This window comes from Micrasema longulum, unplaced genomic scaffold, assembly GCF_059751315.1.
Source record: "Micrasema longulum isolate JH-2025_06_02 unplaced genomic scaffold, ASM5975131v1 h1tg000730l, whole genome shotgun sequence".
Taxonomy (NCBI): domain Eukaryota; kingdom Metazoa; phylum Arthropoda; class Insecta; order Trichoptera; family Brachycentridae; genus Micrasema; species Micrasema longulum.
Window position 1 is genome coordinate 1,781,081 of NW_028277925.1, and position 51,671 is coordinate 1,832,751.

The window sequence follows — 51,671 nt, forward strand, 5'->3', positions numbered from 1 at the left end:
TTGTAAGTATTAATAGACTAGAAAGGGTCCAACAAAAAAATTTTAAGCAGGTCGACTACCGGTTAAATATTAACTTTTCTAATCATGCTGAAAGTATGCAGTACCATGGAATAAACTCTCTTAAAAATCGAAGAATAATATTGGACCAGTTATTTTTATTCAAATTAATAAATAATAAAATTGATTCTCCAAACCTACTTGAAAGACTTCCATTCCGTGTGCCATCTAGACCGACAAGACAAAATCTTCTGTTTTACACTGAAAACGCGTCAACAAACTATTTTAAACAATCTACAATACCTAGAATATGCGACCAATATAACAATATATTTACCGAGGCAGATATTTTTTGTGACAATGTATGTAAATTTAGGTAAAAAATTATAGACATTTTGAGAGAAGCAGACATTTAACTTTATTATTATTATTATTATGTACATATTTTTTCATTTCTTATCTTCTACATTTATTATGTTGAACATAATTTAAATTATTTATTGTGTATGCAGACAATTGGTAGAATTCCATCTTTAATTTGGTAATGTATCCAAAATAAAACAAGTTTATTGGATTGTAATTCTACTTTATTTTTTATAAAATATACAAAGGGTATATTGTGACGCGTTTCGTCTAATTTCGTTTAATTTGTTATTCCCTATTATGTACGAGTATAATATTTATTTTTATTTTACTATATACCTACTAAATATATAAAAACTTGTAATGTTCCCAATAAATTAAATTAAAATGAAATAATATTATAAAATCTGAATGTATTTTACCTTAGTTGACATTAAACATGAATGAAACCTGTGTAAAACACCAATGTAGAATTTCAACAATAATTTTCAAAATAAACCTGTATAAATGAAATCAATATTTTTATAATTATTACATTAATTTTAAAGTCATACCCTTACAAATGTTTCTAAATAATGGAAGGTTTTTCCCCATTATAACCAAAATATTCCTCTAATATACTCAGTATACCCTAATTGAATTTTAATTACTCTACTTATTTTGGCTTGTATAGAAATCCACAAACATAAAATAGCAATTATTTTTAGTATATAAGGAAACTTTGTAAATATTTAAGTTAGTTTGTTTGAAAATGTCCTAACAAGACGAAACGCGTCACAATATACCCTTTGTATATTTTATAAAAAATAAAGTAGAATTACAATCCAATAAACTTGTTTTATTTTGGATACATTACCAAAATAATTTAAATTATTGTATTAAGTGTAAACAATTTTTTTAGTGTGTGCATATATTTCTTACACTAATATACAAAGAAATTGGCAATATATGTGTACATACTGTTTGTTTACCTAATAAAATAAATAAATAAATTAGCATTTATATTGTTTTCATTTCTTAAAAACTTTTTAATTAAAGCTGGTGAATGCCACAGTGGATACTTATGGAATCCCACTAGTTTGGACGGGACATACATATTAATAGTGTTATTGATAATTGTGTAGAATTAATTTTTGACACTTTCGATATAAGAATAATTCAATTTATTTTCCCGCTTACTTTCTGATAAATATCAGTCAATCTAAATAAACTATTAACTTCCTGTAAACTTTTATACTTGTGGAATATCATATCGTATTATTCTTATTAGTTTATTATGTGAAATGAAAACCAAATGGTACTCCAATTGCATTGTATCTTGATTGTTCGACACAAAGGCAAGATGATCTGTCTTACGCTTCTGATCCATTCCAAAGACTATGAAATATTTCATGAAAATCACCCTTTTAAATAAGTAGTATTTCATGTCGATCTTGCCAAGAATTTCACCTAGGACCTCACCAATACGAACATGAAAAAGGTTTATAAAATAAAAACAAGAATTTTATTTCAATAATTGTACATAAATTTATTTAAAAAAAATACGATATCTCAATACATTATGGAGCACAATACATACTCGTATAAAATAGCTGAATCAAAGAAAAATATCTGCCTACTAAATAATCTAACTGAAAGCACTGATATTTATCACTGTAATAAAACTCATAGAAAAGAAACAAGTCAAAAAAAATGTTAATCAGTTCTATTTAATCACATGTATTATGTTGTATTATGACTTCCTAAGGCAAGTTAAAATGTTGGTGGTAGTGTAAAAGATCTCAAGAATAATTTTATAAACATTGTATTACTTGAGAAAATAACTGCCTTTGCCAGGATTTAAACCTGGATCCTTCTAAAGGTGGCTCTACATGCTCACCAGTACGCTGGAAAATATGTTTGGGCGAACATATTATAGAGGGGAGTATTTGTGGTTGGCAGAACTGGCGCATACACAAAAAACTAATAACCTTTTATTACAATGTGCACTTATGCGCGATATATAAATTATTTGATAAGTAAACTACTGAAACATTTTTGTATATTTTTTTACATTTTTTCCTCAATCCTCATAATTTCATTGTAGAAAACAAAAGTATTTTAACAAATAAATTTATAAATATATAATTTAAAATCAAATATTTTTTTATTTTATTAATACATTATATAAGGTTTATCTGCCCACCAATTAAATATGGTTTACAATTTTGGTTTATTTGTAAATATTGTATTTTTTTGTTGTACTTTTTTTATCGATTTCTTCAAAGTTATTAATAAGCTGTAATTCAAAAACATGTTTATTAAATTTATTAAGTAAAAATTTTGTTCAATATTTCACCAGTCTGTTTTTTGGTTGGCTATTTTATTTAGCTAATAAGTCTACCAAGTGCATATTTTTTTTACTTGAAGTTTAAATAAATAAATAAAATTTAAAAAACGTAGTGGCTGCAACAGTTTCTAAGTCTATCTCGGCGCCTGAGCCACACATTTTGTGCGCTTTTGATGTACGCACTAGAGATTATACACATCCGCACATTGACCCACACTGAGAGATACTGAATGATTTGCGAACATGTGGGCAGTGTGGCGATTTCGTTGCCAGTACGCGCGTTAGCGTACTGGTAAACGTATTGGCCAGCGCGCAGAGCCGCCTTAATGAAAATCGAAGGATATTCTTATGGTTAGTTATAAAAAAGGCAGAAAGGGCGAAGTGCTATTTGAAAAAAAAGTTATCAGAAACATAAAATAATTTTATTGATATTTTTTTTCTAACCAATTAACTACATATTGATATTGTGTAAAGTAATAATATAAATTTAGTATGCCAACCAGTTTCAGAACACGACTGCTCCTTAATCAAGGCTTAAAAATAAACTTAACAGTAAATGTTCACCAAAGCTAACACCAAACTACAAGTACTTACTTAAAATATCTGCTAACATGTGTTCAATGTTTCACATCCAGACTACATATTCTCAGAAAAGGAATAAGGGGTATGTATTGGATTAAGAGATTTAGGGGTTAAAGGGCAGGTGTCAGTAAATGACGAGAAATGCCATGTTGCACAATATCAAGAACACTACTATCAAGTCCTAGTATCCTCGTCCTGAACCCTGGTCATGTGATCTATAAAGGTCACAGCCAATAGAGAGAGGGCAATGGCGAGTCTCGACGCCACAAAACTGAGACAAAACCAGCTAAGGGAAGGAAAAAACAGATAAAACCCTTGACCTCCAGTGGGAGGTTGGGCAAGAGGCTAATAACCTCACCCTCTAAAACACTATTTATTATGAAACCGAACACAGAGCCTTGGACTGCTACTGAATCTCGAAAACCGGAAAAATTGAATCCCGGAAAAGGAATTAAGGACTTAAGACCCGCGACATGGAATATACGTAGTTTGTGTGGAAGCGGGGCTCTAAGAAAAGAAAGAGCAGTACAGTTTTTACAAGGTGCAAATTGGGCGGTGGCTGAGGACAGCGCCATAGAGGAAGAAGAAACTTTAATTCTGAAGTATTTGTAGTAATGGGCAGTTATTTAAATATTTAAGTATAAATTTTAGAGAGCTTGTTGAATTTTTTATTTTAAAACCTTGGCAATGGAGCAGCTGTACTCTAAAACTGGTAGGCATTTTAAATCTGCTTAAGAGATTTTACACAAAATAAATACATATTTAGATTATTTAACATGGAAATTCGCAAAGTTAGTGCTTCAAATACACATTTAATGATAACTTTTGTGTTTAAATCATGTCATGAATAATATTACAAAAAATATATATCAAGAGCAAATCTATTCAATCGGAAATAAATCTTATTGAATGCCCATTTAAAAAAAAAAAACCCCAAGGTCTATTTTTGTATTAATTTTGACTTTTTGATTTTTTTAAAATCTTGATTATATTATGCATAGTTATTATTGAAAAATTCAACAGTCAAAATCTCCACATGGCAATGTTGCTAACTTAAAACTGATAAAATTGGGCTTGAGATTTTTTTTAGATCAGCCTTTCTAATCAAAACTAAATGCATTATAATTATTTACTAAATGGAACTCCAGCTCTTTTGCCTTTTCAGCATCTATATCTATGAGAAATTCTGACATTATGAAACAACTATAAAATGAATACTTAGATTATAGTACAATCACAACATTCAATGGCCACTGTCAGACAACGTATTCCAAAGTTGTCCTTTTCATCCGTATCCATTTTCATGGCTTCGGAACATTTTATCTCAGAAGCAGCAGGTATGGAAGCATCCGTTGTATCTTTTGCTCCAGAATCAGCTTTTTTTTCTGATGGCTTAGAGGAATCATTATCATTTCCCTTTTTTTCTCCTTTGTCAATTTTCGGTTCAACATCCTGCGGAAAAAAACATTATTTAAAATTTCTGACAGTTATGAAAAAAGCCTGCTTTTACTCAAAATTATAAATCAAGAGTTGAAACACTGCATGTAACTATGTATATGTAACACTACTTAAAATATAATAATTAAGATTAACAAATAAGCAAACCCAAAGTGAAAGAATGATAATGAGGGAGTTGCGAGTGAGCGAGGAATTCAGAAAATACCCTCACCATATTTCAAACTATTTTCTCAAGTCTATTGTTCCGGACGTGGGCATTAGTTATGAATAAAATAAATAAATAAAAATAATGAATGGATAAATACAGCTAAGTACCACGGTATTTGTTAGCTGAGTGCTAGGATCTCAATAAAGACAAATGGTTCGCTTTCGGGTCTGGCATCAGCGATAAGGGGGGCAATATAGCCAAGAGAATCTCTTTTTTAAATCTAAACCATATTTGTAAGGCCCTAAAAAGGACCGTTGTATTGTGTTTGATGTGTTGCCCGCATTGCAGCTATTGGTGTAATGACCCGTGAAAGCAGGGCACGCCACTATTTATGAGACCTGCGGCTGGCCATGTTCTGTAGTGATGAGGGTAGAGCTACCCTCGCCACTCTAAGCCAGCCGGCGCATCGTTGCGGCTAGCCCCACTGAGCTTGACGCGCACCGCTTTATAAGGCATGCCCACCACATACCGCACACTGCATCTGAGGACATAAATCTTCTTGGCGGTGCCAACATACACGGAAAAGTTGCTTGTTGCCGAACGAGAAAAGCTGCCTGAAGGAGCTCTCTGTAATCTGGTAGCCTTAGCATCTTTGTGCTGAAAGAAGGTAATCCAGAAGTACATAATATGCACTTCATTGGATTGAGAAAAGAGGGAAATGAATTCTTCACTGACGGGGATTAAATTGATTGGACATGATCAATTCGCTGAAATGATTACAAAACTTTATAAGGCGTGTAATGTTGAATAATAAATCAGTTCCTAACTCTGAACAGTGAACGAGTGTTTTACTTTCTTTCCCCGCCCTGTGTGCTCCCGCTCATCGCTCTTCGCTTCGCCCTGCCAGTTGACTGCCTTCGCCTCTTTAGACCACTTGGACCAAATGGAAAGTCCTTTTCAGGGCTATTGAGGTTGACTTGCAGTCGGTGCAATTCGACTTTTGACTATGTTTGGGAGGGTGGCTTCCTGTTTACGCCGGGAAGTCTGACTGTGGCAGAGGCGGGTGACGAACCAGCAAATTGTGGTAACTTGTATGTTACATCAATTTTTTTCATTTCATATATTACTAGAGATCAGAATACATATTACATTTTATATGGAAATTAAAAAGATAGATTCCTCTGTAAATTTTAAGCTTATCAGTTATCTTTAAGCTTGCATTGGCAAGCATATTGATGCTGTAAGTTGCATAGATTGTGAATATGCTAAACAAGGAGTTGGTCAAAGAAGTCAGAGGCAGATTCATTTATTTACTAGACAGAATTTAGTAATATGTAGTATATAATAGGTCGGGGTAGAAGTAATTTCGTATTTTGCACCCTTTTTTTTCAACTAAGTATATCTCGTTCATTATTGGTCACATCGGATCATACAATACGGCGTTGTAAAGGTGTGAGTGTATACTACTAACACTTTTTTGACAGTACGCTTGGTCGGTTCAGTTGAGAACTGTCATGCGTTGAGTATGACGGTCTTAAAGGAAGAAATTCGCCATATTTTACATATTTACTACCTGAAAGGAAAAAACGCATTGAAAGCAACCAAAAAAATTTGCAATGTATACGGGCCAATACTTTTTCGGTTCGTGCTGCACAACAGTGGTTTGAGCGATTTCATCTGGTGTAGTGGAGGTGAATGATGCACGACGTTCAGGCAGGCCTGTCGTCGAAAATGACGATAAAATCATGGAAAATATCGAGATAGACCGTCATGTTAGCAGTCGTAGCATTGCCCAAGGATGGTATTCCTAACCCTCTTGTGGCCGTATTATCTAGAATATTTACATACAAAATACACGAGAAAAACTGTTTTCTCGTGCCACGAGTGTGGTTCAGAATAGCACCCCAGGAGCTGAATATCGATCATAAAACTGTTTTGAACCGTTTGCAGAAGGCTGGATTTTAAAAAAAGCTCGATGTTTGGGTGCCACACGAGCTGACAAAAAAACCTCATGAACCGAATTTCCATCTCCGAATTGCTGCTAAATCAACCCATTTCTGAAGCAGATGGTGACTTGTGATGAAAAGTGGGTCACTTACGACAATGTCAAGTGACAGAGATCGTGCTCGAAAGCAGAGATCGTGCTCGAAAGCCAACAAAGCGGCTCAGAGCGTGGCCAAGCCAGGATTGACGGCCAGGAAGGTGTTGTTGTGTGTTTGGTGGGATTGGCAGGGAATACTCTACTATGGGCTGCTCCCTATGACCAAACGCTCAATTCTGCCCTCTACTGTGAACAACTCGACTGTTTGAAGCTGGCGATCGAACAGAAGCGGCTAGCATTGGTGACTATTCACCTCCTTTGAGAGGAATCGTGTTTCAACGGGCAACACCAGGCTGCACACATCTTTGATGACGCGCCAGAAGCTCGGATGGGAAGTTCTTATGCATCCACCCTATAGTCCAGACCTGGCATCAAGTGACTACCATCTGTTCTTGTCTATGGCCAACGCGCTTGGGGGTGCGAATTTGGCCTCAATAGAGGCTCGCGAAAATTGGTTGTCCGATTTTTTTTCTAATAGGGACAAGGGCTTCTACGAGAGGGGGATTATGAAGTTGGATTCTCGTTGGCAGCAAGTTATCGAACAGAACGGCGCATATTTGATTTAAATTGGATGATTGTAACAGTTTTTATAAAGCATTGAAATAAAGCGAAAAATACGGAATTACTTTTCCCCCAAACTATTATTTAGTATTATATGCCAGATAATCAAAGTTATAAAACAAAAATAATTACTTACAATTTTGTCAGGAGTGGGAGGTTCATCATGCTTTTCTTCACAGCAGTTTTCTACCATGTGGTTTGCTGTGTCGGATGTTACGTTGTTTAACAATGGCTGATCATCCATTCCTTGGTCTGTTTGCTTGACAATATCTGCAGAAGTACTTTGTTCACTTGCCATGATGTCGAGCAACGTACCTTTACTCTGGAATACGTACAACACAAAACTGAAATGAAAATATTTCTCACAAGATAACCACGACTGACAATGAAAGCGATGAGTCATATAATACGAAAATATAACGATCCCAGAAAAATATAGTATCGAGACAACAGCATTTATTTTATAAATAATAATTTACGGGACAGTATGCAAGTATGTATTACAGAAGCAGGCTTGTTTTACAATCATTCTGATTGCATATTGTTTTGTCTGTATCGAGGTTTGTTGAAATGCTTGGTAATATAATATTTTTGATATGCTCATTGGTCTGTGATACAGGGTTAACCAGATACAGATTTGTATAGGGCAGTCAAAAAGTTTTAAACCTATGTTATTAATATTTCAATGTCGATTTGACTGATGAATATATTTGTGGTATTAATGTTTTATTAAATATTTAATAAACTATAAATTTTATTAATTACATACATTTATACAGTTATAAAAACTTTCGTAAAAAGTAAATAAATACTAAAGAGTAAATTAACTTGGTACCATTTGTTACAATTTTAATATATTATAATTATTATACAAAAAAAAGGAATAAATTAATGTTTTGTAACATTTTTTTGTTTATTTACATATTTATTACAGCAATTTACATTGAATTATTTATACAATAGATTAATTGAGTAGTAAAAGTATACATACATATTTTTTTTTGCTGGTGGTTCATCTAAACTGCCTAACTAGGGATAGCTTCCCCGTTCTAAGGCAGTAAATAATGTATTTTATAATAATATTTTTAAAAAATACAATTTTATTATTATTATTAGAGCACACATAATAATATGCCCATGTGTGCAGTACTTTCAGATTTAAAGGTAAATAATAAATATACCATGACCATGGCATTTAAATAAAGAAAAAAGTATTTTAAAAAATGTTCATTTTTTTTTTTTTTAATTACGAAGACATTAGTCCCTTTTAACAATCAATTTCTTAATTCACACATTGATAAAATATATTTAATACAAAAATATATTTTTATCTTCTACTTCAATATCAGCATATTCTTTTTGTTCTATACATTTCCATTGAATGATCTCCTCATAGAAATTAATGGCTAAAGGGAGTGTTAAATGGGATTTATATTTTATTTAATTTTATTTGGAACAACACAATTTGGAAATTGCCTTCCTAAGAGAAATCCCACTGTCATGAAATATATTGATATTTGAGGCAATACGATTGAATAACACAATTGATCTACCTACCGGCATAGCCATTGGCAGGTTGGTTCTGAATCGTGGTAGGTAGAACAACCTGTGTTGCCTTTGTTGAAGATAATTATCAGGGACAAATATATAATAAGTACCATTTGACACTAAACATTATATAAAATGTTTTTTTTAAAGGAATAAACCGCTAAGCTTCTATTTTAGAAGCTTGTCAGCAGGTGGAAAAGAGAGGATATGGAAGGAATTTATGAAGAATACACCACAACACTAAAACCAATTGAAAAAAAACCTTTCTTGGATTTTTTGGATCTTGCAACTAGCGAGAATCGAACCCAAGACTCCAGTTTCACAGTTAGCCGCTTAACCAACTGCGCCATGGCATAGTACCAGATTTTATACGACACAATGTTTTTAAGGTAATTTTTACATTTAATATTAATACAATACATAATATTATAAAATGGTATCATCAACTCCAAACCGTAGAAATTAGGAAATGGGTACCTTTTCATGTTCATTGATTCAATTAAAAAAGCATTACTAAAATGCCAATATTAAATGTCATTTTTTAAGTTGCTGAAAAATTAAATTCTTTTACATTTTTAATAGAAGTCAATATCGACCAAATGTGGGAATGATTTAAATCGTGCCTGTGTAAATCGGCTAAGAGTGTTGCGTAATGGCGTTCCGAAAAGGAAAAAAAGGGATGCATGGTGGGATGATAGTATTAAAGACCTTGTAAAGGAAAAAAAGGATGCATGGATGAAGCTTATAGCAATTAGTGACACCAATAGCAGCAAGTATGAAAGAGCAGAGTAGTTACAAAGTATGCAAGAGGTTGGTTAAGAATGGGGTGAAAGAATGCAAAAAACAACTAAATGAAGAAGAAGGTATAAAAATGTTCACTTATTTTCATAAAAATATAAAACTTTTTTGGAAAGAGGTGAAAAAGACTAAGAACTCCTCTGAAAGTGGAAATATAAAAGTGATTAAATCAAATAATGGCCGAATGCTAATGGATAACGGAGGAGTGAAAGAGAGATGGATGGAATACTTTATGAGAGTATACGAAAGTATTGAAAGTGTCCCTGGGCAACAGTTTGGTTGTGCAGAGGAATATACGAGTGATGATACTACATGTGAAATAAGCATGGTAGAAATAAAGAGTGCGCTGAAAAGTATAAAAAATGCTAAATCCGTTGGATATGATAAGGTCGCTGTGGAATATCTGAAGAGTGGTGGCTAGATCGTGGGCACATGGCTGCACAGACTTTTTAATCTCTGCCTAAAGGAAGGACATACGCTTTTAGATTGGAGGAGGGCAGTTGTCATGCCTTTATATAAGGGAAAGGGATCTCGTGCGGAATGTGGAAACTATAGGGCAATCAGTCTTCTGAGTTCTGTCAGTAGACTGTATGGGAAAATTATAATCGAGAGAGTAAGAAAGGTGACAAAAGAAGTGAAACATGGAACTGGCAGAGGAAGGATGAAAGCCGAGTGAACGCGGTTGAAATACGATCTTTTAGACGAATGTGTAGGAAATCAATGTATACGAATGATGAAATCAGGCGAGTGTAAATCTGAGTCAAGTATAATTGATAAGATTAAGAAAAGGTCTTTGAGATGGTTTGGTCACATTGAACAAATGGACAACGAAAGAATGGTAAAACAAGTATAAATGGCGAAAATGAACGGTAATGTGGGACGAGGACGACCAAGAAAGACGTGGCATGATCAGATAAACCAAAATTTTAAGTCTGGTCATGTCAAAAGCAGACAGAACCGAAGGGCATGTATGACAAGATGTATGAATGTGGAAGAAGCTAAGAATATATGCCAGGATAGACGTGTGTGGAGGTCCATTGACCATTCTCTCTGCCTACCCCTACGGAGAAATGGCGTGATGGTAGTAGTAGTAGTTTTAATTTTAAACTAAGCGCTGCCTTTATATTACTCGTTTATTTACAAACTTACAATGATCATAGATACATAATAAGATCACAAATGGTTGACATGGGCTTCAACTCGGAAGCCCGGGCCCACTTAAAGCGGTTTGTGGTCCCGTGGTCACAGATCAGAGGCCCGATGGTTCGAACCCTGCTCTATCACAACTTGATTCCCATTTTCTGATAGTGAGATATTTACAACTTGTTTGAGTAAACCAGAAAAAAAAATTATTTGGATAAACCACAGCAATGCAAATATACATTTTTTTACATAAAAATAAAATTTGTTTACAAAAATCTAGTAGTCAGAACATAATTATTATTTTTAACCTTTTCAGACCTCAATTAATTTCTGTAGATATAAAAAACATTTTGTATTCTGTACGTACTAAAGGAATTATTTGAAAAATATTGGTATTTTTGTTAATACACTAGAAATGATTTAATTTTCAGCGAATACTACGTCTCAAACTGATAAACATGTGTTATTATCTTACAATATATAGTTATTCAATCGAATTGAATAGTGAAATGTATTTGTATAAAACCTGTCTTAAATATAATTTAGAGAGAAGACACAAATTCTCTTCAAAACAAAAAAAAACAGCCAGAAGCCAAATAAAATAAACTTCTCTGTGAAAGCACACTAAATTCGGCGAACACGCACTTGCGGTCACAGGCCCTACGGCATGTAATTCTCTTCCAGCAGAAGTGCGAAACTGTGAGAGTGAAGTGATGTTTCAGAAGAAACTTAATCCCACCTGTTATCTAAATCATTTGAATAAATCCATAGCATGCGACGACAAATTGTTTTGCTAATAAGTTTTGCTTAAATTTTAAGTCAAATTAATCAATATTAATTTAATAAAACTAATTAGTAAAGCGCCCATGAGGTACGAAATTGGCGCTATATAAGTCATCTATAATAATAAAAAGTAATATCGACAACTAACCAAAATATAATAAGTAATTCAAAAATACACTCGCCGCTTTTTAATTTTGGCAGGTACAGGAGAAAATAAATTTTACCCGAGTGAAAGGCTTAAACATACATTACACGACATAAAACTACACAAAATAATATTCTTTGGTCAAGTATACGGGGAACGAGTTAACACCTACTAACAATGTTTTAAGTGCAACCAAATGTTTGCAAACAGGCTGGATTTCTTCCCTAGAGATTTATTAAGATTTAAATTTGATCGAATTTGAACAAATTTAGATCATAATAACCCCTTAGGGAGGAAATCCAGCCTGTCTGCAAACATTTGGACGCACTCAAAACATTGTTAATTTAACTAACTGGTATAAGGGGTATAAAAATTTAAAAATTGTTTTCAGGGGTTTGCAAAAGTTGGTTCAGCCGGATGAACCTCGCCCACATGATAAAAGTTTTAGCTCTTTTACTTCGCAAAAGTCAACAAATGGAAGAGTTGAGGAAATGTGGATGTTTAAGCATAGACAGAGTGGTGAATGTTATAGTGTGTAAAGTGGCCACTTAAACCAGCCAATGATAGGTGATAAGCCCTGTAAATGCCTAGACTTCCATAACCCTTCTCAAAATGTTTTCCCAATCTGTTGCAATAAATTTAGCCCCTATTTATTTTATCTGCAGAAATATAAAATTTTTACATAAATTATAGGTTATTTGTACACGTTAGTGAATTCTCCACTTCCCCGAGACATCCTGATTGAAGAGCAAGCTGCGAGTCAGATAAACCCCATGTGAGATTAGGTATTTCAATTGGATAAAAAACCTATTTGAGAAGGAAATATGGAAGTCTAGGCATTTTCAAGGCTCATGACCTATCACTGGCTGGCCTTAAAACGAAATATCAAACTCCTACTCCTTTAATTTGACTTATCTTTACTTATCTTTGAATACTTTCACCTGAGGAGGTTTTCTTGAGAATTAAAAATTGTGTGCAACTTTTTAAAACTTAATAACCAATTTTATCGGTTTGAAGAGTTACTCAAATAGATGTTATTATAGTATTTACTTCGCGTGATTATCCTTAAACCTGTTAATGGAACCCTCTCTACCAATCCATGAGAAAAAATAGCCCAATGGTTAGTTAGTTTCTCGACAAAAAGATGAATAATAATTTAAAAACCAGGTTGTGGTCATGGACTCAAAGATCAGAGGTCCGAGGTTTGAACCCGGCTCTACCACAACTTTATTCCCATTTTCTAATAATAAGTTATTTACAACTACAGAAGAGTCTCGGTTATCCAACCTTCCGAGTTATCCGACCTACTGGGACAATGCCCCTTTCCTTTACCCGACTGCACGCATTATATTCGCGCGTAAGGGGACAGTCCTCAGTCTTTAGTGCTTTCGTGGCTGTTTCGTAGTGCATTTTGATGTTTTAATTCGATACATTTCAGTTATTTTGCATGTACATATTTGAAAAGTTTTCAATGTGCAAATAAAATTATGTAACACATTTTCAATGTCGTTTTTATCATTTTCCGTGTTATCCGATCTTTCCGCTTATCCGACCTTGCCGCACCCGGTTTAGGTCGGATAATCGAGACTCTACTGTAGTTAAACATTTTAATATTTGGATAAATCATGAGAACGCAAATATTATTTTTTTATAAAAAAAAAATTATGCATAATAATCTTCTTTTTCAGTGGCACTACAGCCCATATCAAGCCTTGGCCTACAACTCCTGTCATCTGCTACAACCCTCCAGTACTTCTAGTACAACTACTATTCTTTTTTATGTGGTCTTCCCATCGCAGCCTCGGTTAACTGATCATTCCTCTGCCTCCCGGGTGTCCATCTAATATTCCTTTTGGTACTCATGATGATGGCATTTTGTGCACATGTCCGGCTTCTCAGGACATGGATGACATGAAATATTTATTCCCTCCCCGGTGATGTGTAGCTAGTACACATTGCGACTAACTACATATCCAGTCAGGTAGTCCAGTACTAGCTACTTAGTAGCTCTCGAGAAGTTGGCGCAGGTGCACGTTTCGCCCGGGTCATTAGCGATACCCAATGGTTTTTTCATGTTTTCAGCAGCTAGATTTGAAATATTATCATATTTGAATTGAATTATGATGAATTAAAGCCATTCCCTATAAATATTCCATTTTCTTTTTTTAAATTTCTTATTTTTTTTATGTGTAGTGACTACACAGCACCGTAACCCGCAGGTGTTTTTAGGACAGTAAGGGAAAGGTTAAAAAGGTGTTTTTACACTAGAATATTTCATAGTCCCTGGACTGGTACCTGAAGCGTAAGACTGATCATTTAACCTTTATTTAAAAAAAATATCAAGATACACGGCGATTGGTGTACCAATGAAGTACCCTATGCACCATTAGATGCGGAAAGGGAATGATGATGATGATGTACAGAGAGTTTGGGCCGCGATTCGTATGCTATCTTCATCAGTACATATCGAGACGGTATTCAGTAAAATCAATATTTATATATAAAAATGTATATTTGGCAAATGTATATTATGTAAAAAGGCAATGTTCGTATGTGTGTCCTCCATGGACTGAATAATTACTGGACCGATTTACCTGCAGTTTTCAGCGAAATGTAGATCTTTACCATGAGCATATTTAAAAGTCTTAATATCGTCAATTTATTAGTAGAAAAAAAATTAGGAGCAAAAATGTTTCTTTCATCGACCCACAGGGCTGCATGCATGAAAATGAAAAATGCGTATGCAAAAAAATTGAAGGATGTTAATTTATTGTCATAGAATTAAGAATAGTCCAGAAGGAGCGTAGAATCATATTTGAATATATCGTACAGAGTCCAAAAAGCCCCCCACTTAGCCCCACTTTCACCGCACGCATGCGTGAAGTCACCGCGCAATGTTGCCAGATCGCAAAAAATATAACCATAACACAAATGTAAGATAATTATATAAAAAAAAAGTAATTTGTTAATTTTTCTAAAATTTTATTGTACACGCGGAAACATTGATTGACACAACAGAGTAGATAAGTCAGGGTCATTTAATAAGAGTAATTTAATTAATGAACTTTGAACTTAAAAATAAAACAAATTTTATTTTACATAAAATGGATATTTTTATGTCATGTTAAATAATATTCGATGTTTTAAAGATAATGTCGGTCAAATGTCTACCACGGCGTTGTTTAATCCGAGGGGTCCAATTTTAATTACTTCTCTCATTAGATGAGCAAAGTAGCATACAAAAATTTGACTACCCTGGAAACACAAATAAAATGTCCATTTTGTTTTCTTCAACAATCTGAGAGATGGAAAAATAATTAAATTTTTAAGTAATGCATTTGCTACTTAGACATGAAATGTGATCCCATCCTGTTTTTTTAAGATCCCAGCAGTATTTCTACACTTTAAAATTACACAAATCAGCATAGTTGAATTCAAATCGGGAGTTACTTATTGAGCGACGTCTACAAAGAAACTAATGGGTCAAACGTAAAACTACTCCTTTGAGAGTAGTTTAGTTGCCTTTTGTTAGATGCGCGTCCGCGGTTTCTGGACTTTTCTTAATTCTTTGTTTATTGTGTATAAAAATAGTTTGTTTTTGAATGTTTACAAACAACTTTTGTTTTTTTATGAATCCCAATCAGATTATTTCCTCGAATTCCTTATAATTTCTACCTATTTATTTCTTTTTACTGGATTTTTGGTAATATTAAAATAATATTAAGTGACATTCAATACATTTTTAAAAATCCCATTCCTAAAAATATGCACCCCTGTGGGTGAGAAGTTTAGAGTTTTGATATTTGCAAACAGAATTCTATATTTAAAAAATAATTATTTTATGTTTAGGAATTCAAACATAAACAAGTATTTTATTTTTTTTAAAGAGAAATACTAGAGTTCTTATGATTTACTCAAATATTAAAATTTTCAGTCCGTTTCCTGAAAGTCGTAAATAACTTGTGCTAGAAAAATGGAAATCGAGTTGTGGTAGAGTGGGATTTGAACCTGAGACGTTTGGTCCGTGCGTCCCCAATACTACCACGGGACCACAACCCGGTTTATTTATACATCGGAACCTACTTAAATTTTAGATTTGGAATTCAATCATAAACAAGTATCTAGGTTCCTACTTATCAACGGAAAGTTAAACCATTTAAGAAAGTCGAAACTATTTCCTTGGTTATGTAAAAGCATGATGAAGCAAACTTTGTAAATATACTTAATAATGTTTTATCTTGAGAGGAAACGCGGTCAGACTTTTCTTCATACAAACGTATTCCCGTATTTTAACCCTGGATTATGGCACTATAAGTATTTACCATCGGCGTGTCTCAATAGTTTTGCTTTTTTGATGAATTGCTTAATATGGGAACTAGAACCATCTAAAATCCCGCAAAGATGCCCAGTTTTATCTGCTGTCTTCGGACGCACAGTATACAAATATGATACTTATTTTTGAAAAATGTACCAATACAGAAATTTTTATTCCGATATTCTGTCTAAAAAAAGAACAAAATTGATTCAGTTTTGAGGTGCGGAAAATGGGACAACGAAACGTCGATTTTGTCTATTATAGTTAGGCATAAAAGGTCCGACATGCAGTTGTCTTTTAGCACAGTATCGGGGAGGCATCTGCAAGACAGTGGCAGAAAAATAATCTTCAAATTCCTATTTATCAAAATTCCCTGTCACCGCATATTCTCACAATTTATTGTCATCCAAAACACAAAAATATTAATGCATATGTAAATATCTAATTTTAACTAACTTAAATAAATGGTATCAAACATTCCATTGTATTTATTTAATATGTCTTTGAGTATGTACTCAAATCTAGCAATAGCGAAGCATTGCCGGGTTCAGCTCGTATATTAAATTTGTCTGAAAATTTTAAGTATCTTCATCAGAAACCTGTAATTAAACATGGTTAGAAAAAAAAATGTATACATATTCTTTCATACAAAAAAAATTACTTTGTAGATCAAATTTAAGATATATGTTAACTTCCCATTGTTATATGAGCCCTGGAAGCTTTATAGATGTTGTAAAGCTCATCGTTATATCTGATTCTCCAGGTTTCTCCATCATTCATAGGACCCATGATTTTAGGCAGAACTCTCTTTTTAAAGAAGTCCAGCATCTCAGCCAACTTTGCTATTAGTGTCCATGCCTCACATCCAAACAAAACCAACGTTCTGAGGATAGTTCTCTGAAGGGTGATTTTTGTCTTTCTATGGACATTTCTAGACTTAACACTGGTAACAGAAAGAAGAGTGCTTCGTTACATGTTATTATTCTTTTTATTTTTACACTATCATCGTTGTTTTTATTGGTAGTAGAGCCCAGGTATATAAAGTCTTCTACAGCTACAAAGTTATGTTTGTCATTGAATGTAACATTACTTTGCCAGTTACGGGCTGGATTGCCATTTTTCCGCTCAATAATAATAATGGTTTATTAAATAACATAATAAAACCTTGATAGATTTCTCTGGATTATGTATAGTCTGTCTAACAAGGTATAATCTGTTTTAAGGCAGACATTATGTGTATAAGAAAATAAATAAAACATGACTACCTACTAGTGGCCTTATTAAATCTTGAATAAGTTCTCCCTGTTTTTTTGTGAAAATTAGTGATTTTTTTTAAATTAAAAAAGAACATGTCATCGAAAGTATTGTCTATCGTAAGCAAATACTTTCTCTCATCTTTCTGTCAGCATAGAGATACCATATCGAAAGAACGATTTATCTTTGCAGGTTATTTTATTTATTCATTTAACTTTTTGTACATAATGTTACATGAGGTTATCCATGAATCGTGCCATTTTTATGGCATATTCTTAAGAATGGAAGTGCTATTCAACCAGGCCATGAGTCATCGATCAGAACAAGTGGTAATTGGAAGGAGCAATGTCCGATGAATACGGCAGGTGCTCATAATACACTACACCCAGCTGATCCCACCAAATACAGAGCATGAGTTTGAAACCATGGATATTTGGCTTTGCTGTAGATGTTGATGCATGGCCAGGCTTATCCCACGATTTTCTATGCTTCAGGTTATCGTAGTGTATCTATTTTTCATCACCAGTCATGATATGATGCAAAAAAATCTTTCCTCTTGAAATAATATTTGCTGAGGTATCAGATTAATGGTAAAATATTGCTTGTGTCCCATAATACTGAAGGTACTTAATTAAATAAAGCTCCTCACTTTATTTGAAATTAAATGCACAAACATTTGTTTTAGTACCCTCGCTAACCAGTGTCGATCCCCACCACTGAGCAAGAAGAAACCAGTGTCAATGCTAAACGTTTAAATAATATTTTCTGAAATTAGAGATCACAATCATGTATAGGCGTCGGAGGGGTTGCAATTTCTCAACAAAAAAGGCACGTATAAGAAAAATGCTTTTATGAAAGAATTAATTTTAACTTATTGGTCACTTTGAACTGTAATTGGACTATGTAGTTGTTCTAATTTAAAGTAAATATATTTTTTTAAGAAAATAGAATCTAGAATTGTTTTGCACCAAATCAGCTGCTGAGACTCACAACCGACCAATCAAAATATTGACTTACAAAGTTCTATACTAAATAATATGTAATAGAATTTTTCAAAGAATGGTTCCCTGACATTTGGCAAATATTAACGATATGGCGAATACTAACTACTTATGTCAATTATTAAATTCTAATTTAATACAAGTTAATTTGAAGTTAAAAGTAATTTCTTTACTTTTTTTGTAACACTTAACAAATTATTTCGATCTATAAAATTAATTTGAATCCCGGTTGTAAATTTACAGAACTAAAATTGACATTTTGTGGATACAATTTGGGAGTCCGCACATCCCTAAGTACAATATTGTCAGGCGACTGCTAGAACAATCATACCGTAGAACCAGTAAAAGCAATATAATAACAAAGGGTTTGTGTCTCGTGTTTTGACTAATCGTTCTTCGGTTTTCATAACATGTTTAAACATGACACATTAATAAATATATAACAATTTGAAAAATGTGAAAATTTGAAAAATACATTAAATACAGTAGGGTTTTAATTCAGTTTATTTTTTGGCTTTTTAGAGGTTTGCGATACAGATACTGAAAATATTGAGAAACGATGTCTAGACCAGTAATGGGTTACCATTTTAGCTCGGCGCTTCAGTATTCTAAAAAAACCTGGCTTGATTCGGGTGCTGTGTCACATCCAGGAATATTAATAATTTTTGCAGCCCGAGTAAATAAAAGGGAAATAAAGTAAGCCTAGTAAAGAAGAAAGTGCATCGCTCGTTCTTGGGGGAAGATCGTCCATAAATGATGCATGTCACCCAAAATGTCTCGGTGTGTCTCCTCTACCGACATGCGTGTCGTAGGTTACTCATCACTGGTCTAGACCATACCTGGACTACAGGCCATATTCAGTCTGCGATTTGTTTTAATCCAGCCCACTGAAGTGTGGAGTTTTGATCACACCAAAATTTATTTTTCAACCTTAAAACATCAAATGTGTGTGTAATTTATTGACGCATTTTTTCCATAATACCTAGATAAATAATATCATCAATAGATAGGTACCATGGTAGCAAGATTCAATAGTAGCAACAAGAATGCATAAAGAAGAATGCGCCAATGGTAAAAGTGTTCGCTTTTGAGATTGATTAGGGCTAAATGTTATGATACAATATTGATTATATTGATGTTTTTTGTAGATATTTCTTGATAAAACTCCATAGTTAATGATTTAGATAAAATTATAAATAAATGACTTCTTGGTCAAATTAAATAAAAGTGAAACTAAACCAAGAAGTTTTATTTATAATTTTATCTAAATCATACAATATTGAATTGAACTGGGTCTTTATTGCTCATTTTGCAATAGCTATTTATTATATTGCTATTATTATAGCTATTATATTTCTATATTTTAAGATAAAAAACTAACCAAGTTTAAATGTGCCCCGTTTACTCGATAAATTGTAAAAACATGAAGTAAAAGACAAATTGATCTCCGTGCATACTACAGAGCGCAAGCTCATCGTCTGCAATTCTCAAATATATAGTTGTTTTAATTGGTTTATATTTTGATAACACATTTATAATAAAAATAGTATACCACCTTACCAAATGCACAGTGGTTAGTTTTAAGACGACTGAAAATTTTTCTTGAAAACTAAATAGTTTTCAGTTTTGTCTGAACAAAAGTGGTGTGAAAAAATAATAGGGTTAATAACCGATTTTAGAGAAAATGAATCAATGAACAGTAAAAATTGGAATTATTTCAATACAGAGTGTGTCAGCATGTGTATTAATAAACAGATTTCTCAAGGGCCTTAAAATCTGATATCTAAACATGACAAAGGTTTTAATCCAGAGTGGGTAAAAATGAGTCTTATTTTGATTTACTCTAATGAACTAATTTTCTTTACATACATATATAGTATTATTAGCCGGCTACTCCTACTTACTACTACTGTAATATGTAATGTGTGTAAAAAAATATTTGTTAAAATACATTTCATAAAAATAAAAATTAAAAATATATAATAAATTAACTAGTAGGTAATAATGTTTTTGTTTATTTTGCTTTACACAGAATGTCTGCCTAAACCCTTTATAGGGCACATATTTTGTGTTGATTTACGTCTTGCAAACCTAATGTTGTTATATTTGAAGATAATAAACCTTAGCATTTGGAAAAGCTGAATGGAAGACTGATTTACCAGTGTTTATTATTACGATCCTAATGCGACACAAGACTTCTAATTCTTCTACGAAATATTAGAAAATAAATACTTCAATTCTGGTGATATATTTGTATACCACATTGTTCTAGGTTAGAGGGGTTAAACAGGTTGTACCTAGCTAGGCAGACTACACATAATCCAGGGAAATCTATTACCAACAAATGTAACAGATAAATAAATTGTTGTTTGTTAATAAACTATTATTATTATTATTATTATCATTATTGGCGGTTTGATATTCCGGCCCGCACCTCTGAGGAAGAATGGCAATCCGGCTTGGACCAGAAAAGGGTTGCTCATGCCTGGTTTAGACATAATACAGGATGACATGCATAAAATTAAGTTATTTTGGAAATTTGAAAACTGGATATTAAACACCCACAATGTGAAACATGAACTATTTATATCTCCAACTTTTTATTCCCTTGCATCAAGCGTCTCTTCAACTTTGACTGTTCATTCATTCATTACTTCACGGAACAGACATTAAGTCTTTTCGAGTGACAATAACAATATTTTCTATTATGAATTTTATTGCATGTTCTTTTGTGTCCGCTTTTAATATGACATCAAATAAAAATAAATCGCCGCAAGCATAACATTTAAAAATAATATAACATTATATATATATAGTTTACCGAGTATAAATACAATGCTAAAATATTAATATGTCGCATCATGCCAATAATTTTCAATTGGCAAATAAAAATTAAATTAGTATTTATAACAGGTAATAAACACGATATACAACACGAAGATAAATACAAAGTTTTTAATACTAAAGTTTAATGTAATTAAAACTTTATTTTACCAGACTATACTTCCAAGGCTTTGTTAGGTAGACAGTGGACATTCGACCTGTTTTTGAAATTACTATGAATATCCAATTTGAATTATTTATGTATTCATGTTAATCGTAGCTATGTTTCCAGATCTTCATGTAGAATCAGCATATAAATGAAATGTTAAGTCATTCAGTTTCAACGCTTTTACGATACATAAAGAACATTACTTTATAACGGTTTGTCAAGAAAAAAAAACTAACAAAAACTTGTCATAAAAGTACGTATATCCACCATTGTACATGTTAAAATATTTAGCTTATAAACTTAAAGTCGTTAAAGTAAACGAATGCGACGGAATTATCACTGATCACAGAATTTCATGTTCCATTTGATATATTGAATGTGTTGTAAACAAAAATTCAAACAAAAACGTCCGAAAACAAAATATGACACAATGTAGGTATACCTTGTGATGAAATAATTAGCATTAGCGTTTAGCATCATGAATGTGTAATCAATATATAATAGCGATAGCAAATTCTTATTATACCAACTTGCTAATTTTAATTGGTGTGAAATATCACAAAACTAAGATTCTAGATAGAGTATTAAAAATATAACAAAGCGGATACTTTAAAATAAACGTAAAATTAACCGAAATAAATATTTCATTAGTTTTTCTTATTTCTTCGATAGAAAAATCTTAGATCCATATGATTTCTAAATAACTTTCACTTCAAAAAAATCAACAAATGGAAGAATTATGGATATTAAAAAATAGGAAGAATGGTGAATGTTAATCAATGTGTAAAGATAATATTTACGCCAGCAAGCGACAAGTCATTAGTCCTGTAATTACCTTAACTTCCATGTTTGGTTTTGAAAAATGTTTTCCATTTTTATTAATCTATCAATCTAGGTAAATTCATTACAAGTTAATACTGTATATGTATAATAAGCATGTTTATATTTTTAAATAGTTCAAATACATTATCAACAATATTGTGATCATTACATCATTAATCATCAATAATTTTTCCCTTATTTATACAAAATAAATAGGTGTTTTTAAATTCTAAATTGTAAGTAACCGCCGGAATTATTCTACTTAATGACTTTTACCGCTTTTATCAGGAACTTATATCGCACCTTCACGTATGGAGTGCCACTAGTGAGTACGATATATTCACTTTTTAACACATATCTTCTCTTATTACAATATTATTCATAAAGGTCCTTGAGATCTTCATTTCAGCAGTTCTGAGGAGTCTTTACATCATGATGGGTCTTACACATGTCTGGTTTATTCTGACCTTTCTACCGATACACATTTCCTTATTTTCCCATATTGAATTCCTCAGAAACCCCGATAGAGTTGATGCTTTGTTGAATTGTTTTCGGACTTCAGTGTACAAATCGCTATGACTTGAGATTTCTACTCCCAGATGTCTGAAACTCATGACCCACTCCACTGGCTTATTGTCAATAGTACGCTTAAGGTGTTCGGCATGCGCGGTCCGTTCATAGAACGCTTGGGACCATTGGTTCCCTTGAATTTAGCCAAATAATGTTTACAAAATAGCATGTTTAATAAATTAATTATTATTTGTCATAACAACTAACATTTAGATTACTATAAACAAATTATGCAATAATATTTTTATTAATAATCGTGATAAATTGCGAAGGAATTTTACTATCGCATTATTTAAAAAAAATATAAAAAGCAACGTAACCCCCAAACACATACATTTGTCAGTGCTGTGATGCGTGTACTGATCGGTGCGTACTTGCCTCTGGCTGAATATGTATCGATCTTAAGCAATGAACGATCACGGTAGAAGCTAATTCTAAATTCCGTTTCCAGTGCCGTGCTGAACGTGCGGATCCACGCGCAGTCACAGACCAAAATTCTCGCTCGGCTACGGAAGCAATCAAAACATATCGATACATTATTTTTCATGTAGTTTAGACGCAATGCGAACGCAACGCCGCCTCACACAAATGCGATTTTGGTATTTTGGCACTGAACATGATATTATATTTACATAATTATTTTGTCATGGAGTAGAAATACAAAATAAAATGTACAATTTAATTTAAAAATTACATCAATATAATGTTGATTTGGTACAAGAAGTGTATAATCTGCTACATATATTGATTTTTCGGGTTTTTAAACCTAATTTATAATGACTAGTTATTTTTCATTGAAAATACATGTTTTTCAACAACAATAATTATATCTTGTTTTCACTGCATTTTAGTCAAATAAAATATAACGCCACAAAATACTTCATAATTGTTCATTATAGTATATAGTATGGTGAAGTTGGTTAATTTGTCATTACAATGTATTACTAGATACGCAAAATTATTGTCATTCTTCCTAATCATATGTATATAGTATTTAGTTTGTATTTAATTTCTTAAGGGCAGTGTATATTATTTTGTACCAATTAATTAATTATTAATTGCTTCCCCAACCGAAAACCCCACTGCACGCCCCTGGTGTCTGGATGTCATCTTCAGATCCAGCTATTAAAGCTGCGTCATGTGCATATCATAACATCATTTTAATGGTTTTATTGCCTATTTTGTAACCCAGTCATCTTTTCTACAATTTCATCCATTGTAAAATTAAACTGAAAGGGGCTCAGACTATCTCCCTGTCTAAAACCATTACTTAGATAATTGATGATCAACTTTGATTTTTGTTTTGCAGTTGGTATAGAGATATTCATAACAACAATTATTTAATTTCTAATTATGACATTAAATAAACATGTTTTGACTATAAATCAATATCACGCTAGAGTGCCATTTTACACTCGTATGCGGTTTTAACAAACTTTTAAGTTATGGCAGTTTGGATAGTGTACTGCATTCCAAATTCTCTAAAATGTCATACTTAACACAAAACACCGTTTTTTTTCTTATGGCTTTCTTGAACGGATCGATATAAGCACACAGGTGGCATATACATTTTTATGATAAAATAGAAATATTGTGAAATAAATAGCAATACACTGTAATACTAGCAGTACTGGGAAATGTAGCAACATTGTAAATAAATTAATTTTGTTACAGCTTTTAAACTAGCAATAGCATTTTACATGCTAATCAAATATACTTTGCATGCTAATAAAATTGAATTAAAATAGCAATCATTGCTATCACTACGTATACAAAAACATTATAAAAAACCATTGCACTGGCGCGCATGACAAAAGCCTACTGACGGCTACAACCTACAATATACTGGGGTTACATCAAAAACAAAAAACTCGCATTACTTTAGCTTCATATGTTATTAAAAATAATATTCAACAAAATGTTTACAAGAATAATTATACATGTTATTTCCCGCTTATTATTTGTATGTACTTGAAAAGCAAAATGCTTAATCTAATTATCAGATAAATAGAAATTATTAAGTATTTTAAAAATTTGACCTTGGTATTGGTATAAGAATACGAGTAGTCTTATAAAATGCCGCTAATATATAAACTGAAGATTGATTTTTATAAAAAAATCATTCGTTAAAATTTTTGGACGCGTTTTTTTTCGACACTTTTTTATCTTTATTTTTTTTTTTGCAAAAAAGTATGCAGCGTATCAACACATACAATGTATCTCGAGCTCAAGCGCTCAAGTTACCGGTAGTTGTCATGAAAATATGATATTATGTAAAAAAATATAGACAAAAAACTTTTTAAGTTTTTAATAAAAATAAATAAAAAATCGCCTTTGCCATGACGCTTACAGTCATACTATATCTTTAAGTTTAAGTACACCGCAGTAATGAAACAAGAAGACGTTTAATTGTTACGGAATCGTTTTTACTATTTGAAGAAAAAAAACACCAATAATATTATTAAAAACTGTATGAAATGAAAATAAAAAATTAGAGTAACTTTAAAAAGAAAATTATATAAACACCATTTTAATTGGAAAAACGTCCACGGGTTTTTATTAAACCGAAGAAACTTTACAATACATTTCAACAATAGAGCATTTGACTATTATACAAGAGGTCTTGGGTTCGATTCTCGACGTTGTTGACATAAAACAATATTTTACATTCGAATACTTCATAATTACTGGACTGGCACCTGAAACATAAAACTGGTCATTTTACCTTCATGTGACAAAAATGATAAAAATAAATGATAGAATCGGGATGCGGTCTCGTGGCCAGTATTAAAGACTCAAAAGGATCAGAGGTCCGAGGTTCGAACCCCACTCTACCCCAACTTGATTCCCATTTTCTAATAGTGACTTATTTACAATTTGTTGAAAATGGCCCGAAAATCGAAATATTTTCGTAAATCATAAAATTGTAAATATTTCCTTTATGTAAAAAAAAAAACAATTTTAAGCACGCAAAACGATGAAATCATACGGTTTTGCCATTTTAAAACGAATGTTTGTTAAAAATCACGCAATAATGCAAAAATAAAAAATAATGAATTAGGTAAAAACAATATTTTTTACAGGTATTTTATTAAAAAAATTACTTAAAAGTTTTATAAAACTAAAATATAATTACTTTTAGACCGACGGATTACGCCATTTAAATTTAGATTAAACTTAGGTATCTGGGTTCTCATATAAAGACTAAGTTTCGAAGTAAAATTTAATGTAATGATTTGAGGATAATACATTAAACATGAAAGTGGCGGCACGAAAATCTTAATTTTTGGTTTTTGAAAAGAAATACAACCATTTTAAATCTCATAAAAAATTGTGATATTTTCCTTTATTTCAACGTAAAATTATACTATCGGTAATACCAAAAAAAATGGTTCTTGAAATATTTTAGTTAAAACCTTTTTTTATAGAAACGTATTTTAAAAAAAAATATATACGATAATTCCAGTTGTAATATTCAATTTTAAACAATATCTTGTTCATGTTTTTTTGTGCTCTACATGGTAGTGCGTTTTTTAAAACAAAATTTCGATCGAAACATAAATCTTTTGTGTTCCTTTTTTTCCCTTTATTAGGACCTTCTACCAAAACATGGTAACATCGGCCAATTTTTTTGTTCCTTCTTAAACAATTTAAACCAGGATCAATAAGATCAGTACCATGTTATTTTTATAATGAATAGTTTTTTCAGATTTGTAATAGAATTCAAAACGTAATTTTATGTCATATTCAACGTCATTTTAGCATAATTATCTAGTACCTACCGGTACTCACTACACCTAACAGCCATTAATTCCTAATATAAATGCAATCAGCATCTAACTTCATTCTAGTGTCCGTTTGACGATTAAAGCCTTGTTTACACGAGGACAATACAGTGGATATGACAATATTGTCATGTCCTGGTTCCGTGGACAGCCTCGACCGCGCAAAATATAAACGGTGGGACAATACGAAAATTCGGCCGCAGTTCACACGTCACCGCTACAAAAATAAATACACGACGGCGTTTGTTACGAGCGAGTTCGCGAAAAATATTATTTCTTTTATACATGTACAGGAATTGTTGGAAGATGAACTAGATAATAATAAGAAAAAAATATGGATTAGGATATGGATATCGTGAAGATACCTAAAAATGATCAATTGAAATAGTATTTTTATTATATATTGAGTCTTAAAAATGGTGAACGAAAGCAGTTGAACTTTCTTACAAATAAGGCTTGACAATTGGGAGACAGCTGATTTATGAATAAAAGTGTACCTCTATATCATTATAATGGCAATAACATTTTGGTGTAACTATTATTTTATCTTTTTAATCCATGCTTTTTTTATATTTGTGATATTATATTTTAAATGCGTACACCAAAATACTTAATTAACCATTAATCAGCTCCAAGATTAAACTACATTTACCCGAATTCACTGGCAATTGCTACCGCAGCATAACCGTTCGCTATTATTATATATTTTTTATCTTATTGTATCTCTCAGTAAATGAAAAAAAAGTATTTAATGGTAAATTTGAATATCATCATATACCTGCGTTAGGAATACTTTAATCCAGTCATAAATCGCACTTGGAAATACGGCGTATTTCACACAGCGGTAAAAATCCACACGTAACATTTAAAGTCTTTAATTTTTATTTTTGATTTAAATGTATTTATTTAATGCCAGGCAAACGCAATAAGGTGACTAATCCGATGATTTCCTTTTGCTTGATTTTCATCTAAGAGTAGCTCCTGAATAAATTTTAAATAAATACAAAATAATATAATAAATGTCAATCCACCTTAATTTTACCGTGACGCGTGGATTTAGACGATTCGTGCAAATTGGGCCTACGCGTTAGTAACACGATGTTACACACATCCTTCAGAAGCCTTTGAATGTATTGGTTTGCCTCAACTAGAATTGAGTAACCTGCACATATTTATTTAATATGTCACAATAAAGATGTACGTGCCATATTATGAATTGTGTTTCTTTTTACTCGCACGTAATTCATGAATGAATCCATTTTATTAAACCACGGTATTTTTGGCCTTTATATGGCATCTGAACTGGCCCCTAACCTCGCAGAACCATGGATCTTTTTAACTTCAGTCAAGTAAGTTGACCGCAGACTTTTAATTTTAATTCTTTAACAGAGAAACCTAGGATTCCCACTATGGCCATAATTGCCTCCTCGGCGTATTTTAAACATTGTTAGTCTCTATAAATTGGGCAATCAATACGCCATAAACAGTCGTGTTCACTACAAAGAGAAAATAACTTTATAATTTCCGCCAGTTGCCATTAACGCGATATTTTCGGCAAAAAAAATTTTACATAAAAACAAAAATTAAAATAAATTTAAAAACTTCCAAGTGACACAAGCCCACGTCGAGAAAATCGCTGTCGTAACAAGGTCCTGTCTCCTGTCCGTGCGTGTTCATACGAGGACAATACGGTGCAGCTGTTGGCCAGTGTTGGGATGCTGAAAAAATAAATATCCCAACTTGGCTTATTCATGATTTTTCGTAACGGTAGCATGAGACGAGAATGACCAAGAAAGACGAGGCATGATCAGATACGCCAAAATCTTAAGTCTGGTCATGTCAAAATCAGACAGAACCAAAGGGCATGTATAACAAGATGTATGAATGTGGAAGAAGCTAGGAATGTATGCCAGGATAGACGTGTGTGGCGATCCATTATCTTTGCATACCCCTACGAGGAAATGGCGTGATGGTGGTAGTAGTAGCATAATTTCTCGTGGTACATAAAATTTTTGGTATGCAGGTTTTAAGATTTTTTAATTAATCTTGCTGTATATGTATTTCAGTGACTTATTATTCAAGACTTTCGGGACTCGGAGCAGCAAAAAAATACATTCTTATTTAAAAGCATGTATACATAATATTAATAACACGACAAAGGTATACACGGTATTAAGGAAAACAAAATTAAGAATTATGAATGAAAGTAGAAGTAAGAGTAAACAATAAAATATTTCTACGATCATCTTTCGAATACCTACTTACAAAAACTGACATTTAATAAATTTGCATTTGTATTGATTTAAGCAAGTATAATAGTAATAATAAAAAAGGAATTAAGTTTATTCACAATTTAACATTAATTAATAAAATGATTAACAAAACGATATGAATTAAAATATAAAAAAGCATATCATTAATTTTAGGATAAAACAACAAAATGTTTTACTTGTTTTCATATATTATACTCTGATTATGTTTATTTTCTAAACCTTAACCTATTTTATATTCATAGTCAGTACTGCAATAAATTAAGTTTTTGGATATAAAATTCCTGCCAATGTCCTCGTTGGTAAACGAAAATGGATTATTCCGTTGCTCGAAATTCGACACATTTCTAATCTTTTTCCGAAAAACTCCCGCTGGTGGTGGGGGTAATAATTGTTCCCCCTAGATAGCTTGTCTGTCTATCTCGGTGGCGATGTTCCAAAACATATTTTTGTCCTACAATTGCTGTTTACACGTGGACGATGGTCGAGTCCTGCGCGCGGTGGTGGGGGTAATCATTGTCCCGCGGAGGATAATTTGCTCCCGGCCTGCCCGTCTATCTCGAAGGCGATGTCCAGAGACAAAGTCTTGTCCTACAAATTGCTGTTAACACGTGGACAATGGTCGAGTGATGGGACAAAAGAATATTGTATTGTCCACGTGTAAACAAGGCTTAACTTAGTACGTGGGCACTCCAATACATGACAGAATTTTTTTTATTGTCTTTGAATTTCATAGACTTTTAACCATCGAAAAAAAAGGAAGATTGGAAATTCGATCAACTGACAGCTGAAATTAAATGTGAGATGTGTATTATTTTAATACATAGGCTTTTTAATATATTGTCTATTAAAGATTCATTTGTTCACGAATGACACAAAACAAACCGGAAAATGAGATTAGGCGGAACATCAAATTAATGTTCCATCGATATCTCATTTCTCATTCTTCTTGTTGAATCAGCCACGTTGTACTTGTGTACTCTAGCGCCAACATGTTTGTGAATCGTCATAGTCTACTTGGAATTTGTCTTCTTATTATTCTAAGTTTGAGCGATGGGTCGTTACACTCCAGAAGGAATATTGAAAATATTGGTAGACCTCCGGTACTTTTGGATGCTAAGCTTCCGCCAGATGAATGGATTTCTCAGAAGCTAAATCATTTCGACCCCACGGAGGGAAGAAAATGGTTTCAGGTAATTTCCTATTAAATAATAACATATAGTTAAACATTAATCCAGGAAAAGTCTTGAAGATTTAAATATATTTTTTAGTAAGAGAGTTTTTGTATTTGTGTGGACCACCACCAAATATGTCAATGTCAATATATAGTTCCAACAACAACAACAACAAACTATCACGTCGTTTCCCCTTAAGGGTAGGCAGAGAGGAAAGAACGCCACATCACTCTATCTTTGCATACATATCTCGCTTCTTCTACATTCATACATCTTCTCATGCACACGATGTCCATCTTCAAGTATTCGTTGGATTTGGTCATGCCATGTCTTTCTCGGTCTACATCTATTTCTGCATCCATCAACATTCGCATTGTAAATATTCTTAGCCGTTCTTTTCCTGTCCATTCGTTCTACATGCCCAAACCAGCGCAGAGCTCCTTTCTTGATTTTGTCGATAATGCTTTTCTCAGCCTCACATAAGGTACGGATCTCAACATTTGTGCATCTATCGTACATAGTTTTACTACACATTCGCCTGAGAGATCGCGTTTCGACAGCATTCAGCCTACTTTCATCCCTGTTTTTCCAAGTCCATACTTCGCTCCCATACATCAGGGTCGGGACCAGGACTCCGTTGTGCACTGCTAATTTTGCCTCTTGCGACAAACATTAATTTGCCAAGGTTGATTTAAGTGCTCCGTTCACTCTGTTCCCAGCACTCACCCTCCTTTCAATATCTTACACAGTCATTCCATCCCTAGTAAACATACTTCCCAGATACACAAATTCCTCTACTTGTTTGAGGATAACTCCATTCACAGTGATTTCACATAAAAACCATCACATTCGATTTATCGACATTCATCAGCAAATCGCTTCCCTTGCATACATTGTAGATCTTTGTTACTAAGATTTGCTGTTCCTCTTTGTTAGCAAGAAGCACAGCATCGTCAGCATACAAAAGGCAATTGACATTTAAATCACCCATTTTTGCTCCCATTCTTAAGCCTTTCAGTTCTTTCATGCAGTTATCGATATACACGTTGAACAGCCATGGTGACATCACACATCCCTGTTTCACTCCTTTATGAATGTCAAACCACGATGCGTATGATCCAATTACCCTAACACATGCCGTGCTGTCTTTATACCTTTTGTCAAAAAAGTACCCGGAAATTCTCATTTTAAATTTTCCCTCTGAGAATATTAAAAAAAAAAAAAATTCCCAGGTAGGCACAACTGTCAGCCACTATTCTGTGAATTTTTATTGCTATGTGTCATTTTGTTTGGTTACGGCGTCATTAGGAACAAGTCAACCTTTTGTGTGCGTTGCGATTTTTACTATGGATAAAAATATCGAACAAAGAGTTTGTGTGAAATTTTGTGTTTCAAACGAAATTTCTTGTGCCAAAACGTTGGAAATGTTGAAAAAAACATTTGGTGATTCAACCATGTCGAAAACTAAAGTTTACGATTGGTATAAATCGTTCAAAGAGGGGCGAGAAGAAGTGAACGATTTGCCACGTTAAGGACGGCCTTCGACCTCTTCAACTGAAGAAAACGTCGACAAAATAAAGGAAATGGTGCTCAAAAATCGTCATTATAGTTTGCGAGAGATAGTCCAAGAAATGAACATGTCTCATGAGACCGCTCGTCATATTTTGGTTGATGTTTTGGGTATGCGGAAAGTCGCAGCGCGATTGGTGCCAAAAGATCTGAATTTTCTTCAAAAAGTGAATCGCAGTAAGGTGGCTGAAGACATGCTTAAACGCGTAAATTCCGATCCAACGTTCATCAAACGCATCATAACTGGTGACGAGACATGGGTTTTCGAGTACGACATGCAAACAAGTCAACAATCATCAGAATGGCGCACCAAAAATGAGCCGAAACCGAAAAAACCGCGCCGAAGCAAATCGAAAATCAAGGTGATGCTGACCGTTTTCTTCGATATTCGTGGTGTTGTTCATTCGGAATTTTTACCGGAGGGCCAAACCGTCAATAAAGAATATTATCTTGGCGTTATGAGGCGTTTGAGAGAGAATGTTCGTCGCAAAAGACCAGATTTGTGGCGGAACAACAGTTGGATTTTGCACCACGATAATGCACCAGCGCACAAAGCGATCATTGTGAACGAGTTTTTGAACAAAAATTCAACAAATATCATCGAACAACCACCGTACTCTCCAGATATGGCCCCGTGTGACTTTTTCCTGTTTCCAAAACTAGAATTACCACTTCGCGGAACCCGTTTTGAGAGCATTGAAGACATCAAAACTAATTCGCAACGAGAACTGAAGGCCATCCCGGAATATAGCTTTAAAAAGTGTTTCGATGATTGGATTGTTCGTTGGAAGAAGTGTATTGCCTCAGAAGGGGCCTATTTTGAAGGGGATATAATAAATTTAGATGATTGATAAGTTGTTTGTGTTTTATTTCAAATTTCCGGGTACTTATTTGACAGTGTAGTACAGAGAAATAATAGCTCGTGTCAGATTTCCGCTCACTCCATACTCTGATAACACCTTTCATAATTTTTCTCGGTCAACTCTATCAAACGCTTTTTGCAAATCGACAAATGCACAGAAAAGCTTTTGGTTTTTAGCAAGAAATTTCTCTTTCATGTTTCAAAGCAAATATTTGATCCGTACATCCTCTTCCATTTATAAAACCGCTCTGAACATCCCACACTCTATCCTTAGTACCTTTTCTTACTCTCTCAAGTTCCACACCATTAAAATCATAGTTCCACACCATTAAAAAACCTCATGTCGTTATTACAATTTTTTTTTTCTCTATCAACCACAATTTGAGAAAATGTCTTTTATTATTTACATTAATATGCATTTTAAATATTTTTTTATTTATTTTTACAAGTAACTAAAATCCCACCCAGCTACTTTCTGTGGCTTTTTGGTGGAGAATTATATATACACCAACTAATATTTTATTACCTAAATTTATAAAAAACAATGAATTTACAGATGAAATTGGACGTAGTTATGCACAAAGCATATAACCCTCAAAATGCTAAAAATGAGTTTAATTCCGGTTTTGATAGCATACAACAATATCTTTATGTGTTGAAAACGTCCAAGCTCCAAGTGCTATACTTTTTTGCCAAGCAAAGAAATTAAAAAATAAATAAAAAAGAGCTACAGAAAACAGTCAACCCACTTGGACGTAATACAACAGTGATAACCATGATGTGGGTTATAAATGTCTTAAATTGGCAAAAAAGTAGGTATAGGAGCTTGGACGTTTTTAGCGCATAAAGATATCGTAGTATGCTATCGAAACCGGCATTACTCATATTTAGCATTTCAAAGGGTTGGACGCTTTCTGCATAACTTTGTTGAATTAACAGCTGGAAAGATCAATAATAAACTGTTTTTTTTTTCTTCAAATGTCTCACTCCTGCATTTGAGCTGTGAGTTAATCACAAACTATAGGCAGCCTTCATGGTGTAGTGCCCAAGACCTCATTTCACTTTGTGTCAGAAAAATTCATCAGACAGTCTCAAGCTGGAAAATCATGGCAACCGTATTTAAGGATCACAAAGATATTATTCTTGTCGATTGTTTGGCTCAAAGGACAACGAGCGTCTCAAATCGTTATTGCCAAATGTTGAGACTCCAAAGCGCTGTAATAAAACAAGCAACTAGAAAAACGGACCAAGGGCTGGTGTTTGTTGCGCGGCAATGTATAACCCCCCACAGTCCAACATCACCACCGTGTTTTTGGACTCGATGTCCTCCATCATCCTGCTTATAGCTCCGAACTGGCGCTGGGTGATTTCTCGTAAATCTCAAACTCACTTTTTTTCATTGGAGAGTAAAAACAATTTTAAATTTAGTTGCAGTATGAAGAAGGTATGGTGTTTTTGCCAAATCTAGTTGGGTCATTAAATTATTGGTACATAAAAAAACAAAAACAAAGTTATTTCATTTTAATATATTGAGCGGGATAAATGGGAACCAAGCGAATCCTGGATCCTCTGATCCATGAGTCAGCGACACTAGCAATTTTTTAGTTTTTTTTTGTTTTGACCACTTTTATTTTTAAATTGCTCACCAGTGACCGAGTTTTGTCATAACTGATATCGTGAGACTGATGGGAGAATATACATTTTTTAATGTTATATATAAGTGAAAGGTAAATCATGACTGTATGTAATTATGGGAACAAACAAATTAAAATTAAATGAATGAATGTCCGTTACGACGAAACCTGGTCACTGGTGAACAATAAAAAAATAGAGGTGGTCAAAACTTACTATATTTTTCTTATTGTAATATAAGCTTGTCTCTAAAAAAGCTTTTAAGGATTTTAAATGCAGTATGTCTACAAATTGGTCATACTCAAAATATTAATACCAATAGAAGGGCAGGCAACTATAAGCTGATGTGCCCCGACATTGTATAGGTCCTATTTATTTTTCTTTGTTCACTTATTTAGTATCAACATTTTTTGCAGAGATATTTTACAAATGATGAGTATTATTCCAAAGAAGCTGATCTTGTGTTTCTTATGATTGGAGGAGAAGGAAAAGCTTCTCCTGAATGGATGGTTGCTGGTCAGTGGATAGAATATGCTAAACATTTTAAAGCGCTTTGTTTTCAACTGGAGCATAGATTTTATGGAAAAAGTCATCCCACTGAGTAAGTTTTCTACTATAGTTTAGTGATAGAATATTATAATCTACCAAAGGGTGTTATATAGTAACTGTCTTCATAATTATGAAAAAGTTAATATTAATAACCATACATTTAATCAAATATTAAAAAAAATATACAATTTTTTTCATCCATTATGGTCCATGTTTTTTTTTCGCATATTAAAAAAAAGGTAAATCTGTGGCTTGGATCTAGAAGGACCAATGCCAGATTTCATATTTTTCTTCCCACCATTTTGTAGAGGGTCGATGTCAATAAAAAACTTATGTATTGAACTATTTTATACACATACACGTGTTGTAATGTTTTTTTTATTAATATTTGTTATCAAAGATGTCAAATAGTTCATTCTTCTTTGCAGTCTCAATCCTGGGATTGGTATGCAGCAAAGTCCTGCATATCTTCCTCCACTGCGCTCTATTCTCTGCAGCCCTCTTTAGCTCAACATATGAGGCGCAGTTAAAGGCCTCGCATACTTGTTCTAAATACTCCCGCCGGAGGTGCACCCTGTGATTTGTCCCCTCAGCCATCCCCTCTATTATGTCATGCAGGAGGCCCTCATGGCGCATAATGTGGCCAATGCATTGGGCTTGCCTCTCTGAGATGGTTTTAATTAGTCGCCTCCCTTCTTCAATTCTACTGAGAACCTCGTCATTAGTGATGTGGTGTCGCCAGGAAATTCCTAATATTCTCCTGTAACACTACATTTCAAAGGCCTCTAGTCTTTTTTTATCTTTTTTGGTAAGGCACCATGTCTCATAGCCATACATCAATATGCTCCATACATATGTCTCGGCAAGTTGCTTGTGGAGCTGCACGACTAGAAAATCTTTGATATTTTGTTGAACATAAGTGTTGCTTGGTGTATCCAGCAGTCTACTTCTCTTTTTGTTCCACCATCTCGTGTAATCCTGCTTCCAAGGTACACAGACTCATTGTTGCTCCTAACATTACTACATTTATTTGCTGCTCACAGTGGGCCACAGTCGTCACTTTAGTTTTTCTCCTGTTTATTTTCATGTTGTATTTATTATTTAGTTCATTCTCCATGGCTGTCAGAGCTTCTGTGAGTTCTTCTTTACTTTCATAATAAGTTCATTACAACGCTACAAAATGGCTAAATAATTACCTTTCTGTGATATTACAATTTACGACATTAGCCTTTATATATCCAAGCCACAGAAATTATTCTGATAATATAATAAATTAAATTATTAATTGTCATCTTCATTGCATATTCTTACTAGCTTATTTTGGATAATAATTAAGAATGATTTTAATAAATGTAGGTCTCTTTTTACAAAAAAATATCCATATTGTATTTGTAGTCTTTATTTATGATAAATTCATATAAAGCGAATTATTTTTTCTTGATTAAAAAAAACCTCTCTGTTAAATAATAACTTAGCCTTTGAATTGTATTTTATATAGTGTACCAATAATTACATTTATTTGCAGTTTAGTCAGCTTGTTTGCCTACCATGCATCATTTTCAAATTCTCAATATTGTTAACACTATTATTATTATAACTGATGATTTATATGGTCCCATTTTCATTAAAATCATCTCAAGGGCCCTGTTCAATAAACATCCCAATATGTCTTGCACCTACATAGCGCATGGGCGGTTAGAGCTCCGGCTCCTTTTCCGCACGTCCTGCAGAGCTACAGAGTGCATGGGCGGTTGGAATTCTAGTCTATTTTCATTGTTGACAATATTGATTTAATTTTCAGATAGGAACTATGTAGATTATTTATTACTCATAAGAAACCCATCATACATATAAACTGGGTTGTGATCCCGTGGCTAGTGTCCGAGGTTCGAACCCTGCTCTACTACGACTTTATACCCTTTGGTAATGAGTTATTTACAACTCGTTGAAAATGTCCCAATTTGTAAATGTAAATTCGCCGCATTGTAAATACGAGATAAGATCTGGACTTATTTGGTGTACGTTTTCTAGATTTAAACAATCACCAAGATAGACCAGATCTTGTCTTGAGGTAGTAATTATCATTAAACTTTTTGTCTTAGCTTTAATTTTATTTCAATTGAAATATTTGGATAAACTAATCATCGGACACAAAAATATATGAAATGCTTATTTAAAAATATGTTTCAAATGCAATATTTCATAGGATTATATGCATGTTGACTATGACCAATTTTATTTATGTCTTAGGAACCTGGGAGTGAAAAATTTGAAATTCCTTTCATCTGAGCAAGCGCTTGAAGATATTGCTTTTTTCATTAATACTATGAACGTAAAATACGATTTAAGTCCCCGAGTTAGATGGATTGTATTTGGTGGTTCATACCCAGGATCTTTGGCTGCTTGGGCGAGATTGAAATATCCAAACCTTGTGTTTGCTGCTGTCTCCTCCAGTGGTCCCCTGCTTGCTAAAGCGGATTTTATGGGTATTTTTTTTCTATACTATTTCATAATTTTTAACTAAAAATAGATTTACAAATTATAACAGAGATGGAGAATATTTTAGAGAAGGGAATATGGAAGGCAAGGCATTCACAGGGCTTATGACCTGTCATTGGCTGGTTTAAGTTGCCATTTTACACACTGTTGAACATTCGCCATTTTGCCTGTGTTTGAACATCCAGTCTTTTGCCTACAAAATTTTTGATAAACTCAAAATATTGTAAAAACAGATGAGTTTACATTGAAGTAGCTGTGAAAATAAAAGTAGGAATTTTTGCTACCCAGATTATAAACAAAATGGGATTTTACCCACACGTTCACAGTTCATCAGTAAGAAGTGTTCATCTTGAATTACAACGTAGAAAAACATTATCAGCATCAGGAAGGTCGCGAAAAATCAAAGAGGTTCAATCAGTTTGCTTCTTCAGGGACACTGATTAATTTATAATGTATGTTATTTATTGACAGTTGTGACTGATAATTTGATATATTGCTGAATCAATGTGCCATTTTTGTATTCATTTAAGTAAGTACCCACATACATTACTTTAGCCTTCTTTACTCAAAGATTCAATATTAAAAAGTGTTATACAATATTACGTATTTAAAAAATAAAAACAGCAAAACAGGTGCGTAGATTTTCACGGTCACTTGTCAATATTTATTCTCTTTTTTGGATGATCCCGTGTAAATTTTCTATCACAACATGGACTATCTCTTCGTTCTAGTAATGAACCCTTTTAATACCCATTCACCGCTCTAATTTTTTTACCTCCTCTTTCACAGTAATAGCCGCTCGATTGTGGAAAAATCTACCCATTAATGTCAGAGACGGTCCGCTCCTTCTTTATTTACATTTTAATCAAGATTTATATGTCACTATCTGAATATTTAAATTGTTCTTTTGTCCATCTTTTCTTCCTATCCCTTCTCCTTTCGTCATAGTAAAGTGTTGATTTTTAGTTAATTTTTCTTTAAAATTTTGTAGAAAATTAAAAGATTATGTATATGTCCATGTACTTGTAATTTTCTCAAATTGAACGGTATGGGTAGGTAGGATGAAATTGTCCAAAAGCAATAAGCCCGCCCTTATATGTATGTAAAGTGTTAAATGAAGTAAAATATATTGAATTTGAAGAAAAAAGACGATAATTACTTAACATGTCTGGTTGGAAATCATATGTCATATCTTGCCACTCCAATATGCGGCGACAGATATTGCCTTGTCATTTGCCACAATTAGGTCCCCAGGATTGCAGCCCTCTCCCATGAGCAGGCATGTCAGTAGGTAGCTGTCGTCCTGGATTGCGCTGCAATCACACAATCTATCATCACCAGAGAGGTACCCCCCCACCTTTGGAGATTTTTTTTACATTGTGTAGATCCATAGGGAGTAGGGTAGGTGTTCTTCTCCTTGGATACCCTCACGTGGATCCATCCACGGTCTCGCTCCAAGATCCTGTTTCCACTGTTCCTTTCTCCGTTGTTTTAAAGATTTAATAGAGGAGGTGGCTTTAATAAAACTGACGATAAACATAGCAAAACTATTGTATCTTAGTGGAGAAAAATATTTTGTATTTGATGATCTATTTTTTTTTCAGAATATTATAGTGGGGTAGTCGATGCATTAAGAACAAGCAGTGATGATTGTGTAGATGAAATCAAGGCAGGTACACAGCAATTAAGTGTTTTACTTAAGCACATGGTTGGTCAAAGGCAGATTAATGCTAAATTTAGGTGAGTTCTTCGAATTGAATGAAAAATAATACTAAAAAAATAATAATGTCAACATTGTTATAGCAAGGAAACTTTTTTGTAGATTATGCGATCCAGTTGAAAAATCTACAAATATGGATATCTCCAGCCTTTATGAATCTTTAGCCAGCAATTTCGCTGGTATCGTTCAATATAACAAAGATAACAGGATTGGGGAATCCTCTAAATTATCTAATATTACAATTGATGTTGTAAGTACTATAATTAATATCATAGCTATTTGAATTGCTTATTGTTTTTATATTTTGACTGTGTTAGCGGTAATAAATCATTTAGACAGTCAGAGCAATTTTGTGTAACTTTTTGTATAATTTATTACAGGTATGTAGACTGATGACTGATAAAACTGCTGGTTCTCCATTGGATCGATTAGCTAATGTCAATTCTATGCTGTTAAACGTCAATAATGTAACCTGTCTTGATTACAAATACCAAAATATGATTGATAGTTACCGTAACATTTCATGGGAGAATACCGCATCTGAAGGAGGTAATTTACAATTTTTTGTTTCTTGTTTGGTAAATAATTTATGTACATAAAATGATAACATTTGAAAACAAAGAAAATACTTCACTTTATTACTATAAAGTAAAAATTACAAAATAAAATCAATAGTTTTGAATTAAAAAAAAATGTAATTATGGTAAATAAAAAAAATAACAATAAAGTATTTCTGTGGCCTGGGTCTAAAAGGCCAATGTTGTAAATCATAACATTACGGCATGGCATCGCTCACTGGGATCGCTATTATTCTTGATATGTATTGACGGACTTTGTAAAGAAGAATCTCTTGGCAGTTAATTTCATTTGCCGAAGATACAGCTTTAATTTATAATGATTTAAATTGGACATAGGTTTATAATGAGCCAAAGATTTGATGATAATAAATAGCTGGCTAAATCAAAGCTTACTAACTCTGAACTCAGACAAGACTATGTTTATATGTTTTAGTCCATCCTCGGCAGGACAATCTCAATCTAGTTATGAATGAAGACTCATGCCAAATATAGTAAATTTTAGCTGCATTTTACTGGAGAGCGTAATGGAGAACTTACATTCTGAAACCATTTATACTATAATAATTTTGACAATAAATATTTTTTGGCACTAATAAATATTCTCAGAATTCAACATATACAACAACTCTATTATGCATTAGTTAACTTCGTTTGACATAATATGGGCTAATTGGATGGGGAAGCTTTACTAAAACCACCCTGGCTTCAGTAGCAATAGCGCAAAAAACATTGATATGAGTAATTTTGTTAAAACCTTTCCAATATTCAAGTTATTTACTTTTCAAGTAATTCATGGTGTTAAGTGGATATTCGTCAACAATATATAACAATATCAGTGGCGCTATGAATGCAGTTGAATAGGGACAAATGTACAACTATCAATCATAACCATTTTATTAGGAATATGCTGGTGTTTGTTACCTACTAAATGTCGGGTTATGTCGGATGCCTAGTAGGTTCCACATAAATTGCTAAATATTTGTCCACGTTGATATCGTTCCGTAAAAATTGTCTCGTGAGAACGTTTTTTTACTTCACGCTCGTTTTGGATAAATCTTCAAACTACCAAGGTATGTGTAATGCACAGATAGAGTAAAAGATTGTACTTACAGTTTTATTATTTTTTATTAATACAAAAGATACAATATATAAACTTAACTAAACTTAATATAATAGAGAATGGAAATACTTAAAAATAACTCAAGGAATCTAATTTGTATTACGTAAAATAAATCAGTTAAGAAAAAGTATGAAATCGTAACAATTAAAATCAAATCAAGTTTTTGTCTAAAGAACGTGTGTCACCGAACACAGCCAAAACGCTTCTCTTGGTGTCCGTCGCTCGGACCTGGCGCGCTATGTCGCGTGTGACGTCTATAGTGTTGCCACAGGAACTCCAATAAAGATCTTATTCTTAAGAAAAGGGTTAACATTTCTTTGAGACAAAGGCAACATTACTGCATTGAACCACAAATATACAATCTTATCCCCATAACATGGAAATGCGATGGTGTTGTCAAGCTAAAGAGAGTTCTGACCTCGTTTTTTCATGTCTTTGGTCAGGAGGAGTCAGGAGGGAACTAATGGCTATTGAAGGAAGACAAAAATTGTAGCAAAAAATATATCTGTTTATGTCTAAGTACTAGTAATATAATGTGTTGCAAACAATAAGTTTGAAGTTATAAAAAGAAAAAATGTACTTTGGTGTTAACAAAATTAAAATACTGGTTACTTACCCTAGTTAGACTGGCAATGGTACAATAAAAAAATAAAAAATGTAATGTATGTACATATATGCACTATATATACATATGATTATCTGCTATCTATTTTTTGTGAACTGCTTTTGTACACTAATAAATAAATAACAGTAAAACAGTTTTAAAAAAGTAAAAAAATTATGGCATATGCAACACGTTTGTAGATTTTTTTGGACTTATATGATTAAGATTTTGGAAAATTAATTAACACAGGACAGAGGTCTTACGAATCCGGAACATAGGTATTTAAAATATGTAGTTGCAAATGTCGAATAAATTAATAAGTGTAAAAGATATTGATTTTCTGATATATACTGGTTAATATATAATATAAGTATTACACATATCATATAATATAAGTATTACGCATATCATATTAAAATTTGTAGCCTTCTCAAAGGCATATTATTTTTTTATTTTTTTAATTTAAATCTTAAAATAGGGCACACATATCATACATATTGTTATGTGTGTTCTAATAATAACATTGCAAATATATTTAATTTATAAATTGTTTATTACATATGTCTTGACCATTATTTTAAATTTTGATATGTTTTTTTCTTCATAAATATTTTTTTCCATTTCGTAATACTTTTTAATTGCTTTAAATAAAATTGAATATTAAATATTATTAATGCACAAATTATCAATTAAATCTATTTTAAGGTCGTCAATGGATGTATCAAACTTGCAATGAATTCGGATTTTGTCAAACATCTAGTGGGGAGCCAGAAATATTCTCAAATCTATTCCCTATTGAATTCTTTACACAACAGTGCACTGACATTTTTGGGGCAAAGTAAGTTATCATATAATATCAAACAATAAAAGTTGTGTACTTATTTATTTTAATAAAAGCATTTTTATGCTGGTGATCTCTAATATTCTTGTACTTTTGTAGGTTTAATTCGGACCATTTAAATGATGCAATTAATAAGACAAATGAGAATTACGGTGCATTGGATATTCAGTCCTCTCATATTGTTTTTGTTCACGGTAGTATTGATCCTTGGCATATACTTGGCATTACAAAAACAGAAGAAAATGATGAACCTGCTATATATATAGAAGGTTTGTATTCTAAATATTGTTTGTGTAGGACAGGAGTGAATTCTCCTTATAATCGATTATTTGCAGCTTACCATATTTTTTTGACATCGAAAGTAATGTTTTATGTTGCATTATTATTAGGAAAAAACACATCACAAAAAAAAAATAACATTGCATTTCTTGGGTTAGTAAATTTACATCATATTCCTTTATTTCATACAGTGAGCCAGTTTCGCCTTTATCGGCCAAAATTATTACTACTGGATTACACGAGATTACTCTGCTGAAGAAAAAATATGAATTTAAATACGTCTTAAACCCAAATTTTTTTAATCGTGTTCAAAAAATTACACCTGCGATTACAGTAAAATCTTGCAGCTTTCCTTAATTTAATTTAGTCTTTCAACACTTCTTCATAAGGGCTATTATTCTTTAAAATAAATCTATTTGACTTATGACGGTCCAATGGAGGTAGCTTATACGCACTTTTTATGTGTGAGAAAGAGATAATTAATATATTTTATATGTCTTAACGCGGAAGTTACAATAATACTTGATCATACTTAATAGGTTTCGGTGGTTTGAAAGTGAATTTGTTGTAAAATAAATAATATAACTAATTGATATTTTAATCCATAATATTAGCGTATCAGTGTAAATCCTTTAGTGGGTTTTTTAAACAAATATTCGCTAAACAAAAACAAAATATACATGATTTACAAAATGTTTTTGTGCAGACAATGACAGTTAAATTATAGGTTATTCTTCAGTATTGATTTAAACTTTAAAAATTAAGTTTGAGTTATGATAAAAACGTTACTAGTGTATAGTGTTAAGAATAAATATACATAAAGAATTATAAAATGTATAACTTATGTCATTTTGTGAATATTAATGTGATATAAAAATCGATACAATAATGATTCTTAAAACGTATTTAATGTTTTGTTTAGTGAACTATCGTACTTGGTAAGGAATACTTTTAAATTATTTAGTTTTTTTTTCATTCACTAAGAAATAGTGTTTTATTTCAAGATAAGTTATAATAGTCAGACTTAAACAAAGATGCGCCGGTACGCTAATGAATTATATAGTTTTATAAATGACTTTTTAGACGCTCGGGCTAAAACGGGAAATAGCCGCTCGGATGAGTTGTTGCTTTCTATTGACTAAGGCGGGGGTTTGAGTCCTTACGGGTTCAGTTTTTTTTTAAATGCATTTTTAAAAATCAAATGTTTGTGCTACATTAGAAAATATTTTTACTGAAACTATTAGCTGCTAGTGCTATTTGTTACGGATTATTTATTAAATATAAAATAGACTTGTTTTTTATGTGCCATACTACCGTTATGGACATTTTATCAGAATTTTCATAGCTTATCAATCTAAAAACTCACCGCTCGCACTGGTGTAGGAAGGACCTCAAACATAAATCAGTTGAATATAAGAATTACTCAAAAATGCATTTAAAGAAATCAAGTAGAGATTAGTTCACCTTGTGGCCCAATCACTAGTTAGTTGGTGATTCTTAGCAAGGGTCTTATACTGCAGTATTTCATAGTTTTTTCACTGTTTATCAATATTACCGCAACTTGAACCGAGTTGTGGTCCAGTAATAGTGTAACAGACTCACAGATCAGAGGTTGGAGGTTTAAACCACACTCTACCACAACTTTATTCCCTTGATAGTTCAACTTGATGGTTATTTTGAAAATACATATTTGAATAAATCATAAGAACAGAAATATTTATTTTTATCAAAAATAAAACATACATAAATTATAGAGATACACTGCATTTAGTGTACCTATGTAGTGACTATGCAATATCAGGTTCAGATAAGGAGTAAGTGATCTTTGTTAAAGTTATTTATTATTTAGGTACCGCACACTGTGCAAACATGTATCCAGAATGCGATGATGACCTTCCACAGTTGAAAGCTGCTCGCAGTATGATTCAAGATATTCTGGAGAATTGGTTGAAGAAGTAAATATCTAAAAATTAAATTTATTTCATATGTTCATAAATCTGACACATCAAGTATGAATATGTATATACAAACCTCGATTTCTACTATACAATTAATGTTTGTAAATGCTAACATTTAGTGTTTTGTTTTCATTGATTTAATTGACATATTTGTTAAATATGATGAAATTTTTGTGTACTCATATCTTTTTTAAAAATTATGAATAAATTAATTTAATTGTTTCATTTATCTTTTACATATTTATATTATAAAAATCCATTCATCCATGCCTGTGATCAATGTTCCCTTTAAGGTGTGCGTCCGCACATCTGTTAAAAATTGTCCTCTCACATCTTGAACAAATGAACTGGTAACTGGATTTTTTGATGCAACTATATACAAAAAATAACTGATGTTTTATGATAGTTTCCCTGTGTTCACATCATATACTTGCATTGTTACATGTATTTAACAAAAAAATTATGAATCATATCTCGATGGAAAGACATCCTGTTATTTTATTGAGTTTTAAATTGTCAGTCAAACCAACCCCATTTATTTCTTATTATTTATTTATATAATATTACATTGGTCCAAGATTGTTAGCCACATTGTAAAACAACTCTATTGCTAGTTTTATTCAGCTTTTTCTTGCTGAAAATCATTTATCCCTATTTGTAAATAGAGTATTAATTACATATACCTTTTCCTGCCATAAAGACTGTTACATGAGTTCGAAATTCATAAAATGTAAACCGTAGCAGTTAGAGACCCGTAACCTTTATTCAGGTAATGTCCCATCCTATGTGATATTGCTATAAATTAACCAGTTATTGAATATTCGAAAGTAAAAATGGAATGGGGTGATTGCGTTATATAAAGTCCGGAAGATGCCAGGTGACATTTTTAATACCTTAACACTTTTAAGCATCAGTCGCCAGTTTGTTTTATTGAAAATTCTGTTTTCTAATTTTTATATATTATTTGCTTACTTAACTTTTTGTTCATAATAAATGTTAATTGAACATAAGCCGGCTTATTGTCAAATGGCAATTTCTTCCCACTAACCAATAAAATAAAAGTTAATTTTTTGTAATTTTAGTCGCAAAACATATTTAATAAAAATTAAAAAGCTAAATATGTACGAAAATATAAATAATTGCATTTGTATGCACAAGGTAATTTAGTTATTTAATTTAGGTAATTGAGTAATTTAATTTTGGTAATTTATATTATAAATTACCTTAAATCAATACTATTACTCAATGGGAAAAAGGAATACAAAGGAAAGAGGAAGTAGAAGAGATTAAGGAAGAGAAAGGAGATGTTTCTTTAGACGTGATTTAAATATAGATACTGTAGTAACATCTCTGATAGTGGATGAGTGATGATTCCACAGTTCAGCCGCATGGACACTGTATGAGTTAGAGAAGAAAGAGTAATTGTGGATGGGTATGAAGAGGGTGCTTTGAGAATTAGAATGAAGAGGTAAACCATGAACTGATAAGTGTTGAAATTTTTACGGAGGTATATAGGAGCGTTAGGACTATGAAGTATAGTAAACAGAATTGAGAGGGAGTGAAAGTCTCTCCGCTGTCTAATTTTGAGCCATTTCAGTTACCTACAATAATCAGAAATATGGTCATATTTTCTAAGACCAAAAATATAGCTTATGCATGTATTCTGAAGTCGTTCAAGTTTATCAAGTTGCTCACAGCTTAAATCAGTCATGGAAACATCAGCGTATTTTAAAATGGGTAGTAGTAATGCTTGTACTAGTGAGCATTTATTATTAATGGGTAAGAATTTTTGCAACCTTCTAAGTGAGTGTAGACTGAAAAATATTCTACAGCTTAATTCATTAGTATGAGCCCGCCAGCATAGATGTTCATCCATTTAAGATAGACCAGATCTTGTCTTGAGGTAATAATTATTATTAAATTTTTTGTCCTGGCGTTAATTTTGTTTATTTGTATTTTATTCAATTGTACCTGTATGTATTATAAAGATTTGTGTTTACCTTTTTTTGAATGGACTAAGTCCGTTCATAAATAAAGTAATTAAATAAATCAGTGCCAGATTTTTTATAGATTTTCTGTATTGGATATTAGTAGTAGTAAGAAGATTAAGAGAAGATACGTCAAACTTACTGAGCAATATTTGACTACCCACAAACATAATTTGTGTTTTAGTTTGTTTTAACATTGAAGAAAACTTAAACAAGAAAAATAACCCGGTTTATGCTCATAGCTCTTGAGAAACTGCCCAAGTTCGTCATCCAGCGTGAGTGATAGTTTGATAGGTTGTCTCCTATAAATAGGTTACCGAGCTTCATTTTTGTGCTTACGGTGTGGAGACAGGTGTGAAATAGTACTAAGATGATATTCTAGAAAAGGTTATTAAGCTTTTAAATGAAACAATGTTTGATTCAAGACATGGGATCTTCTAGCAATATTATGTTCCAGCCCACAAGTTAAAGTCTGCCCTATGGCTAGAAATTCAAATACTGAAGTTTATTAGAGCTGAAGATTGGTCCTCTAAAAGCCCAGATTTGAATCAGTTGTACTATGAATTGTGGACAGTATTGGAGAACACGGCCTGTAACAGACATTGAAATTTTGAAACAGTCTGAAGAAAGCAGTGGCCAGTTTTCTCATGCTACAATAAATTTTTTATGGATTCCAATCAGGTTCTTTCCTTAAATTCCTTTATTTTCTACACATACATTTCTTTTTACTGGATGTTGGGCAATGCTAAAATATGTTAACTACCATTTATTATATTTTTAAAACCGTATTCCTACCAGTGCACCCCTGTTAGAAAGAAGAGCTTCGGTTTTGTGCAGCTAGGTGAAATTTTACATTTAAAGCTTTAAGCTCTGTTAATTACCAAAATATTAAACAATAAACAAATACTTCCCAATGAAAAGTTACACCAGCTTTATTGCAATGTTTAGCTGAAGGGTTTTTTTTAAATGCTTTCATGACACAAGCATACATTTTGGTTTAGATTCTAAACATAAAAATCCGGCTGGTGGTCAAAGAATGACTAAATACACCTCGGGCATCAGTTAAGTGTCATGATTTTTTAGGGTTCAGGACATGTGTATTAATAGGTTGATGGTTAAACAATGTTATTGAATTATAAATAATGAAATAATATATAAATGAAATAACTTTACTGCATTTTGTATCTAATGTATACTTGCATTAAATAAAGTTAAACATGTATCAATGAAATGAATCACACAAATAGGTTAAAACATTTATTTTTCAAAACAGATACATCTATTTACGAGATTACAATTCTATACTATATTTTTATATTAATTTTGAACATTCATGCAGTTTTATTACATTTGAACCTTATATGTAGTAACATAAATCTATTTTTCTAATTATAATCATAACTATACTATCACATACACAATTTATTTTATGACCACTAATCTCTGTTGCCGTATAAATGGCACTAATATTTCCAGTGGCTATAATTATATGTATTTATTACTTATATAGGTAGGTGTTTTGTAAAAATTATACACAAACATACACAATGAAGGACTAAAAAATATTTTAGATGCATATTGTATGTACTTCATTACAACATGACAAAATAAAGAATGGTATAATGCACAATACACTAAATGCTAAAATGTGTGGTGCTTTTAAATCTGTACAAAAAATATATATTAGCAAATAGATAGATTCATCTAACATAACTTATAATTATGTAAATAATTTGTGATCATGCCCGCAAGCAAATATACGAGCTTTACAAATACTTAAATTCTTTATGCATTACATCGGCCTTCTCTTAAATCAATTTTTTAGTAAAATGTTCAGTAAATTTAGTGAATTACTTTACTGCTTGATAAAATTTTAGGCCTATGTATTATGTAATTTATTAATGGCAAACTTTGAATATTTATTACAGCTTTGTTAATACTAACCTGACACATTCAAGAAATATGCCATATGAGTTTACGTACAATCATATATCTATACAAAATATTATCTTGCGATATATTAAAGAAAAGGCCAAGGAATTCATAAGTTATAAAAAATCTGTATGGACTTTGATGTGCAATATTAAATCTCTTTCAATCACAATACATTATTATAAAATTAAAAACATACTTATGGTACAAATACATGAAAAAATATTTGACGATATTACGTATATAGCATTATATTACATACACACCTTCACAGTGAAATTTTTGTTTAAAAATAATTGGAGAAAAGGTGAGGGGAATTTCGATCCAAAAATTATTATTCAATGCTTCAATAGTTCCCAAGATGATTTTACCAAGCCTACTGTACCAGAGGACTGGACCTAATTTTCCAGATTATGTATCTGCTTTCAGTTATATTCATATATGTAGTGTATATTCAATCAATGGAGCAATATGTCATATTATAAGAAAAAAATATTCACTACCGCATACTGTATTAATGTAAATCTAATCTAAAATAGTTTGAGAATAAACTTGAATATAATGGTAAAAAATATGTTAGGTACTAATGAAATTTCTTATTGTTAGATGTTGATTTGTAGCTCATTGTAAGTATTTCTTGATCACTAAGTACTATTGGAAAACAGCTCGAAAAGTATGCTGCAATGGAACCTGACTGAGGGGAAGATTGAGTGTGCGTGTTTAGTACCTATGTGATTGTGGTGCGAGTCTCGCCCGCTCCAGTCCTTGTGCCGGGTGCTGGATCGGGGGTCGTGATGGTGATGATGATGATGATGTCTCTTCTTGTCATGATGGCCCCTACCTGGGTAGGCAGCCACATCGGATACCACCAACTCCGATCCATCTCTCATCCCTTCGTTACTCACACGGTGGTGAGCGTTCCTATAAGACATGGGCTCGTCTAATGTCTCCTTCCCTTCTCAGCGGGGAGTGGTTGGAAGGTTTCAGGACAGCCTTGGAGCCGGCAGACTCGTGCAGATTCTCCCAAGCTTGACGGTAGTACCGATTTAGCCCGTTTCTTGACTCTGAACTGGAAAGAGTCAAATGAGGCCACTGTATTACAATCCGGTGAGGCTCGATGGCGATAATGTTTGGCACTTTGATTCCTAAAACGTTATAATAATTCATATTTATTATACTTGATAAACGTGATTGTATTTTATGCATTCACAATTAGTTTTAAAACATTAATATTATAATTTTAAAAAAAATCTAATTATCATTGGATATTGACCAGTAAAATAAACATACAAAACTTTTGATATAAAATTTCTTTGGTTAAGTTAGTACACTAATGCCTAAATAGTATTCGGCATTAAAATACATCGTTTAATCTATTGCTTAGAAAAATTAAACAAAGAAAACAGAAAGCGTCACACATATTAGTTATATTTAAATTCTCCTGAGAAAAACTTAAAATTCATTTTGAAGCGTTGCAAATATTGTATCTAATTGGTGTAATGTGCCTGGTGCTGCTCAAGAGATACATAATACATTATTTGAAATATACATATTGGTAGCCTACGAATCTAGTTACAGTATGCATGCCCCTGAAATTTCTGTGGGTCAAATTAGGTGACAGGTAAGGTGCTCATATTTGCAAGTATCATGTTTTCCGCCGTACCTTAATCAACTAATATAGATAGTATCACATTTGTAAGGGATGATGATCGCAAAGGTCATGTTTCACTGATCTCCATACTCCACCACATTATGACTTTAGGACATACTTTATTCCAAAACTTGGCTACTCGAAATCTTTTCTGTCTTTGTAATATCTTCTACAATGTATCTTTCGTTTTATATTGTTTGTTTTTAATTTTTTTTTTGTTCAACTAGTATTTGATTTTTCACTTTAGAAAAGAATGGTTGAGCAGTTATTCGGAAACTGGCGAATACCGTTCTGATCACTTATTTGTTTTTTGAATTGAGCAGTTTGAATGAAATTATAATATAACGGGAGACCAGTGTATGGATGGAGAATTATGTGTATATTTGAATTTTTATTGCTTGTGACTATTCATAGTTGTGAATAAACTAATGTTTATCATTTTAAAAGATGCTGGTTATAAACATCTAATTGAATGAAACATTTTCAGCTCTTAACAGTTGGCTAAGATTTTGACAGAGCACCAGATGGTGATGGCCATTGTAATTAGATCCCTTAGTATAGAAAAATATGCCAGAATATGTTATTAATTCAGTCAATAATGTGGCGGAATAATGGAGGGATGGGCCATTAGAGTGGGTTAGAGAAGTATCCGGCTGTGGGGTGAAGGGAGCGATGAGAGCGCGGAAGTTCGCGCCGCGCCACGTGCTGGTCAGGGAAGGGAAGAGCAGCAGGGTGCACCATCTTGCTGGTGGAAGGCCCCCGGCACTGCTTGTTACTCGACACTTTCTACTTGGTCTCGCCGAACTGCTCCGTACCACAAAACTAAATTAATCAAATTTTCCGAGCCGGACTTAGGACCTTGCTAATCCAAAGTTGAAGTGTTACCCTTTTCAATAAAATCATTAAATAAATCTTAGAGAACCAAAACTAACCCAGTTGCTTTTTCAAAATTGATACTTATACCAACACACAAATAAATAGCTGTGAAAATATCGACAGTCCCTGCGTATGCTATCGAATCGAGGTTTATGGGAGAGCGAAAAGAAAGCTTAATATTTTTTAAGACAGTATCAGATACTGTGGAATTGCCAAACATGTGTATTGAATTAAAAAATATTAAACATTGTAAAGTTATTAAGTTAGGTTTTTGCTCTCCTATGAAACTCGCAAAATGCCGATTCGATAGTATATGTAGGACCGTCGATATCTCAAGAAATTATTTCAATTAAATCCCTGTTTGTTCATTTTATTCAACATTTTTTTTTACATATTTTGTAGCCATGCAAGAGAAAAAATATATTTTAGAATTCAATGAAATGCATTTGACGTGGAGTTTAAAGGAATCTAATTTCCAAAGGAAAAAATCCATTAGGGTATGTTTTGATTCTCTACGATCAAATATATCAAACATTAAACCTTTAGTATGTTGTTTAGATATTTTTTTATCATCTTTAAAATTATTTCAATGGTCTTATCATTAGATTTAACATTGAGGTATCAAAATTGTATACTTAACGCTTTAAGTTAATACATATTATTTAGAAGGGCTTAATAATAGTGGAACCAACTTCCAAAAATGAATAGTTATTACAAAAACACTGTTGTTTCATACTACTAATTCATAAGTTTTCTTAATTAATAAAAAATAAATATTTTTACATTAAAAATATGTATTTTGAGAGACCATTTTTGCTGTGTTGGTTGGTACCTGATTGGGTTATTATAGGACGTATAACTTTTTTGGTATTA

General features: G+C 32.5%; 2 protein-coding genes across 2 annotated transcripts; one reads left to right on the plus strand and one right to left on the minus strand.

The window, feature by feature from the left end:
* Positions 1–1,862: 1,862 nt before the first annotated feature.
* LOC148279360 (uncharacterized) lies at positions 1,863–21,983 on the minus strand. Its single transcript, XM_088230092.1, has 3 exons — positions 21,521–21,983; positions 7,676–7,861; positions 1,863–4,723 (listed from the first exon to the last, which is right to left on the minus strand). Exons 1-3 carry the CDS (start codon positions 21,560–21,562, stop codon positions 4,490–4,492), a joined length of 462 nt encoding a protein of 153 aa, XP_088086218.1. The 5' UTR covers positions 21,563–21,983; the 3' UTR covers positions 1,863–4,489.
* Positions 21,984–29,697: 7,714 nt separating this feature from the next.
* LOC148279361 (putative serine protease K12H4.7) lies at positions 29,698–44,576 on the plus strand. Its single transcript, XM_088230093.1, has 9 exons — positions 29,698–30,158; positions 34,620–34,804; positions 37,003–37,238; positions 38,856–38,991; positions 39,074–39,221; positions 39,352–39,520; positions 41,979–42,111; positions 42,214–42,383; positions 44,243–44,576. Exons 1-9 carry the CDS (start codon positions 29,958–29,960, stop codon positions 44,350–44,352), a joined length of 1,488 nt encoding a protein of 495 aa, XP_088086219.1. The 5' UTR covers positions 29,698–29,957; the 3' UTR covers positions 44,353–44,576.
* The last annotated feature ends 7,095 nt before the right edge of the window (positions 44,577–51,671 follow it).

Bases quoted from the DNA above. Each gene is read 5' to 3' on its own strand.
- LOC148279360 (XM_088230092.1), bottom strand. From the start codon at position 21,562: ATGTCCACTGTCTACCTAACAAAGCCTTGGAAGTATAGTCTG. The intron at 7,862-21,520 runs GTAAAATAAAGT...TACGTATTCCAG, and splicing joins AGCCTTGGAAGTATAGTCTG to AGTAAAGGTACGTTGCTCGA. The intron at 4,724-7,675 runs GTAAGTAATTAT...TTTTTTCCGCAG, and splicing joins CTCCCACTCCTGACAAAATT to GATGTTGAACCGAAAATTGA.
- LOC148279361 (XM_088230093.1), top strand. From the start codon at position 29,958: ATGTTTGTGAATCGTCATAGTCTACTTGGAATTTGTCTTCTTATTATT. The intron at 37,239-38,855 runs GTATTTTTTTTC...TTTTTTTTTCAG, and splicing joins TGCTAAAGCGGATTTTATGG to AATATTATAGTGGGGTAGTC. The intron at 42,384-44,242 runs GTTTGTATTCTA...TTTATTATTTAG, and splicing joins ACCTGCTATATATATAGAAG to GTACCGCACACTGTGCAAAC.